The 71,760-nt window shown below is 41.0% G+C and overlaps 3 protein-coding genes across 5 annotated transcripts; 2 read left to right on the top strand and 1 right to left on the bottom strand.

Moving 5' to 3' along the window:
* Positions 1 to 11,667: 11,667 nt before the first annotated feature.
* Positions 11,668 to 36,393, top strand: atp1a3b (ATPase Na+/K+ transporting subunit alpha 3b). Its single transcript, XM_085366432.1, has 23 exons — positions 11,668 to 11,724; positions 11,868 to 11,960; positions 26,537 to 26,614; positions 27,394 to 27,453; positions 27,578 to 27,781; positions 27,995 to 28,108; positions 29,002 to 29,136; positions 29,281 to 29,398; positions 30,025 to 30,293; positions 30,523 to 30,721; positions 30,848 to 31,092; positions 31,191 to 31,383; positions 33,046 to 33,221; positions 33,311 to 33,447; positions 33,543 to 33,693; positions 34,235 to 34,403; positions 34,679 to 34,833; positions 34,925 to 35,048; positions 35,318 to 35,463; positions 35,547 to 35,677; positions 35,829 to 35,930; positions 36,016 to 36,107; positions 36,365 to 36,393. Exons 2-23 carry the CDS (start codon positions 11,955 to 11,957, stop codon positions 36,391 to 36,393), a joined length of 3,033 nt encoding a protein of 1,010 aa, XP_085222558.1. The 5' UTR covers positions 11,668 to 11,724; positions 11,868 to 11,954.
* A 3,531-nt stretch (positions 36,394 to 39,924) lies between these two features.
* Positions 39,925 to 43,573, bottom strand: rabac1 (Rab acceptor 1 (prenylated)). The gene is made up of 6 exons (XM_085365444.1): positions 43,510 to 43,573; positions 41,985 to 42,129; positions 41,582 to 41,794; positions 41,323 to 41,420; positions 40,809 to 40,910; positions 39,925 to 40,568 (listed from the first exon to the last, which is right to left on the bottom strand). Exons 2-6 carry the CDS (start codon positions 42,104 to 42,106, stop codon positions 40,480 to 40,482), a joined length of 624 nt encoding a protein of 207 aa, XP_085221570.1. The 5' UTR covers positions 42,107 to 42,129; positions 43,510 to 43,573; the 3' UTR covers positions 39,925 to 40,479.
* A 441-nt stretch (positions 43,574 to 44,014) lies between these two features.
* dedd2 (death effector domain containing 2) lies at positions 44,015 to 58,233 on the top strand. Of its 3 annotated transcripts, none has more exons than XM_085366431.1 (6): positions 44,015 to 44,063; positions 44,431 to 44,531; positions 45,612 to 46,132; positions 46,218 to 46,337; positions 46,848 to 46,988; positions 56,312 to 58,233. In XM_085366431.1, the coding sequence occupies exons 3-6, from the start codon at positions 45,661 to 45,663 to the stop codon at positions 56,716 to 56,718; spliced, it is 1,140 nt and encodes a 379-aa protein (XP_085222557.1). In that variant the 5' UTR covers positions 44,015 to 44,063; positions 44,431 to 44,531; positions 45,612 to 45,660; the 3' UTR covers positions 56,719 to 58,233. The 3 variants fall into 3 exon arrangements, with proteins under 3 accessions (XP_085222557.1, XP_085222555.1, XP_085222556.1); XM_085366429.1 differs by having other exon boundaries at positions 46,209 to 46,337; XM_085366430.1 differs by having other exon boundaries at positions 44,431 to 44,537; positions 46,209 to 46,337.
* Positions 58,234 to 71,760: the final 13,527 nt, after the last annotated feature.

The raw sequence follows: 71,760 nt of genomic DNA, 5'->3' as shown, positions 1-71,760 counted from the left end.
GCATCAGTGAATCCAAAGGCACAGCTAACACAAGATGCTGACAGTATATTATGCTCGCATTCATACGCTAGCCGGATTCTTAAATCAGGTGGGGGCTGCTTGCTACTCCACACGACAGGCCACTTATCAGAGTGACAAAGGATGCATGCCTGCAAATACACCGATGCACACAGGCAATGAAAGAAAAGTACTTGACCCATGCTGACAGATAGCCAGCACTGTCTGAACTAAGCAAACCTTTTCCTTTACTATAACCTAGTGTGACACAATACAAGCTCAGCAGACCTGAAAAATACAAAGCGAACAGCTTTAAAGCAGCTTGAGCGGTGAGACAGTCAGCAATTTGGCCTCCATGGACGACAAATTCGGTCTAATGTGCTTTCTGGAATAGAAAGAGGATAAAAAATCTAAATTATTACAGTTGAGCTGTGAAGGATTCCTAAAAAATGACTGCACCACTCATCTGCTAATCTGCTGAATAATCATAGTTTTTAAAAGCCATTTTTAAAAGCGGTGACCTCATTTATGAGCCAAATTGACACTTTGTGGCATTAAATACAGAAGTCCTGTGCTTTGTTATATCTCATTCAAAAAACAAAAATTGATATCAGAACCTGGCCGACCATAGAAAGCTTGGCAAGTCAAAGCAGTCTCCTGGAGAGTAGAGGATAAACAGCACTGATGGTAAATTTCAATGCCAAACTATTGGCAGTCTCCAGAGTTCCCACATTTGTTTGGGGCAGGATCATTATTATGTGTGACAGATGCTGGGAATATAGGGAATGACTCCATAAATCCAATTTAGATTTTTAGCCTGTTTGGACTTCTTCTTTGAAATTACACCAGTTTTTTATTTCATTCTATTGTGTCACATAGTCAATGAAAACACTTCACAGTGTGCGCGTTTTGTCTCATCAGTCAAGAGAATATTTTCCCAAAAGTCTTGGAGATTATTGAGAAGTTTTCTGGCAAATGTCAAACAGTTTTTGTCTAGTTTCTTTCTTGTTGTTGAAACATGAACTCTCACCTTAACTAAGGCAAGTGAGGCCTGGAGGTCTTTAGATGTTGTTCTGGGTTCTTTGTGACTTCCTGGGTGAGTCATCAGTGCGCTCTTGGAGTGACTCCTGAGAAGGTTCACTACTGTCCCAAGTTTTCTCCATTTGTGGATTATAGTTCACGAGATTCCCTTTAGAAATGACTTTGTAACCTTCTCAAGACAGATAGATATCAGTGACACTACATCAAAGCAGTATGTATTGCTTTTTGAGATCTGTTAGCTTACTTCATTTTGTCAGACAGCTTCTATCTAAGGGATTTCTTGATTCAACATGTCTGGGAGTAAACATGCCTGGGTGTGGCTAGTGAGTTTAGTTTCATTAGCCAAACCCAGGCTTGATATGAACTCAGCTTTTCAAAAAAATGTGGTTAATAACAATTAATCCATGATTTAACAGGAGGGACAATTACTTTGGACCAGTTTCCTCTTTCGAGGTTTCATGTTTTAAGTTAATTCTGATTAAGATAAGGTGAGGGGCTCCCTTTTGTAACTTAATATTTACCTTAGAAAGCCAGCGTTGTATCAGCCTTTTCAATCAACTCAACAGTAAATAGTTTTTCTCAAAACTGCAAATCCACAAATGTGTTTTACACATCTATGAGGATGTTTTAACTCCATCAGGCCTTTCTCTTTACCACTCATACAGTTTAGGGCGTCTGGATCTTATCCAGGCTGAGATGTACATTGGTAAACCCTGTGAAGGTTGCCAGCCGGAGACAGACAACAGACAACAGTGATAACCACTGCACCAGCATGGTGGCTGTCACATAATTGATACCATCATCAGCACAAGTTTCACATTATGTTTCTTAACTACTGCTGCTTGGGATTGAATTAATTATGAATGTGCGCAGGCTGCACACTGTCAACATATTACTCAGTCTGCTATTAATTTTGTTGATCGCTTTATCACATTCTTAAGTTTCATTATGGTATGCAGAAGAGTTTAGTAAAATCATGGCAATCATAGTAAAATCACTTGCTTTTAAAAAATAAAATCAGGATTTTACTGTGAGACATGAGTTTTAAAAGGAAACAAAGTAACAATTCATTAAAAAAAAAAAAAACTTTACTGACTAACCTTGAGAATTTTTTGAATGTGTATTCTTTGGTTGAGGATATCCAGTGAAAACAAACACCATGGACTTTATTTATTTCTAAAATTATCTTCCAAAATGCCAGTAACGTCTATTTAACTTTTGGCTAAAACATGAAAGAACTCCAAGGCACTCTCTCTTCAGATAAAACTGAAAGGCCTATCCCTGAAAACACTGGATATTTTCTAGTTATCTGCCATAAATTGTTAGCTTCCCTTCTATGACGAGAGTGGAATATTCCACCAGTGAAGCTCCACCAATAGGAGGAGTCTTAAACCTGGACAGACGCGGGAGATCGACACCAAGTCAGAAACAGTCGCCACATTCAATCGAAATCAAACAAGATAACACAAAGAACCATCAGTCATACACATGAATGCGTCTTTTAAGTCAAATAAGGTTTATAGAAAAGGAGTAAAAATCTAAGTCCTCAGTTAAGCTGGAGTGTTTAGTGGCCTGTCATTATAAATCCAAAAAGCTTCCCTTTGGTATTTAACCTTTGTTTAACCAGGCAGGTCATTTAAAGAAACCTTGCACTCACTTCCAGCCGCATATTTTTTCTTTTGTCTGTATTGCAGGAGCTTAACCCACACTTCAAAATAATCCTTGTTTTTCCAATACATTGCTTTAGTGTGTTCCCTCAGTTCATCAAAGTCCGAAACAAGCTTTTTTAACTTGAGCCAAAATAAAGAAAAGAAAAAACACAAGGCAGCCCAGGCTTCAAGCCAACTTTCTTCTGATTTCTCGACCCTTGAGTTGTCTGCCTGACACATAAAGACACTATCACCTCTCTTTGAGACTGTACAGGCCCAAAGGCAGAAAATGTGGCATAACATGTTAAATTACAGCAACTATACAATCACTGCCTGTTTATTAGGTGCACTTTTTCAACTGCTTGTTGATGCAGATATCTAAGTAGCCAATCGCATGGCAGTAACTCAGTACAATAAGCCACATATACATGATCAAGATGATGTGCAGAAGTTCAAACTTAGCATCTATGTGCTGTTGAATGTGGAAGAAAGGTGATTTAAATGACTTTGAATGGGGAATGGTGGTTAGTGCCAGACAGGCTGGCCTGAGTATTTTAGAAACCGCTGATCTATTGAGATATTTCAATACAACCATCTCTGCAGTTTACAGAGAAAGGCCTGAAAAAGAGAAAATATGTGAGTGAGTGAGTGAGTGAAGATGACTTGTTGATGGCTAGCTGCAGGAGGAGCTAAAAGGGAGGCACCAGTAACTCAAATAACCACTCTGTACAACCGAAGTATGCAGAAGACATTTCTGAATGCACAACATGTATCGATCCTTATAGCAGATGGCCTGCAGCAGCAGAAGACTACACTGGGTGCTGCTCCTCTCAGCTAAGAACAGGAAACAGAAGCTACAATTCACACAAGTTCATGAAAATTGGATAACAGAAGACTGTAAAAACTGCTATTGACAGAACTAAAAACAAGACATTCATAATCTACCAACTGCACAACCATCATGTCAGAATAGGACCAAACAAAGAACTATATTGAGACACCATTGCAAAACAATCACATATAGTTTTGCAGTCAATTTTAAAGCGCGTTGTACCTCAGACTAGCTCTGCCCAGATCAGTGTCTATATGCAATATGTGCAATGCCTAATAATATACCATTGGAAGTAATGATGGGGGAGAACCTCTGTAATCAAGTGCATTGTAGGCGTTGCTTAAGAAAATACAACTTTAATTGATGTGAAAAGCCTATTTTGACGTCTTTTTTGAGTGAGAAAGAGCAGCGTTGCTGCAATGCTTTAACAGTGGGAAATGAGGTAATGGGCATTTATGGTCTTAATGGAACTTTAAGTGTGCTTTAAGTGCACACTGAGAATAAATACCTAATAGTAGGCCGTTACATAAAACGGAAAACAAGTGGATGGATGTTTAATGTCTAATGGCCTTGCACACTGAGACTTTGAAAGCACATTAAGTGCATTTTACTTTCATTCACAGTTCTTTTACTCATTTGTGTTTGTAAAAAAAATATAACAGAGAAACCCCTGAGCTGAGTACAAAGAAATGAGCAGCTGATAAACTTTGTGCGAAAATGCATTAACCAAAACCACAAAAATGGATTTCAACAATCTGTTCAATTTAATAAAAATAAATTTAAGTTGCAGATGAACTGAAACCACTAAGAGCATGACATTATTAATGGCTTTTTTGCAGATATTACTGTGACTGGTTTGTGAGAGGTATTTTAAGTTATGGCAAAAGTAGCAAAAAAAATGGTGGTGAATAGGATGCAGAAAGGCTTTGATGTAGTGGCTGTGGTGCTGAAAGGACAGCTACTGGACGAGGCGGAGGAGTCAGGAAGGAGGGAGGAGAGGAGGAGAGGAAATGCTTTAGAACCAGATGTACAGACAGAAGGAGAGAGGAGGTGACTGAAAAAGATTTACTTGATATAATTTGAACAGTAGGAAGATGAAGTCGTGTTTAAATTTGGCTGATTATCAAATAAATTGGTGAATAACTTCAATATACTGTAAAAGTATATGGGTCTACTGAAAGCACCAGTTTTTTTCCTTTCTTGAAAAATCCTTCCTCTGTCTTTGTTTTCTAAATTGTATTCTGATACTGGCAGACAGTCTAATAGCACATAGCAGGATAGGCACAGACATAATTAAAAATCTGATAAATAGCTGGGCGTCTGAGGTCTGGCCACTGAACATGCTGCTTTGCTGGCATAGATGCCTGGAGCAGTTACTGTCATCACTGACACCTTTGCTTTTCCTGCTATTCAAAGTCGCAGGTTTGCAGGTTCAGTCTATTACAAAAGGTTTGCATCTTTTAATATTGGACACTGTGCTTTGATGCAACGCCATTTTTAGCTTCTGTCTCTTTAAGTTCCTCCTACGCATTTGTGCTCAGTTGTGCAGCCAATAGCAGGATCGGATTTTGGCATTTTAGCCTTTATTGTATAAAGAATAATATAGCGAGTAAATAGGATAGTGGGCTGGATTGGCACACAAGAAACACCCTGAGGGCGACTGGATCCTGCCCCTGTAGTAACTTCTTGGCATATGGGTCACCTGCTCAGCCAGGTGAGTTGTAGCATAACAGGACAATTGACGTGTAATGTTCGAAGCTGAAACAGATTCAGAGTACGGAGTAAGCAGTCGGGAAATAATGACAGAGTTTGAGCCAGCTAGCTGTATGTGGATTTAGTTGAATCAAACTTTACTATTTAACACACTACCATAAATGGTATAAGAGGGCATTATGGTGGTGCATTGCATAGTGATGGAGATAGGTATCGAAAGAAAAGGCTGGCTTCCAAACAGGGCGTTTATTACTTCCCTTAATTAGACGTCCTGTAGCACTTTGTGGACATGCACAGACTGTGCTTAATTATGACTCTGTCTTTTATCATTCAGTGAAATATGTAAAATCACTTATAGTAAATAACAGGGACAGTTAGCATAGCTCAATTAAATAGCTCCCTGAGGCACCACCAGCTGCAGAAAGAGGTAAGACATGATCCTCCTCACTGACTCTTAACGAGTTCCCAATATTTCTAATTTCCAACTCTACAACTATTGGACTATCATATAGTTCACAGTTCAAAATATTTGTTATTTCTTTTATACAGGGCTTTGACACAGACCCTCCACCAAGTTCCTTTTCCTTTAATACCCCCCTTCTCCCCATTCAAGTAAAATGTCTTCTGATTGGCTGCTTCTGGAAGATTTGCAGCTAGGAGGGGCCTCTGTGCTCACAGCCAGAGCTCTTTACCTAAGATTAGGCATATAACCTGCTCGCTGACATCATACAAATCTAATTGTAGAAAAAACTGAGCATTTAAACAGTCTGAAGCTTGAGCTTTTCTCTGATAGTTATTACCTGTATATATGCTGAGCTCATAATTTCAAACTTTGACCTTGTTTAATATGAACATCCACCTTTCTAACAATATATATGACAGAATCTAAGTAAAAGCATTATAGATAATATATGTCTGCTGCTGATATCCAGTGTGCCTTCTGCATTGTTACAAAAACTGCTTACACTGTACTAAACCGCTGATACTGAGAGGACAGGAGAACATGCAGACTGAGAGGACTGTAGGAGGACACACTGCAGGGGGCTGACTCTCACATAACCTGACTTTTTTAAGCTTTTTCCAACCCCGTGATTCATTTGCTCATGCTGCTGAGTAGGAATCACGTATGAGTAACCAGGTTACTGACGTTCCCTGCAAACATTATGATATGATCCACATAACTTAAAATCTAGCTGTATGTGTGCAGTTGTGTCCTCTGCTTGGGTCATCTGGGTGTCATTGAGCCAGAAGGTTTAACAAAAGAAAGCCTCTAATAAGGAACAATGACCTACACCCTGTGATGTCACTGACGTGGCAATCTAACAAACAAGACATTTTGATATTACTGGCCTGCCAGTTTTAAATCCCAGTGTTTGCTAAACAATGGCAGAGTTAAGGTGCTTGGGTTTCCTCGAGTTGCACAAACAGATGTGTCTGTAAGAGGTTATGATGTTCACAATAATGGAATCCAAGTTTTACAAAATGCTTGTATTTGTTCCTTTCAGCTTTTTGTGGGAGTCTTACTTTTGAACATCCCCAAAACAAGTGGGCTGAGCTCCCACTACCACAAAAGTGAAAACTTATTCATAAGTATTAATTATTCCTAACACAGACTGATTCAGGACTCTAAAGTTTCGAGATCTGCCCCTGATAAATATAATACAGCTGTGAGCAGGTAGAGGGCCTTTAACATGAGTGAGGGTGACATGTAAAACTAGACCATTCAGTTTCAGGAAAAACCACTTTGGACTGCTGTGATTGCGAAACCTGGTCTGTGGCATGCTGCTAAAAAGTCAGTTAAGAAGCAGTTAAAGTTTTCATGGTAATAAAACCTGTCAAAATTTCTCTGAAATGGGCTCAGCACTCCTCTCGCAAAATGGCTTTTAAAGGTCAAACCGTAATTCGTGTTTACATGAAAGACGACATCTGACGACCTCCCCTGGACCCTTAATGGATGTTTTTTGTAAACCATTCATAAAATAATTAAAAATGGTACAACATATGTCAAAACACTACAGAACACCACCGAGCCGATCATTTTGGTTTTTGAGCAGTGCAGGACTAGTTAGGTGCAAAGGTTTCTTTTCTTTGGTTTTATTTCAATAGAGAAAAACATATAGTAGGATTGCTTGCTTTGCAACAACCCCACCAATAATCACCAGGGGTTTCCTTATCATTGTAAAATGTTTATTCTCTTAGGTTTATAAAACCCTGAAAACCTTTGTGCTTGCCAAAGCAAGTTGTTAGATTTATACTCTGAAATAAATGCTTTTATGTAAAGGCAGCAGTCGTACATAGATTGAGAGGGTGAATAAAGATAAATCACTCTCTTTCTGTTTATTGTCTGTCAAACAAAACTACTCTCCATCATTTTCACAGATTTCTGTTTTCTAATCTGCTTTTCTTGTGTTCTGTATCCAATTTATGATACGTCTTCTGTCCTTCCCCTCAGTGCAGCTGTATGATAACCACAGCTTCACTGCCAGTCCTGTATCAATCCATCCACGCTAAATCCCAGAGGAATTTTCCACCACCCACCTGGCTCTGTTCTCCTTCATCCATGTCTTATTTCCCTGCATTCTTTCTCACGCTTTCTTTCTGTCATACTCCTTAAGCCCATCAGCCTTTCTATCATTTATCCTCCTGCCATCTCCTTCCTGCTCCTCTCCGTCTTTCTCTCTCTCCCCCCTCTCACTTCTCTCTGCGTCTCCTCTTTTCCTCCCTTCTCCCTGTTCTGGACACTGTGAGTGGAACACAGATTATGTCAGACATTTATAAAACCGGATTAGCTAGGATCACCTTCACACATGCACACACGCACGCAAAAACAGATGACTTCGTACACCCCCACTCAAACCCTAATTTTAGCTATCCATAGATACACTGCAATGCCAAAAGTATGCAGGCACAGCTGTTTACATAATTACTAGCAACGTATGCTGCACTTCTGGTCCTTTTCTGCAGTTATCTGAACTAAATCTCCCTCCAGGTCCAATGAGGATGCCTACCAATACAAAGGAAGGGTCAATAACGTGCTTGCACAGAGCAATGACACTAACCCTGTCCGACACCTCTGGGATGACCTGGAATACTGACAGCTAGCCAAGTCTTATTGCCCAGATACACTACTTGTCCTCACAAGCCCCTCTGTTGCTGAACAGGAGCAAATTCCTGCAGCCACGTTTCAAAATCTTGTGAAAAAGATGAGTAAAAAATGCAGTAGAAGCAATAATGCCTTTTAATTATTTTCTATTCTGTGTGGACATAGTGTTTTAATGCAAGCATTTTGCCATTAGGTATGTTGAAACTAACAAATACTGCATCCATACATACATATGCTATTTCCGTCTGATCCATGCAGTTTTTCCCCACATGGCCTCCACACGCACGACCTATGACTGCAAAACCCCATGATATACACCATTCACCTACAAAGCCTCTGACGTCATATTGTCCAAAATAACTGACTATGCACTCGTGACACAAGCACATGGCACTTGAAGCCATGCAACTCTACTTCATTACTTCATGTGAATAAGTCAGACGCAGCAACGCGAGCAGAATCCACAGAATCGGTAAGAATAAAAATATGAGCCAGCTTTCTCTCTGTGCCATCTCTCGCTTTCCTTCTCTCTCTTATTCTTTTCTCCCTGCATCCCCCACCCTCCCTCACTCAACCCTCAATTTCTGACTCAGCAGAACAAGACAGATACAAGGTCATCTGACTGCTGTTGCTGTGGAGCACTCGATTTGGGGGGATTCTTCCCTCCCCCCTCTTTCTTGTACTGCAAGGCGGGTAAACGTTGGGAGGTAGAGAGGCTGAAAGGAGGGAGAAACATCAAGGCATGACAGAGGTTATGGAAGGGTACAGCTGGCAGCCATTTTAATTCAAATGAAAAGAACTTTATTAGCAGCAACCACACTGACAATGTCACCCTCACTGGCAGCACTGAGTGCTTCAGGATCAAATTATTAAGCCTAGCTGTGCATTGCATATATGGGCTACATATCTATTTATTTGATGCAAGGATTTTGTAAAGCTGAAAGCAACAGAAGCTGTTGAGATAAGGGTAAAAATAATAAAGATGTTCTGCATAAAATATCTACATGTACAATGTGGTTGCAGAGTGAAAACTGACAGTCAGATTTAATCAAGACTGCTCCCCATCCATGAAACCCCTGAGGTTTATAAGCATATGTTATTACTGGCTGGATACTAAACTGCATTAGTGTTGTGCATTTCTTATATATCTCGTATAGATTATCAAATCACATTGCTAAACTGCTCAAGCTTTACGGACATATCTTTAGATGGATACTATTAAAACCCGATTCTTCATGAAACCACAATAGAAATGTTTGGGGGGAAAAATACAAACAGAACATTCCTAACAAAAGACAGCTTGTACAGTTGAGTATATCTTGTAATAAAGGATTAGATAAAGAGAAAACATGATGCTCTGGAGCCTTCTCTTCCACCAAACCAGCTGAACACAGAGAAGGTCAAAATCTTAGAATTTTCCACCACAGTGACAGAAAAAGCAGGTTAGGTTAGGTGTGCATATTCATGTTACTTTTCATAGTGCCGGCACTGACTTTAGGGTGAGCATCCCACAGGCAGAAGAGTGGGTGGTAAAAGGTCAACAGCCAACATTTATCTGGATTTACACAGAAGCCTGTTATTAATACAGACGGGGCAAAATGTTCTTTGAAATCAGATCTTAGACAAGCAGTGATGGAAAAACAAAGTGTCAACGTTTAACATCTTGTTAGTGTTGTATGAGTGGGATTTACCAGAATGTGCATTTGAAGCTTTACCCCGTCCATCTGGTTGTTCGGGAAGGTTATGAAAACACCAAGCATCCACAAACAAAATGATTACTCACTGCTAATTGCATCTCATTGCGTCTTTACTGATTCATACTTCCCATATCAGATTAAATAATAAAAAATAAAAATGCAATGTGCACCATAACATCTTGTTTTAATAAAGCATCACGGCTGACTGACCTCCAACTCTGAGCTAACCTCATTCTGATGCTCTGGGGCTTCACGGGGCTGAGTGGTCATCGTCTGGACCCACAGCAAGAAACCCAGTGAGGCATGACAGCAATCTGCTGCAGGGACAGCACGCGTGACTCCCAGCTTTCCCTTGCAAATCAGGCATCGCTGTGCATGCATGCATAGTATATATGTGTGTGTGTAACTTAGCAACTCTGCATGTGTGCTTCCACTGCAGCATCACGCCTTCATTCCAAAGCACGAAGAGGAAAAGAAAAATGTACGACCAAAACCATCAATGATAACTCACTGCTACACACGTGCCAGCTGCCTGTCATTTTTGCATGTCCTCTGTTTGTCTCTCTTTCATGCTCTCTGTCTTTGAACTCTCTGGCACCGTTACAGAAAGCAAAACTCATCCCAGCCTGTCCATCTTTCTGCCTGACCAGTGTTTAATGAATGCAGTCTAATTTGTTAGACTATCTCATTAATCTGAGTGTGTATCCTTGCAGAACCGGTCAATCCTGTGTGTGGGATTGACAGCTAATCTCATAAATGTCAAGTAAAGTGAGCCTTCCGAAAATTATTGTAGTGCTTAAACAATCCAAGTTGTATTTCTTTTTTACTTCCATTAAGATTCATCTAGTTTCATCCTTTTTTACTTTCCTTTTTTTAAATTTTGTTTTGTTTTTTGCTTAGAATAAGTCTCCCCGTTGGGTGAGATGCTGACTCTGCATTGTCAGAACTGTACACCTGCTGATGGAGCCAGTCAGGTTGCAGGCTGCTTTCTGCAGCCGACCATGCATCCCGATATGCAGTGACAGACTAATGACTGAACTGTGGCTCGTGACTTCACCCTCATTCTTTCTATCTGAATTTCACACACTTTGGATGTCCTGCTCTCTTTTCTCTGGCTGCTGTGCCCGAGCCCACTACTGAGGAATGGATGTGCACAACATGCTCATGATAGGACCAACACAACATCCAGGTGCTTGCTTTATACATGCAATAACCTACTGCACAAAAAAACCCACTATTTTATGGGACAGCAATACATTACACGATGAACAAACACAATCACGACAACTAGAATCTAACCTTGTGCGTCCATTTATACAAAATTTCAGGATAGAGACTCGCGATGCTGCTGGCTGCAAGCCTCGGAATTCTGCATTAAAGCAGGAGGGGCAGAATTATATAGTTCTATTGGCTGGCTTGTGGAGTAGGATAAATACCACTGGTCGGAGGCGCTCAGAATTATCATTGGCCAGCTCTGTCAGTTCTCGATTCACCGATTCGCTTCTTTCACCGGCGGAGTGATGTCGGCAGAAATGGGGAGGGAGGTGGCTGGTTAGTTTAGCCGGTCTTTCGCCACAAGTATCAGAGAGCAAAGGGAGGAAGCGGTTCCCCGCGTGATGCTCCGCTTGAGACTGCAGAATTTCATTTGAAAGACGTCCCACAAGGGGAAACTGCAGCCTAACCTCGCCGAAGGTTTGAGAGACAGTTTATTTAAACCAAAGACAATTCTTCTGTCAGACTTAGGCTATAGATAACTTGTCTGACGTCGTTTACCTGTGTTTTTTTCCACCTATGCAACACAAAACAACTGAGCATATCTTCTTTTGCTTTTCAAGGCAAGGCATTTTGATATAGTTCAACGTGAGGGGCTGACACCTCTCAAGCCGTGCATCACCTGAGAGGAAAAGAGTGACTGCGTCAACATGGGGGTAAGAACCGGCGATTCCAACTTTTTTACTGCGTTGTAGCCCACCTGAAGTGGCCTGAAAAGTGAGAGGTAGCCTAAAGCCTAAAGAAAAGCTGTCAAACTGAGGCGTGATGTCATTTTTGTTCTTAATGGAAATCCCGTTTGTCTGAGTGACATTGACTCTAATGCGGAACTGTGTTTTACGCCGGTCTAGACTGCGACAAATTGATGTAGCCACGAGCTCTTATCTAGTGCAGTAGTGGAAACGAGCTTCTTTTGGACTGTTCACTTTCATTCGACTTGGATCAGTTATTATTTCTGGCTCGTGTGGGCTAATTTGTACTGGGATTCTCATTAATTGCTGCCCCCGTGATGAAATGTTTAGAAACGAATGCCAAAGTCTTATATCTAAGTACTGTAGGTCTGTGATGTTTCCAGCTTGTCGGTGTGTCAGATGTGTAGGCTCTTTTAAGTCGTATAGGCCTTACTTTGACCATAACCTTGCCAGCCATGATAGGCCTAATCGGTTTATTCTTCCTGTATGCTCCTGTGTGTTAGAGGAGGAGCACGTGTTAAGGTTATTCCCCTCCCCATCATTAAGCTGCAGTTTAAAAATAATACTGAGTTTTGCCACATTTTCGGCAGACTTGCATGCACTTTCTTTATGATTAAAGACCGCAGTGCATTATGACCTCCTTCATGCCCTCGCTGCCCACCCCCACCCACCTCCACCTTCCTCCTGCCCTCTGCTGCGTTAAACCCCGCTGGCATCCCCCCCTTCTGCGGTCATCTGTTTGCGCGCAAGCGAAGCAACTGTCCGGTGAGGATGATGAGCACGCCGCGTACTTACACTGGACGCTATCAGCTGAGGAGTCCATCCTCGGCACCCTCGCTGACCCGTGCGTCATAATGCGGTTACCACGAATAAGCGCTTCACCAGCTTAGGCTATTTCCCCTTTAATTTGTGACATAACAGGGACTCGATAATCGCCAGCAGTGACTACATTTACACACATCACAGATTAAAGAAACGACGACTCCAGCCGGCTACACGAGGAGAATGACAATAAGGTTCGTCAGTGTGACTTTAGAGGGCTCTCTTCTACTGCGCGCATCCATTAAGCTATTAAACGCATTTGAGCTGTTTCCGGGTATATGGATAAACTTATCACTCGTGTAAATTGACCAGTATGGAGTCTGGTGGAAAAATACAAGGTAAAGTCAAGATGCGGCTGGTGGTGTGAGTTATTGCGCAATTCGGCTCCATCGCCTCGCCATGAAAGAGTAGTAATATTTAACCCCTGTGCACCGACTGAGCGATGCGGTGGCATGACGCTGCAGTAGGAAGACCATGCGGAGCTGAGACATTTCCAGCTCTGCGGAGGCAGTGCAAGCCGGTTTCATTACAGTGAGACCAGCTAATGTTGCCCTGCAAAGCCTGACATTTCTGCGCCAACAGAGAGGTTCAGTGTGTTGGATTCCGGGGAGGTAGAAGAGAGCCTCCGGTCCATGTCAGTGTCTTCTTATAGATGTGGAAGCTATAGTGGGCACTGCGTCAAAAGGGATGGGAGTGCAAAAAAAAAAAAAAAGTGCTTACGCATGTGCTGCTGATGCTGCTGCTGCTGCTGCTGTGTGGAAGTTCACTGAAGCAGTGAGAGAGGGACGTTGAGTGGAAATGGACTGTCATTTCAGAGGATGTCCTGTCTCCTCGGAGACTGCTGTTATAGAACAGATCAATAAGGAATATGAGCTTCCCTTCTGATGTCTTAAATCATAAAGAAAGTATATGCAAGCCTGCCGAATGTGTTTGCGCTTAAGGCGCTGAGGTTACCCTAAATGGAAAAGATGGATGGATAATGGAATAGAGCTGTGTATGGAAAAGTGTCATCACTTGTGCTGATGTACAGCACTGACTTGTCCCTCTTTCCGTCTGAGGATTTCGCACTAGCGCACTGTCCTATAGCATTGCCAGCTGTCCTTTCCCAAGGCCGCAGGGGGCACCGCTTGCGACGTTCCTTCTGCTTCAAACCGGGGGCGGGGCCTCTGGTGTGGAAATTCCCTGTAAAAGGCTGTGATAGGCTGGCACGAGCAGCCACGCAGAAAGGACCCGGTTAACAAGAGAGAATAGAGCAACCAACCGGCACGTTTTGTCAGACACAGAGATATACGTTCTAAATTTGGAGGACAATCTCTAAGGAAAGAGCATGATGTAACGCACACATAGGTCACCTTCTCATCTTTCTCACTGTCCTTTCTGCATTGATGCAGTTACTGAGGATGAGTCCATGGGAGGAATGTAAAGTGAGATGTCGAGGAAGGGCTGCACACATGCAACATCTGCAGCTGTTTATCTTCAAACTCATGACACAAAGGAAGGGAATGTGCCACTGCTGAGAGAACAACGGGTACAGAGAGAAAGGAAAGACAGATTAGTGGTGGTTGGTTTGCAGGAGTAGTGAGAGAAAGAGAGAGGGATTTAGAACGAAGGAGGTGGCATATGTTGAGGGGAGGGGTGGTTGGATGTATATTCTGTTACAGGATAATCACCTGAGGCTCACAATACCGCAGCTCATGTTTCCTCTTTCTGTGCCTGGTCATATTGGTTAACCGGGAGAGCAGAGAGAAATGGGATGAGGAGAGGAAGGATGTACTTGGGTCGAAGCATAATAGGTCTTAATAATTTTTGTTTTCATGATTGAACAGTTAGTGTTGAGGTGAAGAGGTAGGGATGTAGGGATTGTCTTTAAACCCCAGTAAGGAAAAAAGAAATTAAGGTGATTTAGCAGCAGAAAGGATTTTTAAGAAAGGCCATAATGGCTGATGGTGATGGGTGTGTCTGTGCTGCTGTTAGTGCAGTGTGGCTGAGGAGAAGCTCCTGATAAAGATAAGTCCCCTCAAAGACTGGATTCATTCATTACCTTATGATATAAAGGCTTTCAAACTGGTACCAGAGAAGTGTGCGCTGCTATAGAAAAGAAGTTGGAAGGTGTAACAGAAAGTAATTCAGGAGTTGGATATGTGTGTCCGCTGCAGAAGCCCAGCCCTCAGTTTGGTGCAGAGTGCTGCACATCCCTCCCCATTGCACCTGCTGCCTGATGCAGATAGGCTGCACTGAACCACAGCTGATGTGTCCTGCACGTTGCAAGAGCCAATAAAAAAGCATAAAAGATCTAATGAAACACAAGTTTATCATAGACCTGTGGCCCAGAGGTCAGTTAAGGTCAGTATGGTGATTCTTTGAAATGGACCTCCACTGCTCGCGTCAAGCCACTTGGATCAATAGACGTCCTTTGTAATCAAAGCAATTTTTTTAGTGAGAGTGCTGCTTGAGGATAGATTTCTGTAGTGCCTCAGCAACACCCCTAGAGTTAGCCTCCCTGCTAGCTTAAAACTAATAAGACTAGACTTGAGCTGCGAGCTCGTGTAATTCTAATAAAATGTAAAGGTCAGTGCTGTCTCCTTTCTACATTACTTGTAGAACAAAATTACAGTAGACGGACAGAGTGATTGATGTGGCCAACAGTTCTGCAACATTAACGTGCTGATGGTCTCCCATAAAGAGACCGAGTCAGGAGGGTTAGGTTGCCTGACTACGGCAACATGACTAATTCAGGGTGTTGTCGTGGAGATGTGTGTGTCCCTTTGTGAATACACTAAAGGAGAACATGTAACACTGGGCAGCCACAGTGGACAAAGGCTTATCACAGACCCAAATGAGGTCATTAGCTCTCTGTTTGTTACGATTTAAGCTGCAGCACTCTGCAAGGAAATTAATTTTTTTCTTTTCTGTAAATTTATCTTGACTGTTAAATTGTGCATTTTCCATTCGTTCCTGCATCTGATAGACTTTACATGAGGGACCCTGCATGTTTTAATGGGATATGTTAATAGGTATTTGGTAGTTTTGCAGTCAGCAGCTGGTGCGTGTAGATGTGAGATCATTAACATCTGCATATCTCAGTGTGACCTCTTGCCTGATAGTTGAGGTGCCCTCTCTCACACTGTGGCACGATGCCATGTTTTCTACCAGCGCCAAGAAATTAAGATTTACAATACTAGTGTCATGTAATTAATGTATTCTTAGTGCTTATTTTCTGATTATATTGTTTGATGTACTTTAGTAATGAAGGTGCTCAGCTAAGTGCTCAGCCAGACTGAAAAACAGGAAGTTAGTGTAGAGCTATACAAGCATATTAATAAATACAGGAAGCCAGAAAGGAGGAACTTGTAACATATAAGGAGTTGTTGAAACTATGTGTGACGTGTAAAGTACCAAAATAACACCTATATGTGAGACATTCTTATGTCATTCTAATGTTAGAGATCCTGCAACTGGCATTGGGCTGTGCAGGGCTCTCTCTCTCTTCCGGAAGATGATTGAATAAAGAATTAAATATAAAATGTTTTGACCGCTCTGAGTCGGGTGTTCTCTGTTCTGTTATGGGGATCAAAGAATCTGGTTTTAATACTAGTCTAAATCAGGCAACATTCACTCTCAGACCAAGACACACAGACAGTAGTATTAAAGTCCTTAACAGTGCCCAGCATTATGCAGTCCATCGTACAGAACTATAGTTACACAGTTACACACAAACGGTCTCTATGGGTTGAACGGATGCAGATAATGAGGGACAGGCAGATGGACACAAGGCAGCAGAGTGGAGGGGAGGGGAGGGGGGGGGGGGGGGTTATAACGCTGAGATAAAGCTGAGATTGTCAGTTCGACTTATCAGTGATTATGTTTCTTGCTTTTGTTTATTTTTAGTTTTCGGAGCCACCCCAAAGTGGATGATTTAAGAGCTGTACAGAGTTAATCTCTCTTTGTGTGTTTGTGTTTCCTGAGATTAAGATTTTGTTTCAGTACTCAGCCACAGTCTTTTTATTATTATTATTATTATTATTATTATTATTATTATTATTATTATCATACATACATTTCATTTCCTCCAGTATTAAAGGAATGTCAGTAGGGACCGGTCCGCCTCTGTCTGTTTCCTTCAGAAGGGTTTTCCCTTTCTTCTTTTTCAAGTCTGGTATCTGCAGTCTCTCCCTATTGATGTCTCTTCACTTTGTTAAACAGAAAGATAAGAAAACTCCATATCACTCTCAGGGCTGATACAGAGAGGCAAGAGCTCTTTGGTGGTCTCCTTTTCAAATACTAATCGTCAGTTAACAGTGACAATTTAATTATTTCCTTACCCAGTGCTGTTATAAAGACGTTCACCAAACGATTGCTACAGCGATACAATGACAAAAATTCATTTATGCCCGAGAATGGTGTAGAAAGGAGAGTGAGAGAGACAAAGAGAAGGAGAAACACGGTGGGTTAATCCAGTGTAGTAATCAGACTAAATAATCCCAACAGCCATGGGTCGCTACCCTGAGCCCCCTACTGTGGGCCCGAGCCCTTCCATCCTACTGCAAGAAACAGCAGATGGCCCAATGACCTTGCAAGGTGTCACACACGAGCACACACGTATGCATTCAGTACCATAGGGTGTATACACGAGTCACAGGGACACACACACACACACACTTACTGAAACAGTGTTAAGATTTTATGTGGTGAACACTTTTATTAGTTTTTACATTTTATCTAGTAAAATTCAATGTTTTTAACTTTAAAATGCTTTCATTGGATCATTTTAGGTTAGAAGAGCAGCTTATGGACATTCACAGTAAATACATGCTTTAAAAATGTAAGCATGATAAATTTTAAGCTCTCACAACTTTTAATTCTACTCGTTGGTCTATGTGTGTGAAACAGTCGGCTGAGAGGCTTTGCTGACTCCACTCAATGCAACCTTTAAACAAAACGTATGCATCCAGTCATACACGAGTGACTTTACTTTAAACTTTTCTTCTGTTTACCACTCAGTAGTCATGTTAGAAGCACTCAGTAACACCATCATGTGGTGCAGAGGACATGACGTTATCACTGAATGAGTCAGGTCTGCGGAAAAAGAAGAAGGCTAGCCTCATATGACATGTATGACAGATTTTGTGGTCATTGGAAAAAAAGAAAACTTTAAGAAGAAAATGTTGGGCGTAGATGTATTTCTTCCATCTACAAACCACTTCCTCATGTGAAAAGAAACAACACTCTTGTGTTTGTGCATTCATAAGCACCGGTTTCTGTTCTGCCTTATGGCAGGGAAAGAGGAAGGAAAATTACTTCCCAGCTCCAGTGAAACCCGCTATCAGTTCTCATGCCTCAACTTGTCGTGCTAAACAAACTTTGCATAATAATAAATCGTCTCTCAGGTGCCACTCCTAAACACAACACGACACTTCCTGCATTTCTGTCATTCGAGGTAGAAAGTGTGCCGTTATCTGACACAACACTCTCTTTCATTCTCAGGCCTCGCTGACTTTTAGTTTCTTATCTTTTGTGTATTATCACATTACCGTACAGTGACTGGGTCTCTCTTTTATTCACTCTACATCTCCCTCACTCTCTCTGCCGCAATGCGTGTAGATGCTGCACATACGGAGTGTAGCCAATACAATGACTCACCTCTGCTCACACAGACACAGACACATATTTATTCCTTAAATCGATCGCCTGTGAGCGTTATACAGCAGTGACTACAGTGTCCAGTTACAGGTGCATCAATTATTGCTCATCCTGGATTACATCGGGGGATCCGAGGAGTACCAGGCCACCGCTGAGATTCACCATGTCAATGGCCATGCCGGTCTCCATGGTTACTTGCCCTCCAAACACGCTTGCTCATCAGTGTTGTCCACATGAGGGCAAATCGTGTAGTTTGGTCAGCCGGTGCAAGACTCAAACGCGCATGCAGATGCAGGGGGAAAAGATAGTTACTGATATTTGAAACACACTTTGATCAATCAGGATATCACCAGATCTGAGTGATTGCATTCCGTTATCCACAGAGGAGCATGGAATTTCTCCATTTCCTGATGATGCCAAAGATATGTCTGTCCATCACTCTGTTTGCTTGTGATATTGTGAAAGAGCGAGTGTCTGTAATTCCAGCCACGGGTCTCCGTTTCCTTCCTCAGGACAGTGGAGGCTCATTGAATTACCCAGAGCTGTGCGATACAGCTGGACAGAAAAACACAGGCAGCACGTGTTCTTCCTGCATGGCATATTTTCTTCTTCTTCGAGCACCTGATTTAACAGCTAATGTCAAGAGAGATATAAAGATCTAAAAATATATATCAGCTGACAGTGATGTCCCTTTTAAATCAATTTTTGTTTTGTTTTTGCAAAATAACTCAAGAAGAACTATTGCAAATCAGGTGCAGTGAAGCCATCTTGCAACGTGTTTAAAGGCTGAACCCTTTGTCATAATTGAGTGCCAAGCGCACACAAAGCTAAAACACTTAACATTCTGTAAATAAGGCGAAACAAAGGATAAGCTTCCAAGATATCACTTCCTATGTGACTCATGCTGCTAACAACTCATTCATATCCTGCAAATGAACGTTCACATAAGGGCACACTCAGACACCCAAAGTGAGAATATAATCTATTAGCATTTGAGGACACATTCAAAAAGATACACATAGCATAAGTGCAGTTGCGCAATCTATTAGAGTGGGGTCACTGAGGGTCAAACACTGATATGGAGCCAGCAGACAGACTGCTGGTCAATATCTAATTAGAAGCATGAGAGAAGGGTGACAGCAGCTCCTCTCGTGCTTTCACTCACTCGCTGATCCTTTCTCCACCTCGCTGTATCACCTCCCACTGCTGTCTCCTTTTCCGTGTGCCCAATCCTGTCTGTCATCCATGTCTCTGTCTTTACTTTTCACCACATTTCTCTCTTTGTTTGAGGCTCGTCTCTCCCTCCCCTGCCAGCCACTGTTATTGTCTGTCTGCTGTGTGTGCGACATAAAGAGAAAGAACTTTGTCTCCATATTTATATCATCAGTTTAATCATGCAAATTCACAGGGGAGCAGGTGCACTGCTGAGCTAACAATGCTCCCTAAATGTGTATTTGCTGTGTTCAGTCACTCTCTGTGGAAAAAATTATCTACAACAGCAATAAAAAGTCTGACAGATGATTCACAAGCACCCATCAGTCTGTTGTCTTTGGAACAATGGTGCTAAATTACACTTGAATAGAAGGCAAATCTGTAACTTTCCATGTTATTCAACACCTCTGATCTCTGATCAGAGATATTTAACTGTTATTCAGTCTGAACAGGCACGTTCACATGTGTGTGTACACATGTATGAGCAAGCACTTCCTCTTTGTCATTTTCAGAGACGTGACACACGAGCACACACATGCCCAGGGTCTGTCTCAGAGGGGATGAGCAGCAGTACTTTTCCACTGCATCAGTCTCTGCTCCCTTACCCTCTGTCTCACCAGGCCTGCCCAGTCTTGCTGCAACAAGAGATTTGCTCACCTGTTCTTTTGTTGCAGAAGTGTGTGTGTGTGTGTGTGTGTGTGTGTGTGTGTGTGTGTGTGCTTGTAGTCCAGTCAAACAGCTACCTCGCTCTGACAGCCTACTCTCTGCTTGACATGCTTGAACGAGTGGTTTTATTGTTTGCTTTGAATTCAGCAGTGGTCGTTGAGAGCAGCACTCCCTCAATTGGTCGGCAATTTTCCCAAGATGTCTTGCATGTGTTGCTTCATGAATACTTTTTTTTTTCAGTTATGAGCACAACCAGAAAGGCAGGTCTTAAGTAACAATTGCATACAGACTAAATACGCAGAGACATGATTTCACAAGACTTTTGCACAAGAGCAGTACAATTACAGCTCAAGTGGAAAATTCACTGGCAGGCTGATCTTTATTACGCACACTGGTGTAACTGCAGGGGTGTATGTTTTGGTGCGGTCTGGGTGTGGGAGTTTCCATGTCAACATGTGCGGAGGACTCGGGATCTCGTTTCATACCCCCTCCCAGGTGCTTTTGTAAATGTGTCCGTTTGATTTGGATAAAGGGCCAACTTGTTTTAGACTAATTATGTTCGAGGTCAGATAAGCAGTTCATATCTAATTTACAATATCAGATTTAAATAAAGTGACCAAGCAGGAGTGATCAACCCGGCTATACCACTAGAGGGTGTATTTTTCCCTGTGAACAACAGCACACATTCAGCACTTCATCATATTTAAGTTACAGGTTAACCTTTAACCTCGTTTTTTTTTTTTTATCGTTTGACACAAAATGACTGCTGTTATTGATTTATTAGTCGATAGGTATTGACTTTTCTGTTTGACTTGTGGGGATTTAATTTTGCAATCCCCTGCGTGGAATCAATACTGTATATTTCACTAAAATGATGTTTCACCAAGCTCAACTCCCCCGATGACCAGGTTGGATCAGTGAGCGAACCCACTTGCATCTCCTGGGAGGAGTTCTTGTCACTCCATGTCACCTCTGACCTTTGATGAAGCAGATTTGTATGGATGAGGCTCATCAAAGGTCAGACTACTCTCCTTCCAGACAACAGGCTAGAATTACAGCTATAGACTAAGGATCAGAAAATGCAATGATGGAGGAAATGAGGTTATAAATAGCTCACTTATGTGTAGTTAAACAAAGTGAGCCATCTTCTAAGGGGAGATTTACAGTAACTGGCAGAGGTGTGGACTCGAGTCACATGACTTGGACTCGAGTCAGACTCGAGTCATTAATTTTATGACTTTAGACTTGACTTGAAAAAATGTTCTAAGACTTGTGACTTGACTTGGACTTTTACACCAATGACTTGGGACTTGAATTGGACTTGAACCGGTTTACTTGAAAAGACTTGATATTTTACCCCAAATATAAAATTTAACATGCATATTATATGGAGATTGAAAATGTGACGTCATTCACGGGTAGAACCGCAAAGGATTCTGGGAACTCGTGGCAAGCGGTACTAGCGCACGCAGGCTTTCAATTGAACTCAGTCACACAGCGATAAAAAGAAACACAAAAATGTCAAGAAGCTGTTGTATTATTAACTGCAATAGCCGGTCGCATGACAGCCACGGGAAGCCGACGGGTAAAGAGATCGGTTGTTATCGGATTACGTCGTGGAAGAGAAATTGTTCGAGCCATGTTTCCGAAGTAACAAAGAGGCGACTGGATTGCAGCCATTCAAAGATCAAATATAACGTCCTAGAACACTCCAGCTCACAGGTTAGTCTGCTCCAAGCATTTACACAAAGGTCAGTCTGCTGTTGTAGTTAATGCGTCATTTTTCTTAACATAATTGGTGATATAGGTTACAAGCAAGTCTGGCGCTGAACAGAAATTGTCGCGCTATGCTCCTTTATTTATTGTGCATAAATAGTAAATTGTCCTGACACAATATTGCGTTTCGCTTCTGTTATTATGGTACACTGACAAAAACACATACTTTTATTCACAGGATAAAACAGGTTTTTTGTATCACTAATTGCCCAGTACGATTACAGCATACAATATTATTGTCACTGCTACATTTCTGTGATGCTACCAGAAATTATTTCCACTACTAATTAATTACCGTTGAGCTCAAAGGTCCTATTAATAAACGGTTAACGAATGTGTATTTATGAAGACTATTTGTGAGACTGGTAAACTTATGATACGTACGATGGTCTTTCGTTCTACACGGTGCATTTCAAGGTCCTGCACCCATCCGTCGGTAAACTGTACCTGGGCTTGTTGCAGTGACCGGAAGTTACTAAACTTCATGAGTGTATGCACTCACTCCAAGAACCGTATAATTATAAATATGCATATAAATATGCTAAGATGAGATAGCTGACTTCATCTAACTAGCAAATGTTTTCCAGGCTACGTTGGTGATACAGTTTTTTTTAATGTGTATGATATTTTTGTCATGCGATTTTAAAGCTGGTCCTACAACCGCATCCAAGAATAACATGCAGCGTATCTCAGAACTGTCGGTGAAAATTATTCTTGGAGCTAGGTTTAATTGAGCTGCATTTTAAAGAGGTGCAATTTCACAATTTGTGTATATTTTCTAAGTTCACTATTTTGTATGTGTTGAGAAAAACACAGATTTTAAAATTACATGGTCTAATATTTACATTTAGCATATAACTGCAACATTATTTTTTCGTTTGTTTTTTTTAAAGACTCGAAAGGACTTGAAATTCAAAGTTTCAGACTTGTGACTTGACTCGGACTTTTACACCAGTGACTTGAGACTCGACTCTGACTTGCCTGACATTACTTGAGACTTGACTTGAGACTTGAGGATAAAGACTTGAGACTTACTTGAGACTTGCAAAACAATGACTTGGTCCCACCTCTGGTAACTGGAATAATAGATTTGATGTAAAGCAGGCAGAGGAGAGTAAAGACAGCTGATGTGTCTGTGTCTGCATGTTTGCGTATACACGCAGTTTAATTTTTCTTGACATCAAAGTGGCTCTGATGGTTTTGTATTGTAGTGCATGCAAGAGTCTGGTAAGAAACGCTTTGATGAGTCTGCAAACTCAATTTTCCTGTTCGCTGTCTCTTTCTTATGTCGTTAATGCTCACTGCTGGAGAAGTAAATGAAAAGGAGCAAAAGTGATTTGTTAAGACCTCAAGGTTAAACCATTTGCACTAGATTATGTTTTGATGTGTCCATCAGGATCTTGTGGTCATTGAAGGGAGCATTATTTGATCAATGGAGATCAAATGGGTAGATCGGGCTGCAGGCACTTGCTTTGATGTGTTGATAATTCACTCCTAACCCAGTTTTATATTTGGTTGAGCAAAACCGAGCCACCCGGGTAATATGTTTTCAATTCTTTAACAATGCTTATAATAATAGGTTTTTATAGTCATGGGTAGGGCTGGGCCATATTATACCGTTCACGGTAATACCGGTATAATGTTAGGCAACGATAGGAAAATGAAATATCGCGATAGAATGGGAGTAAAACGCGCATGCGCAGTGCCTTTGTTTTCATACGCACATGGCCGATTGTTGAGTGAAACAGATGAACCAGAATTGGTTTGTAAAAATGGTGCAACTTCAGTGATGTGGAACTGGTTTGGTGTTTGTCCGTCAGATACACAACAAAGCACATTTTTTGCAGAACATGCAAGCGGCCGTTGTTATTGTCGTATTTGTCGGACTAAGATGCTCTTAAATCTGGGAGTAATCTGGGTCCTAAACTCCGTATGCTTCAGGTCAAACAACACTGCAGCATCACGTCTTTCATCTTTAATAAAACGATCAGCATTGCTGCTTTACCAGGTGTAACTATAAAGTTTAACTTCCAGGCATCCATGAAAACAAAAGTTATTACATTTAACGGAGTTAGAAGTTAGCAGGAAGCTAGCGGAAGTTAGCTCGCTAGTTTCGCTAGTTACCTAAGCATGATATTGCATGTTCTGACTGAGAGATTTCTGAAAAAAATCAAACGTACAGCTCTGCTATCACTTCCAACATAAATGAAGACAGGAAACTAAACAGCAGTGACGTTTGTAGGGTTACTGAAGTTGGGCTAGCTGGTATATAATGATGTGCTACGTGATCGCTAGCGACACAGCTATGTTAGCATAACATAAACAGTGAAGCTGGAGGACGAACACTAACACTTTTCCACTTATAAAAGTTAACGTGAAGGTTCTTCATGGTTAGAGACAAATGCAATCGCATGGCAGGATGCTGTAAACGGACCAAACTTCAGTCAGGAGAACAACTGAGATAATCCATCCACAATACGAGGTTAGTCATTAATATACTGCAACAACATGGGAATAGAGCAGCTGCCAGAGAATTCAACATTAATGAAACAATGGTACAGAAGGCAAGGCAAGGCAAGTTTATTTGTATAGCACAATTCAACAACAAGGTGATTCAAAGTGCTTTACAGAGACATTAGAAACAAGAACAAATAAAAAGCATGATTTAAAATTGATTAAAACAAGCAAATAAACTAACTAACTAATTAACAAACAAACAAACAACAGTATATAAAATCAAAACAGATAAAATCAGAACAGTAGATAAAATCAGTAGTTAAATGTAAGTTTTGAAATTTAAGCTTAAAGTGTGGATTTGGTGCTTTATTCAAATGCAGCTGAGAACAGGTGAGTCTTCAACCTGGATTTAAATAAACTGAGTGTTTCAGCTGATCTGAGGCTTTCTGGGAGTTTGTTCCAGATATAAGGAGCATAAAAGCTGAATGCAGCTTCTCCGTGTCTGGTTCTGACTCTGGGAACTGATAAAAGACCGGATCCAGATGACCTGAGGGATCTGGATGGTTCATACTGGGTCAGGAGGTCATTGATGTATTTTGGTCCTAAACCATTCAGAGCTTTATAGGCCAGCATCAGAACTTTAAAGTCTATCCTCTGACGGACAGGCAGCCAGTGTAAAGACCTCAGAGCTGGACTGATGTGGTCCACTTTTTTGGTCTTAGTGAGGACTCGAGCAGCAGAGTTCTGAATGAGCTGTAGTTGTCTGACTGATTTTTTAGGTAGACCTGTAAAGATGCTGTTACAGTAATCAAGCCTACTAAAGATGAATGCATGGACTAGTTTTTCCAGGTCCTGTTGAGACATCAGATCTTTTATCCTTGATATATTCTTGAGGTGATAGTAAGCTGACTTTGTTATTGTCTTAATGTGTTTTTCTAAGTTTAGGTCTGCATCCATCACTACACCCAAATTTCTCGCCTGGTTTGTGGTTTTTAGATGTATAGATTGAAGTTCTCTGGTGACCTGTAATCGTTTTTCTTTGGCGCCAAAGACTATTACCTCAGTTTTGTTTTTGTTTAGCTGGAGAAAATTGTGGCACAACCAGTCATTGATTTCCTCAAAAGTGGAGGAAGCAAGAAGAATGAGTTTAATAAAGTTTGATTTATCTGACTGCTTTGTTTCGCTTAATGTGCCTTATAATCCTGTGCACCTTATGGTCCGAAAAATACGTACTGCACACTGCAGTTTAATGTTGCAAAGCACCTCTTTTTAACTTCAGTGGATATTATATATGGTTATGCTCAGGATATGTCAGCCCATTTCTACTGGAAATGCCTTTTGGTTAAACTTTCAGCAAGGAATTTGCATTTGCACTGTTACATTTTTATAAAGCTTTAATGTACATAAAAACCAGCTTCTTAAGTGAAAATAAATGGAAGGTTGTCTTTTTGCGCTAGTAATGTTGTGGAGTTGTATTTTGTCTCGCATCAATTATATCGTCGGTTATATCGTTATTGCAAATTTTCAAATATATATCGTGATAAATATTTTTGGCCATATCGCCCTGCTCTAGTCATGGTTTTTTTGTTTAGCTAACATCATCCTCAGAAACTAAAAATACATTCCATTATTATACTACTACTACCTCTCAAGGCCACTTCACAAGGATACAACGTTATTAGCTGTGTAATGAAACAAATCTCATCAAGGCCAGTTCAGCAGTGCCCACTGCCTTTAATTCAGCTGCAGTCAGTGGCTGATTAATACTCTTAAGAAGGCTGCTCTCGCATCAGTTTACAAATGTTTTAATATTTTACAGAGCAGTGTAGTTTTTAATGGCTGCAATGAACATAACAAACCAAGAGGACAAGGGCTGCTCTCTCCATTATCTAGTCCACAGGCATGTATAAAACATGTGTGTATGTCTGTAGTATGGGAAGTCAGACAGTTACCGCGTTGCCACCACACAGGACAAAGATGACCGATCCCCCAAGAAGAAGAAGGGGGCAACCAAGGACATGGATGACCTGAAGAAGGAAGTACCCATTGTAAGTAAACGCTTCCTTTTTTTTCTAAGAATAGTTGTGTAGTAGTAACTGAGTTTTGCTATGATGTGTGTTAGAGGTTACAAAGTTTTACTGCACTCTGTTTCCATCTTGCTGGATTTAATTGTCACTGTTGAGTGGATCCATACAAAGGTCTGGTCATGGGCAAAGTTTTGGGTCAGTTCATTTTTGTTCCTGTCAGTCAAAGGATGATTGATCGCTCGTGTGCAGTTTTCTTAGTATTTCAATATTTTTTTTTAAATGATATTGTGAAAAAAAATTTTTAACATCCTTGAAATGATGCAAGGATGTATTTTTGAAGAAAATCTTCTTTCAGAATGGAATTAATGGAAGGAAACTGGCAGCATTTTTTCGGACAGAGAAGAAATTATTTTCCCATACACGCAAACGTTTTTGTATTTTTTGCTGGTAAGATGGGGGGACTTATTATGAGGAAGTCGGCATTTTCGTCCCACTTTTCAGCCCAAGAAACAGACACCATGGTCGCCATACCTGGCTGCCGTTACCACATACTCTTACCCCTCAGGTGAACTGCATGCATGGCGTTGATTTCTGAATTTCCTTCTGTAAAATAAAACGATAGATTTTTTTTTTTTATCAAAATTTCCTCCATGAATAAATTTAAGCTGGAGAGTTTTCCCCACAAAATATCTCTGCATGCAACTAAAAATACAAATAAAATTGTGAACTACAAGAAATTCTAATCTACATTGTTTTTATTTTTCTGTTTGTTGGGGGGGGGGGGGGGGGTTTAATAACAGACGGAACACAAAATGTCTGTAGAGGAAGTATGCAGGAAATTCCAGACTGACGTTGTCCAGGTAAGCTGACAACGCATTTTCCCAGTTTGCCACCAGGTGGCAGTGATGTACTTTTCATGGTTAGAGTTTGTGACAAAGAAATGCTTTTGAACTTCACATTCCGCTTCCTCTCGGTTCACTGCAGGGACTGACCAATGCCAAGGCCGCAGAGTTTCTGCTCAGGGATGGTCCCAATGCTCTCACCCCTCCTCCCACCACCCCAGAATGGGTCAAGTTCTGTCGCCAGCTGTTCGGTGGATTCTCCATCCTGCTGTGGACCGGCGCCATCCTCTGCTTTCTGGCCTACGCTATCCAGGCAGCTACCGAGGACGAGCCTGCAGGGGACAACGTGAGCAACCCACACACACATTCACAATTAGTCACACAGGTTTAGCCCAAACATATTCATCTGTGGCCTATTTGCACCTCATTAACATACCCGTCACACCTAAGACTCTTGGGTATTAACATAAATAACATCTCAGTAAATATTTTACACATACTGCACTCGGTGGCTTCAAACCACCCCCACTAACATATTTCTAATTTTCTCTCCTTTCAGTTGTACCTTGGTATTGTGCTCACAGCTGTCGTAGTCATCACCGGTTGCTTCTCATACTTTCAAGAGGCTAAGAGCTCTAAAATCATGGAGTCTTTCAAAAACATGGTACCTCAGGTAAATAGGTGCTTGATCCCGTACACACAGTATGAAGTAATCTATGCTGTAAGGACAGCAGAAGGCGTACAAGACATCCTTGTCGCCACTACTCATATAGCTTTTACTTGAAGAAACCTCCTGCCTCCATTCTACAGTAACATTTAACATGTCAGTCAAGGCCTGTGTGAAATTATCCCCCCACTGCTTCTCCCGTACCTCTCTACTTGCCACTCTGATTTAGAATAAAAGCTGTATACACAAAAAGAAGTTTCAGAATCAGAATCAGAATCAGAATACTTTATTGATCCCTGGGGGAAATTATTTTTTGTTACAGTGCTCCATTTTAAACCAACATTAAGACAAGACAGACAATACGCTAACTAAGAATAGTACAATATATACATATATATACATACATACATACATACATACATACATACATACATACATACATAAGTCACTCATAAGTAAATAGCTGGAAAAGAAACATGTGTAGTTGTAGCAGCAAACAGTGTGTTAAGTGGATGCGTTGTACAGGGAGATGGCCACAGGCAGGAATGATTTCCTGTGTCGTTCAGTGGTGCTTTTCGGTAATCTCAGTCTCTCACTGAACGAGCTCCTGTGACTGACCAACATGTCATGGAGTGGGTGGGAGGTGTTATCCAACATTGTCTTTATCTTGGACAGCATCCGCCTCTCCGACACCACCTTGAGGGAGTCCAGTTCCATCCCCACAACATTGCTGGCCTTACGGATCAGTTTATTAAGTCTGTTGGCTTAATAAACTGATGGTGCTTGCCAGTGTTTTGATTATAAATTAGTTACTTACAGTATGTAAGTCAAACATATCTACATGGAGCTCTCTAAATGTAATTCTGGCATCATGAATGACATTATTTCCTCTCCTGCAGCAAGCACTGGTGATCCGTGAGGGTGAGAAGGTGCAGATCAATGCTGAGGAAGTGGTGGCCGGAGATCTGATTGAAGTGAAGGGTGGAGACAGGATCCCTGCTGACATCAGGGTGACTTCAGCTCACGGCTGCAAGGTAAAGACACACACACACACACACACACACACACACACACACACACACACACACACACACACAGTCACATGCATAGATTTATATTTTTGTTTCTTTTTATATGTAATAAAAAAAAAAACTTTAACATTTTCTTTTGCCCAACAGGTAGATAACTCTTCCCTTACAGGAGAATCAGAGCCTCAGAGCAGGTCACCTGACTGTACCCATGACAACCCCCTGGAGACCCGAAACGTTGCTTTCTTCTCCACAAACTGTGTTGAAGGTATTGTCACCATGGCAATAACACTGCATGCTATTGTTACCTTGCAGGACTGTGGTTGAATTTAAAGCCCTCAGTTTGAACAAAGCGATAAAGTTCACAGTTAAAGGGACAGTTCACCCCAGAAACTTTATGGGCTTTGAGGCCGTTTGGCAAGTTGATCAACTTTGGAGACTAAGTCTGTATAAACTAGAACATACTAATGTACTAGAACTAGATGAAGCAACAAACAAATAGAACACAGCCATAGTGATTTTTTTCTAGAAATCATGACACACTAACTAAAAAAAACCTCTCCAGAAACCCATAAACATTGTGAACAATTTTCTTCTGCTTGAAATATCCGACATGCAGCAAAGGGCCACGGGTCTGACTCCAACCCAGCGCTCTGTCCATGTGGCATGCCTGTATGGTTGCCTGCTTAACTACTGAGCTAAACTGGCGCCCCCTTACACACAATATTGTCACTGCGCTCTTTTTGTTGTTTTTTTTATCTCTAAACCCAGTTGTCAGGTCGTGATTTTAGAAATGTGTTTTTAAATAAAATTTAAAAAAATCACCTTCTAATGCAACAAAGTTGTTGCACCTGTAAGATTGTATTTCTGATTTTGTTTTTTGATCCACACCAGGCACAGCGCGTGGCATTGTTATTTGCACTGGAGACCGCACAGTCATGGGCCGCATTGCTACTCTGACGTCCGGCCTGGAAACCGGCAAAACACCCATTGCCCGCGAGATCGAGCACTTTATCCACATTATCACAGGAGTGGCTGTCTTCTTGGGCGTCACCTTTTTCATCTTGGCCATCATTTTGGGTTACACCTGGCTGGAGGCCGTCATCTTCCTCATTGGCATCATTGTGGCTAACGTGCCTGAAGGGCTGCTGGCTACTGTAACTGTAAGCAGGCAAACATTTGCTTTATTTTTGTATTTTTTTTGGTTACATATTTCAGTGCTTTCCTTTGCCTGATTCTTTTTCATGCCTTTTCACTGGTCTTTTTGGAGATTCTATAGAAATAAACACAAACCTTCTCATTTAGTGTGTTTAATATTGTGCTAGTGTATAATTAGATTACTTCTTTTAGAATCGAGGAAACGGATCAGTTGACAATTTGAACTCTGTGCAGGTATGTCTGACTCTGACTGCCAAGCGTATGGCTAAGAAGAACTGCCTGGTGAAAAACTTGGAAGCTGTTGAAACTCTGGGCTCCACCTCCACCATCTGCTCTGACAAGACCGGCACCCTGACCCAGAACAGGATGACTGTGGCCCACATGTGGTTTGACAACCAGATCCATGAGGCTGACACCACAGAGGACCAGTCGGGTAAGTGAAGGGACGGCATACGGGCAACACTGATGGCTCAAATATTTTTATAGTGTAAAAGAATTAAAAATGATTACTAAAAAAGTACAACATTTATTAATTCTCACTCTTACATTCCTTCTGCAGGTGCTGCATTTGACAAGAGCTCTGTGACATGGCTGTCTCTTTCTCGTGTTGCTGCTCTGTGTAACCGCGCACAGTTCAAAGCTGGACAAGACTCAGTGTCCATCCTGAAGCGTGACGTGGCTGGTGATGCCTCAGAGTCAGCTCTGCTGAAGTGTATCGAGCTGTCATGCGGCTCAGTCAGGATGATGAGGGATAAGAACAAGAAGGTGGCTGAGATTCCCTTTAACTCCACCAACAAATACCAAGTGAGTAAAGGGTCAATATGGGTGAACACATATGTTATACACTGAGTAATGCATCAGATGGTCTCATTTTAATGCTTATCTCTGTTCTCCTCCCCTAGCTTTCTGTTCATGAAACAGAAGATCCAAATGACAACCGCTACTTGCTGGTGATGAAGGGAGCCCCTGAGAGGATCCTGGATCGTTGTTCCACCATCATGCTGCAGGGCAAGGAGCAGCCTATGGATGAGGAGATGAAGGAAGCTTTCCAGAATGCTTACATGGAGCTGGGAGGACTGGGAGAGAGAGTACTGGGTAAGGTCGAAAGAGGTGAAGGTGGATACTGAGGGAAAGATTTGACAGTGTGGCCATCAGGTTCAAAATCCCAAAATACACATTTTATTTAATAACAATTTATTTGAAAATGTAGCTCAGCTAAAAGTATTATTTTAGTCATCGCTTAATAGCCTATCGGATGCAGTGTATGTTCTTCTGGGCAAAGGATTGAGTGTTTACTTTATTATAAATGTGGTTTCCATTCATGATCATAGATAAAACGATAAGTCCGAACTTTCTTCATGCCAGGCTGCAGATGTTCCATCCATCCACTGTTATTCATTTATTTTTTACATCCATTTAACTGGTTTCAAAGAAGAAAATGTTAATGTTAGTACTCAGCTTAATTGTGATTATGGTTTTCACTATAATCGAGCAAGTCCTGTATCTGTGGACGCATCCATCCTGTGCTGTCTTCTGAAGGTCATGTTAACGTCCACTTTCCAGGTTTTGAATTCATTGTCAAACTGGTTTTTAAAAGACTGATCAAATCCAAATTGGACATTAATATATTTTTACTACACATCTGTACTGTGTTTATTTGTTTAATCAGCATCAGCCGCAGAGAGTTTCTTCCTGAGGGTCCTTAACACACTCAATCCAACACGTAAACACAAAACAAGGCTCTCCTCTTGCAGACAGCATTGAGTTTCATGTAGACACTTCCTTACAAGATACTTTTACTTTAGTTCCAAGAATAGGGTTATAAGAAACGACACTTTAGAACTAAACAGCACACATCCGCTGTATTCATTATCCAAACTATTTTAATTACAATTCTTACTAATTTTGATACACACCGTTTTATATTTGACTCGTTCTTTAGGAGCTTAATTTAACATAAACTGGTAGGAACTTCCACCCAATCTTTGCCTGTGAATTACTGTTTTCTGTATATTACTTGTTTTAGCTTTTGGCATTGTAAAGTTATTTTCTGTTGCAAATCATTTTTCACAAGTATGTTCATTAAATGTGAAAACAGTCTTCAATATAATTAGCAATTACCCATCCTAGATTACTATTCATATCACTGACATGATTTCTGTAAGAGCATTATGATGCACGTCGTGAAGATTTATTTTTAATTTGTTGAAATGTTTTTTTTATTTCTTTTACAATAATTGCAATAATCCAGCTGTGATAGAACCACTGCATTTAGAACCTCTGGTTTTATTCATTTTAAACCTCTTCTAACCACCCCCACCCATTCTACTTACAATGTTATTAATGTTGTAAGTTAATTTCTAACATACTGTTAAACCTAATAGTTTTGTCTCTTACACATTTTCAATAGGAAAATGTAAATCACGCGTGATGTAATGAAGGTTTTATACTTTTAGAAGCTCAAAAAGCCCTATTTGAAATAAGGAAATTAACTGTGACAAACCTTGAAATAGCTAATTCAGCATCGCATACAAGAATTGTTTTTTAGAATTATAATACCGCTCTCTTGGTTTTCACTAATTTATAAGACTTTAACATAATTTTTTTAAATTATGATCTGTTGAATTGTTGAAACAAAACACTTTAAGGTTATAACTGTAGGAAGGAGTGTAGTGGAATTTATTTAAAAAGTAGAGAAAGCCACAAAAAATATGCTTAAATAAACAGCATTAAATCACACATTTCCCCTCGCTCCAGGTTTCTGCCACGTGCTGCTGCCAGAGGATCAGTATCCCAAGGGCTTTGCCTTTGACACAGATGATGTTAACTTCCAGACAGATAATCTCTGCTTCGTCGGCCTCATATCCATGATCGACCCTCCCCGTGCCGCCGTGCCTGATGCTGTTGGCAAATGTCGATCCGCTGGTATCAAGGTAAGCTGTTTAGATTCGACACAAACTTCTTTGATCTTTAAGTTTAGTCTATTGTTGCCAATAAGAAGTCATTTTTGTTGTTCTCGTAGGTCATTATGGTTACTGGTGATCACCCGATCACAGCCAAGGCCATTGCCAAGGGAGTGGGCATCATCTCAGAGGGCAACGAGACAGTGGAGGACATCGCAGCTCGTCTCAACATACCTGTCAGCCAGGTCAATCCCAGGTAAGGAACGTTTACAGAAAAACACACACCAAACAAGCAGCAAGTCTCACAAAGTGAAAGCAAATTTGTTCTAACATTTTAATGTCTGTGTTTAGAGACGCCAAGGCCTGTGTGATTCATGGCTCAGACCTCAAGGATCTGTCTCAGGATCAAATGGATGACATCCTGAGGAATCACACGGAGATTGTGTTTGCCAGGACCTCACCACAGCAGAAGCTGATCATTGTAGAAGGATGCCAGCGACTGGTTGGAACATTTTTAATATACTAGCTTGAAAAGAAGCTACAGGTTTTCTTTTTGGAAATGTACTGGCTTAATTCCAGGGACTGCACTTTGAGGTGTCAATATACTTTTGGAACAGCAGATGGCACTATTTGACCACTGGATGAAGAGCTTGCTTTTACACAGGGAGATAGATTGTATTAAAAATGGCCATGTTTTTTCATTTTTAATGCAAAAAATGCACCAGCCTGTTAATTGTTTTTTTTACAGTTCCCAAACTTAACATTTTTCTGTACAAAAGCTAGAAAAATAATGTTAAAAAGAAGCTTTAAAATGAAATGTAAAATAAAGTGGTAACAATCGAAATATAAGCACATACAATATTATATTTTTATGTATTAATGTATATTTAATTTATTACATTTATTTAATAATCTTGGAAATTAATAATTTCAATAAACTATCTTAAATTCAATAAAACCTTGCTAAATAATAATGAAAACATGTGACAAAAACAGCTTTTTTATTCGCTTTAATTAATGTCGTTCTCTTTCATTTGTCCTAGGGTGCTATTGTAGCTGTGACAGGTGATGGTGTGAATGACTCACCTGCACTGAAAAAGGCTGACATTGGTGTTGCCATGGGAATCTCAGGCTCCGATGTGTCCAAGCAGGCTGCAGACATGATCTTGTTGGATGACAACTTTGCTTCTATTGTCACTGGAGTGGAAGAAGGTGAGACGACCCAAAGGAGAGCACTGAAAGACTAAGAACGCTTAAATCAATAAAAAGTTTTGTAATGAGAATCTGAGAAAGGACGTAGGAGGAAGATAGAAATGACGCTTTAGAAAGAAAAGAGATGCTAATGGTTGTTGTTTTTTTCCAATAAAAAATGTCTTGCATGAAAGCAGAGTTCCCGATCATCCACTTGCATTTGAGATGTCAGAGTTGGACAGAATGTGACGTGAACTGTCTACTGTTTCTTTTTTTTTCTTTTCTTTACCCTCTAGGTCGTTTGATCTTTGATAATCTTAAGAAGTCCATTGCCTACACCTTGACCAGCAACATCCCAGAGATCACCCCCTTCCTATTTTTTATCATAGTCAACATCCCATTGCCACTGGGAACCATCACAATCCTGTGTATTGACCTGGGAACTGACATGGTAAAGAGCTTAAAAAGACTCTTTGTTTAGTATGATGAATGCAGCATTATGCTCACATACAGCTCATACTGTCTTCTTCTTCTACTCTCAGGTTCCAGCCATCTCTCTGGCTTATGAAGCAGCTGAGAGCGACATCATGAAGCGCCAGCCTAGGAACCCAGCCAGGGACAAGCTGGTGAATGAGAGGCTTATCAGCATTGCCTATGGACAAATTGGTGGGTGAACTGAAGATTGTGACTGTTGATCCAGGCTGTGAATTGTCTTTGATGTGGATTGAAGTTAGATCTGAGTTGCCTAGAAGTCATTTTGTTGTAAAAATCACTTTATCCCCCTCTTTTTTTTCTTTTTTTTTTTTGTTCACAAAAAACAATAGTTGGATTATCTTTGGAGCTGTCCTCGGTGTTTAGGGGGGAAACTCGATTTTGGAAATCAGAAAACTTAAAAATTGGTAACTCAATCTCGATGTGTGTACATGTTTCTTAAGGTATGATCCAGGCTCTGGGAGGATTCTTCGCCTACTTTGTCATCTTGGCTGAAAATGGTTTCCTGCCCTCTCAGCTAGTAGGCATCCGACTCAACTGGGACGACCGCAGTTTAAATGACCTGGAAGACAGCTATGGCCAGCAATGGGTAAGTGTGTAGTAGGTGCAAATTTTGTGTTTTCACATTTTGCTACTACATCTTACTATTATGGTTCTTTCCTGCCTTCACAGACATATGAACAGAGGAAGATCGTGGAGTTTACATGTCACACAGCCTTCTTTGTCAGTATTGTGGTAGTGCAGTGGGCTGATCTCATCATCTGCAAGACCAGGCGCAACTCTGTCTTCCAGCAAGGCATGAAGTAAGTCAAAGAGCTATTCACTGCATTATAGTTGTCTTTTCTGCCAATCTTATCAGCATAGAAAAAAAATCTAGATTATACTAATCGAGATGTATGTATGTATCTATGTAGATATGTTTTTGGCTTTAATATGTGGCTTTTCTAAACGCAGGAACAAGATCTTGATCTTTGGCCTGTTTGAAGAAACAGCCCTGGCTGCCTTCCTGTCCTACTGCCCAGGCATGGATGTGGCACTCAGGATGTATCCTCTAAAGTGAGTTTCAGCAACACACAGATAAATACATTGAAAGATCAAGTTGTCTGGTTACTTGATTGCAGTTCTCTCGTTCTCTCCACAGGCCTACCTGGTGGTTTTGTGCATTTCCTTATAGTTTTCTCATCTTTGTTTACGATGAAGCTCGAAAACTCATCCTTCGCCGGAACCCTGGAGGTGAGCGAAGTTTTTGTTTTTTTTTTCATTTAAGTGGGCGTTTCTTTAAAGGTCTTTGGTTCATCAGGCCTAAGATGAGAGTAGTTTAACTTTTTCTGTAGATTATAAACAAAAACAGAAATGTATTAATTATTGAGCAGCAGTTAAGTAACGCTAAGCTAACTGGTGACAGTAGGGTCTAAATATCAAAATAATTTCCCAAGTTACTAAAAGCACTGTTTATTTACTGTGTTTTTTCTCTACTATTTGTGCTTCAGGTTGGGTGGAAAAGGAGACGTACTATTGATCGTTGGAGCACTTTCGCTCAAGCCCCTCACATCTTCCACTTGTTTCTTCCCCCGGTCATTCCATCCTCGGCAAAACACATCTCCAGATGTCCCGCCCCCTTAAAGACAAAAAGCGCTTTGAAGCAATTTTCATCACAACTGCCCCAAAGATTAAAAACAGCAAAAGCACCTTTACAACTTTCTACATCGACCTGCCCTCTTTCTCCCCACCTCCTATGATACTCTTTGCATGTGTTCTCTCACAGCTGTGTACATAAACCAATATATCTACCAAACGGCAGCTGCATATTGTGTATGTAGATCTGAATGAGCTAATGATACAAAGGGAGTGTCTATGCTCTGCAAAAAAAAGGGCCATCCAGCTCCTTCTCCTCCCTGTTCTTCTCCTCTTCACCAACATCGTCTTTCTGTACACCTTTGTCCCCTCTTTCACCTCCTCGCCAACCCTTTGCTTGTCCTCCAATCACACACAGATATACACGTCACACAGTGAGATCCCATCACCGGCACTACTTCGACTGCCACCTTTCGCCTCCTGTCTGTGGAGGACCATTGGAGTGGTCATTTTCCTGGCATTCTCACCGCGTCCATTTTCCTCCTCTTCTGTTCCTTAATGTCCAATGTTGTTTGTTTGTTTTTTAATATGTGGGGTAGGGGGGCAATTTTGATGATTTTAGTTGTTTTGTTTTTTTTATTTCAAAGTTGGGAGGGGAGGTGTGTGAAAATGACTTATCCTCATTTAGGCGCACTGAAGCACACCGCACGGCGTCCCGTCCACCGCCCCTCCCTCTCTGTATCTCACACCCCTCCCCTCCCTTCCCTCCTGCCCCGTTTGTCTCCGTTCGTGTGCACTGTGTGAACCATTGTCCTCGTTAATAGCTATTACAGTACACCTCCCTCCCCCCCAAGTTGGTAAATACAACTCAATCTTTCTGTGTGTTCTAGGAAATCTATATAATTCTATACTGAATTTAAATGAAACAATAAAGGAAAAAAAATGTTGAACATCAGCTCCAGAAAGACATTCATGAGGACGATCAACAAAATTGGTGAGGTAGGGAAAAAAAAAGTGAGAGACACTGTATCTGTCTCTCTTTTTGTATTTGATTTGGTTTCAGTTACTTTTGCTGGTTTCTCAGGAGGCTATTCGAACATGTAACAGCAAAGCAGGGCTTTATGGTAATTAAGTTGTGTTTTTACCAAAAGATAGAAGTCGCCAACCAAGACTTTGTGGTTCCTGTCACTGCAGGCGTGCCAGTATGATGTGGTGAAGTGTGCTGTGGAGTGGTGAGTGGAGATGATAAGCCCATGTGCCCGGGTCTGTGTGCATGTATGTGTTGGAGACCAGTGAAGGGCCAGCGGCCTCGGGCTGGGTCCGTCTTAGGTGGCTGAATGGGTTGAAAGTTGAGAATTTAAAAAAAAAAAAATACACAACTAGTAGAACATGTGTGTAAAATAAATGAAACCAACACCAATAAAACATCTAGACATTTAATACAACCTAGATCTGTCTGCGTGTCTTTGTCTGATTTACTTTTTGTACCACAGAAAACTTTACTTTTGTTTAGTTGCTCATATTTTCTCTTATTTTATATTTTTGGCTCAAATGAGTGCTGCTCATCAGCGTTGGGTGCACACACAATAACAAATCCTGCAAGAAAAATTACTTTGTGTTCAATAGATTCCACCGGAAGCACCGAACTGCATCTTTGAACTGGCAGTTTGTCGCCTGCATTCATGAATACTGACCAGTTGACATCATATTACTTCTACCTCCTGTCTATATTTGGCATTCATTAACAATTTTAGTAGACTACAACCCCTGAATATTGCACCTATATTTGATTTCAGCAAATATATATTCAAATTTGTAATAAAGCAATTTCCTCATGATGAAATATATGCAAAACACCATAACCCTTGCCCATGCAGTACAGCTTTATGCATATGAGAGTATAGCTCAGCAGAATATGACAGAATAAGAATTTTAGGATGAGATGCCATCTAGTGTTGCAAATATATGCACTTCAACCTACAAGACTGCATAATGTTCAAGTGCCATAGGGGGACGAGTTGGCGGCAGCCCAAGGTAATGCACCAAAACCACTCTATACGTGTCAGCATTGTCTGACTCCAACATAAATGAGTTCAGAGATGAGGCTCGCTCTCAGCAGGACCAACATACAAAAGGATTATTGCTCCATTTCCCAAAAGCCATCTCTTTTAAGTTGATAGAAAAATAATAGTGCAGGCAGTGTGTTTATATGAAGGAACAGCTACTTTTTTGATTAATATGCTACATTTCTGCAAATAAAGCAGGTCACCTTCAGGGAATGGGCTGCAAATGTGCTGCCTCGCTGAGCCACAGGGGTCATATATTTTAAATGAACTGCTTATTGCCTACCAAGTACACAAATCAAATAAATTATACATAATGTAATGCTCTATAATGTGAGAATTAGGTTTTGTGTGAGGTCACTTTGCCACAAAAAACTAAAAAAAAAAAGAAAAAAATTAGGACACGTCCCTTTGAGGGAGAAAGACAAAAACTTTGTGGAATCGTTTCACTACCCAATGACAAATGCACGCATGCATACGCACACAAACACACACGCGCACCCACTTTCTGTCACTCTCCCTGACAAACACGCTCACGCTCTCACCCTCGTTCTAATTTCCCCCGTGTCTCTGCAGTGAGCTCACTGCAGTGCGACTCCCCCCCCCCAACCCGCTCCTCGCCACCCTACGTATAATAGAATATCGATCGCTTGCCTTTGCCGCAGTGTGTAAGCGAGTGCTCCTGTGGACGAGTGTGTGTCTGACTGGGGCCCTCCAAGGTCATCGCTATGGCAACCTGAGCATGGGGTCCTTTCGCTGTGCTGTCACAGAGCACAGGGTCACAGGGGTCACGTGAAAAGGGGGACAAGAGGGGGTTGGTGAGCGCTGCGGTGCTTGGTATACTGGAGGCAGAGGAGAGGAGCCACAAGGGCTGGAAGTGCCCTATTCCACTGTGTATTCAGACTGGAGCAGAATAATGAGAACATGTACAGACCTAAGTGTTGCCGAGGGACACCGAGTTCACTACAACTCCTGCTATGCATGCACAAACAAAAGTCAACTGTAATAGCAACTTTAGAGGAAATAAATATGACTTAATTTGATACTGAATAAAAAAGAAAGAAAGCGAGAATTGGATAAGCTGGCCTTAAGAGTTTATTGCACTGAGAAAATATAGATACAAAACACCCAACTTTTATCAGAATGTAAACGAACGATGAATTTCAATAAAGTATTTTACATTTATGTGACGTTACACCTCCAAGTTCCAAGCTAAACATGTATACATGCTAACAAGGAAATTATAAACCCGATGTAAAATACCATGATTAAGTACTGACCTTTAAAGATGTGTCATCATCAAGCCATCTATATAAGAAGCCTATCTGAATGACCAAACCTGCATTTGTCTAATAATAATAATAATAATAATAATAATAATAATAATAATAATAATAATAATAACAATAATGATAATAACAATAATGATAATGTGTGTTTGTGCATTAGCATTAGATACAGTTTTAAAGCTTTAAATTGCACTTTCCTTTGGAAACAATCACAAATTCTCTTTAGAAGTGTAAAGATTACATTGATACATATTATTCAAATCAGAGAGAATGTATTAGCCCAAATATCTACAGCAGAGAGCACAGCACAGATAGCCCATTAAGATATAAGCTGAGAAATATTGCAAGGAATGAAAGACTATTTTACACAAATCAGAGGCATCCAAGGTTTAAAATGAACATAGAAGGCATATAATCTGCATTAATGTGTGGTTAGACTTACGTTCAGAAATCCATTTTTGTGTTCTATGGCAATTTATGTGCTTAAATGAGCTTCAAGAAGCTGTCAGTAACATGACAAGGTACATTCTTGATACCATGGTAAGGGGTTAAAACACAGGGAATTTAACAAGCTAAGAAACATATATATGAACAGCTCTTCCTGTGTGCAAACATATTTGCAGGGTCAACATGATGACTGATAGCCAACCGGCGCCTGCTGATAGTTTAGCCTGGTCTTTATACGGGCTCCATGAGGAGCTCTTCCATGTCCGATCCCTCCAGCTCACGAAACGCAGCATGAGAGCCAATCACAAACAGCGTTGCTCCTGGGAAGATGAATTATAGCAGTATAAAATGGATGTGAAGAGAAAGTAACAAAGAAGAAGGTTTTTCTTACAAATGCGTGAACAAGATTTAGGTTCCACTATTAGAGAAATGTTAGCATTGCAGACAGCAGTGGAATATGTTCAATTATATTTCCAAAATCAGAAAAACACAATAACATTTTTTTTAAAACAAAGATTCAAAAGAGTAACACAGAACAAGTATAATGTGGTTTGGTTTACCAAGAACCCAAAACACGGCAGCGCCAGCTCCGGCTAACCAGAACGCAGGCAGAGAAATGGCTCCAGCCAGGCTCATCTGGTGAGGCGTAGTCAACTCTTTGCCTGGTTTGAGAACACAAATTATGACAGCAATTAAAGATTCCATAAAAATGAAGATGTTTTATTTTCTCAAACTAAAATCTTACATAAATTTAGCTTATTCTTCACTAAACTGACATCTTTTGTGGTTTACTGAGAACTGTAATAGTAGAGAACAATAATTTGCGGGCAGAAACAGGTTGCTTCATTAACCCATTGATTTAATTTCTATACACAACAATTTAGAGGTAATAAATAAATAAATAAATAAATAAATAGATGAATAAAGATATACAACTTAAAGTTTGATGTTTAATTATTCGAGCTAGCTTTATCTTAAAGTAGCTGCTCAAAAAAACATTTATATTACTTGCCGGTGATTCAACAAGCAGGTATTTATGTGATTGTCCGAGTTATTTGAGACACTTTTACTCACCGAGCACAACCAGTTTAGACTCCAAAGATTTGATGTGAATGATGTAAAAGGCACCGGCAAACACAGCCAAGGCGATCAGTAGCATGGGCGAGCTGATGCTGAAGAGAGGAAACATCAACAGTCCAATCGTTTATTACAGTGTATCAGCTGAAAATTTCATTCCTTTCTTTCTTTTTTTACTACCGCTTCCCTTTTTCCCCGTTTCTCATTGGCCTAACCAGATTTATGAGCTCCGAACAAAGTCGTGTTTTGGGCTTACATGCAGTAGAGGATAAGCCCCAAGAAGATGAAGGTGTAGTTGCTGTTGTAAATTTCCACATTTTTCACCACCCTCTTGCACAAGTCTCCAAAGTTGCGGGGTTTTGAAAACTTGCGCTGGTCTACAAAACTGGCCCAAGGTCGAATGGATAATCGGCGCTTGTCGAACCACTCTTTAGCCATGCTAGCTGAGATGCCTTTGGGAAGCCAGAGCCTATGAAATAAGATGAAGACATTAAGAACCAGAAACATTAAGAGGAGTTATGACATGTGCAAAATTTATATTATCACTTGGTGGCTCATTAAGCTTACAAACATTAGTAGCAGGTATAACAGATGCAGAAGCACATGTCAGCTCTATTGTGTGATAAATCTGAGATAGACAAACACATTTAAACTCATACTTTGCCAGGATTCCTGTGCCTCCTGTGCCTGTAGGATGAGCATCCTCAGCTGTGAACAGATCTCCTGCCTTGCTGTCCATGTCCACTTGACAGTTCTCCCCCTTTGGCACTCCAGATGGCATGTACACAGTCTGCTGTCAGACAACTGCAAGGAAGAAAACACAGAATGTAAATACCAGTTGTAAAACATTTCCATCACTAATTCTCAAGTCCCTCTAGAAGCAAATCTCACCAATGGATAGAAATGTTGAAATGCCACAGTTATTTTGATTCTAGGAAGTTAGGCAGTTATTTTGATTCATTATCAAATTTTAATTTTCATCAAAATGTAAAAACTTCCAAGATTCAAAAAGACAAAAGATAAAAAACAAACAAACACTACAATCAAACTGACTTGGTCTCAAGAGAAGGTTGAAAGAAAAAAAAAAAAAAAGCTTTCTTCCCCTACACAACAACACTGGTGGATGAAGTAAGACTCATATAGGTTTAAAGTTATGATTCTCTGACTCATATTTTTGCTGCCAATGCCTTTTATTTTTTGTTATTCCTGAGCAGCTCATTAAAAAAAGTATTTTAAGCTTGACTATAATAAACCTCAATTAGCAAACCAGATTAAATTTATTTCAGGGGTGCCAATTTGTTTTTATATACACACACACAAAAAAAAATCCTGCTATGCAATTTTGCACATACTTATGATGTTGACTCCCAATAGACGTTTATATTTAGCAACATAAGTTGTTTTAAACCATCATATTATAACACCAAAATCTGGGCATGAAACTCAGTAGAAGTAAGATAGAATACATGTGACTGAAAGTGAGGCAGACGTAACAGTGAAGCTGGAAGGAGTGGAGGCTCAGGGTCATGGATGTGGAGGATATAATCAGCGAGATAGAGGAAATCTGATCTGCTGTGGTTACCCCTAAAGAGAACAGTCAAAAGGAGAAGAAGGGCACCATTCTGGCACCACTTAATTGATTCCCTCTCTTTGTTTATATCCATATAAATGGTTAACTAAAGTATTTATAAACAGGTCAGCCAGTGTAGAATGAAGTTCGTGACCAACACCAGTTTTTATATTCCTGCATTTCTCAGTCCTGTCGTTCCCAGAGGTTGAAGAAACAACACTCAACACAAAAGACCGAGCTTAGCAACAGTAGGCAGAGGAAAATGTTCGTCAGCAAAAGGGCTTGGTCAATGCCACATCATTAAACATACGCCCGGATATTCGACAACATTTCCAAGGAATACTCACTTATTTTATTTTTAAATTTGTCAAGAATCCTAACTGAATGACATTTTTAAACCCCGGTATGTAGTCCATCATAACTCCTAGTTGTTCTTAATAACTCTTGTTGTTCAAATTCTGTCGCAGCTAGCTTCTCTGCTAATAACCACTCCAGTCGAAGCGGATTTATGATTTTATCGTAGCCCAACTTTACACACCTAAATAAAATGAACCGAAATAAAAATGAACAATATCAACTGCCAAATTTACAATGGTTTAATTACATATACTCACAGCAGGAGATGAGTTTAATGGGACTGCCTCAGACCTTTTGTTGCTGTTTTAGTTTACGGATATGATGTGGCTCTTATTTGCCTTCCTTGTTGTTGTTCCTAGCTGCCTTGGTTCCAAACACCGCCACCTACTGACAGCATCCAGCAGTTTTCCCTCTGCTACGTTTGGGTGTAGCCTGCTGCAGTACATATTCTTGTGCTTATATGCTTATGGACACTACGCTGCAAAGCTCGCTTAAAGTACTGATTTGTTTTTGTTTTGGTTTGTTTTTTTTTTCATGTGGAAGCTAAGACAAAAAAAGTAAAACGAAAAAAAAAACAGGGGGGAGGGGGGCGCCCTTGAATCAGCTGTCTTTACTGACTTGATCAATACGATAAAGTGACTGTTTATGAAAAACTGTCTTCAGATCAGTTCAAAAGATCAGCGAGAGCAAAAACGTGACTGGGTGTCGCCGTGGAAGTCAGGGGGCTGTGATTGGTCAATTCCTCAGCGTTGACGTAGTGCAGAACTGCACGTTGCTGTGGAAGTTACTAGATCATTCAACCCACCCGGAGGTGAGTCGCCCCCAGTTACTTTGGGTTTCTTGATTAATATCCCGTTAAAATGCTTTGAATATTAATCTACTGGTGCTTTTTTCACGCTTTCATGTATGTGACCCAATGCTTGTCGATACTACAGCCAATTTAAAGCTGAAGTAAGCTAACGTTAGTAGCTAGCAAGCGATATCCATTTCTGTTCTTTGTATTTATCGGTAATGCATATAGAGGAAAAATATATACATATATTTTAACCCTATAGTTACTGTTATATGTTTCAGTGCGTATATAGAAATGTAGCACACCTGTTAATTTCAGGTTTGTTATTTGGCTAAACCGCTGTTTGCATTGCAGTTCTTGATGTTTGTTATGCTTTTTTCCACAGATAAACGTGACTGGTTACATAACTTGTCAAAGGGGAAAATTTTGCTCCACCGGTTGTTACTGGGCGTCTGAAGAACGGCTAATATCTTTGGCTTCCAATTGGTTAGTGTACGTTTCTGAGCGTAAATGGAAATAAAGTGGTTATAAGGGGGTTCTCCGTTACGCGTTTAAAAACTGTTTCGAGCTGAGGGTGAAAATGGTGAAAATGGCAAGGACTGCTGAGCTAGCTGATGCAGCCATATAATGGTAGAGACTAGAGAACGGGCGTAACGCTGCAGTATTACGCCAACATGATCATTGACTGTGTTACATGGCACAAACGGCTTGCTATGTTTTATAGATGAATACAGTTTAGTGGTTAATGCAGTTTATATGTAGCTACACGGGATTCGTTGGAGCGGCGTTTTATAGCTTAAACAGCGACACAGATGACATTGTTTAGTGTATGTAATGCAATTAAAAGTAGGAGTATAGAACATGGAAGGAACTCGAGGTCAAGCCTGTTAAATGAGAATTGCAGCCTTTACAGGAACGCTGAGTACAATGCATTATGTGTACTGAAAAGTAAAAATGTCAACAAATGCAGTGAAAACAGCCCCGTTTCTCTGACATATTGTCCAGCTACCTAGTTTTTACCTGAAGAAGATGTCAATGTCTCACTAAAAGCTTCATCATCCATTGGTTCGATTAGTTGTACTTTGGCTACAGTTACGCTAGAGTTAAAGCTGCAGGTCCTCTAGTGAATTTGGCTTTCAGGCTAGAAAATATGGCACACTCTTCAGCTTTAGCTCTATTTTTGTTTGACCAGGTGTAAATGCAGATTAGATGTGTTGCTTTGGACTTTGCACTACAAGTGTTAGAGAGAGTTTTTAAAAAACATGTAACCACACCTGAAAATGCTTTCAGCATTCTACCGCTACCTTTGCCCTGTCATTTGTTCCTCTTCAGTATGTAGCATTATTGACATCTTGTTTTCTTTCTTTCTCTAACCCAGATTTTTTTTTTTTCTGGCACCAGAATTTGGTGCTGATTAACAGTAGCACTGACATATTTTGGTTGGTTCCCTCAACAGCACCAGCTCAGTACCCAACCCTACTTATCTGGTTTATATGGTTACTCAGATGTATCTTGTTAGACATCAAAAAACTTTAATAGTAATTGTTCTTCTATTTGTTTTTGTAGTCTTATCACTGGCTGAAACGTGGGAAAGGTCCATAGCCAAATCCTGACCATGGCTGCAGTGCATCATCAAGGGTACCCACTCAGGGATTCACTGTACTGGGATGAAACAGAGTGCCTCAACTACTATGGGATGTTGTCTCTCCATGAAGTCTTTGAAGTAGTTGGTTCTCAGCTGACCGAGACTGACATTGAAGTCCTGTCATTCCTTCTGAATGAAACTTGCTCCGCGACACATCCTCTCGATCCCGCAGGCTGGACAGTTGAACCCCATGAGGACAATCCAGATGATCCAGGTGTGGCCCCAAGTCCACAGCTACTAAAAGCATGGCAGCAATTAAAGCCTACGGGGTCACAGCAGCCCTTTTTGGACCCAAAACCCAAGAGTGGCCTTGAGCTGTTGCTACAGCTCGAGAGGAGAGGATACTTTAGTGATGGAAACCTGGCACCACTACTGCAACTTCTAAGAGTCCTTACCCGTCATGACCTGCTACCCTCAGTGTCCCACAAGAAAAGGAGGACAGGTGAGGATCTTGAGATTATGTCCTGCTGTAGTTGATCTCAAATAGTTTGCCATTATGTGTTTTTTATGCTTTTCAGTTTCTCCAGAGAGAATTGGACAGAGGTATGAGATAGAAAGCACAGAGTCGGTGTGTACTTCTGGAATAAGTAGCAGCTGCAGGGAGACCGAAACTCCTCTTACATCTTTCGCACATCAATTAGAAACTGGTAAGTTTACTGCTCTTTAGTATTTGGCCAAACTGAAGTACGTTCTTAAGTGTCTTCAAGCTGATTAATGATGATTTGAAAACGTGTGTGTGTGTGTGTGTGTGTACCAGATTCTTTTGTGGTTCAGAATTGGCCTTCTTTAGCCTGATTGACTCTGCTTATATGCAAAATATAAATTAAGGCATGGAAGCTGCTACTTTTTTTCCCACATAAATAGGTGCCTTTTGTGTATTTCTGACTATTATATATGTCAGTGATTATTATCCTAATTAAAATAATATTTAAAAAATAATTTTTGGTGGTTAAAACCTTTTTTTTTTTTCTTTTTTTTTGATCTGTGTCTTGTGTGGGGAAGAACGCTGTGTACGCACCATGATCTTAACAGGCATTTTTCTTGTTGAAAGTTGTGATCAAATATCAGCAGTAAAATTTCGATGAAAAGCTAAAAATAGTCCTTTGCTGTTATTTTTGTCTTGCATCCCTGAACTCAGTCAATATGTTTTCTGTCAGGTATTTACACTCCTGTGGCTGGGCCATGTGCAAGTAGGCGGAGGAAGAAGAGGGGAAATGGCTGGAGCCGTAAGTCCAAGAAAACAAGCAGGCAAAGTCATCCTCTGCCTCCACCACCAGCGCCACAAAAAGTGTCCTGTGGTAAGTGCAACTCATGCATTTTCAAAGTGTCTTTCTTTTTATTTATTTTTTTGTTTTTTCTCTTGTCTTCTGTGGTACCTTCATCCTGCTATTTACCCCTGCTGCTCATTTTTCCTTCTTTAAACAGACGAGAATATAATTTTCAGCCTATTAACACCTCCCTGGCATCATCATATTTCCTGTTTAGTTTCTTCAATTCTGATGTTGTTTATCTATGCTAAATCTTGAATGCCAAAATGTTTAAAAATGCATAAAAGCGCCAAGTTCATGCTTAAGAAGATTCGTGTTTAAAAGTTAGCATACAATTTAACATGTTATTTGTAGACTTGGGAGAAATGGACAAATTAAATAGCAGTAGGGATGGTAATTGATAAGAATTTAGTAATTCCGATTTCTTTATCGATTTTGCTTATTGATTCGGTTCCTTATCGATTTCTCATTGCCTCCACTTTGAGAGTCGCCAGCACTTCTAAGCAGCATATCAAATTCATGCAAATTAATTGCGTACGTAATTAACTAGGTGGTGAAATGTTTGTGCATGTTGGAGGCATTTCCCCTCTTTGTTGTGATCAGTGTTGGGGTCACTACTCAAAAAAATAAATTTAAAAAGTTGTTGCACATATTTCACAGAACACTTTTCTTAAAAGTAATGCAGTACGTTATTTAATTACTTCCAGGAGAAAGACATTTGTTATACTACTTGTTACATTACTTTAGTGTTACTCTGTAAAATGATCTGAAACTGACCGTCTCATAATCACAAATCCTAATAAGGACAAACGTGATCTTTCTCTTAGTATTTAGGTATGAACACAAAGCCGACAATGCAAGTCGAAGATAAAAAACCATCACCAAGAGACTTTAAAGCAATCGTCTTGGTGATTCCACTGTAGAAACGGAGACTGCAGTATGACTGCTCATCAGTTTGTTACCTGTTGAAGTTCAGCAGTGGCTGCTTCACTATAACTAATGGCTCACTTTATCATGGTGCTGGGCTTAAGTCAGCATTCACTCAGCTTTAGCATCACTCTGAGTTCCTCTTAGTAGGGCTGCATGATTTTGCATAAAATGAGAATCACGATTTTTTGGCTTAGAATTGAGATCACGATTCTCTTTTCCAGTATAAATATTTATTGCACTTATTAACTGCACATCAACTTCGTAACAGTTGAGACTGAACATAAAAACAATAAGTAAACATAAAAACAACAAATGTCTCACGTTTTGTTGTTGCCGCAAAATGTCGTACTGCTTGAAATTCCGTCTCCACCGTTGCTCGACACTGCGTGTATAGGTAGTGCAACAATAGAAAAATAGTTGCGGGACGGCACTGTGTAGCGTTTGTCTAGGGTGTTGATCATTTTCCTAAATCCCTCGTTTTGCACAGTGTTGATGGGAGCCATATCTTTGGTCAGGTGATAAGTGATAGCCTCCGTAATTTCTTTGTGCCTGCGGGAGTTCGACGGGTATAGGGAAGCGCTGTATAAGGTTCCCGTTATTGATGTTTGGGTGGTTGACCGGGACGGATTTTCTCCTGTCACTTTCTCGTCATCCCTGACGTGCTCTCTGTTGTTTTTTCCCTGCTAATTTTAGCATCACACGGCACAGCTTCTGTATCACGTGGTATAAGGCTCCGCCCTTGTCATTTGTTGAGCAGGAAGAGTGAGCGCTTGTTTTCATGCAGAGTACGTCCCGGATCAAAATGCGGTACAGTCGTCGTCGTCTTTTTTTTTTTTCTTTCTTTTTTTTTTTTCTTTTTAAATCGTTGTCATTTGGAAATGAGATCGCACATAAGTATGAATCGAGATCGCGATTTTCTAACGATTAATCGTGCAGCCCTACCGCTTAGCTTAGCGTTAGCATGCTGTGCTTGCGGAATGTTGAAGTTGCGTTAACAGTATAAGGCAGTTGTTTCTGTCCCAGTCTCCACTTTACCATTGCGCTCTCATCCTTTTATACAATAAAAAATAAAAGAAATGTCCATATTCACGTCATAAACTGCACTACTGTTTTCCTCCTATTACACATAAACTAAATCAGCTGAATGTAGCAAGAGTGCAAGAACGGATAAGCAGGGTCGATAGGCAGGCAGACTAACGATTTGAAGGAAGTAGACTACTGGGAACCAGTTCTTGACAAGAACCAGTTCTCGATTCCCATCCCTAAATAGCACAGAGCGGTACACTAGATTCACACCTACTTATAAAAATGTGGAAGATGGTGTGCTTGCAAAGGCCACTGTACTTTACCTCTTCCTGGAGCTGCACAGAGTCCAAACATGTTCCAGGTTTGAGGAAACTTTTATTTTCCTTCTGTTTTGTTTTTCAACCCAGTGTCACATTTGGTGAAAAATCCGGACTGCAATATTGCCTAAAGCTCTCTGTGCTGTACAGACCACAGCGCTCATACTTTTTATGTTAGTACCAAATGTGCTTAAAAATCCTAGAGCTACTTTTAAGTCTGAGAACTCAATGTGATGCGCTTCCCTTTGATTTTTTTTTTTTTTAAAGCATTTCCACATTATGTTTTTGTTGGTACACTATGATCTTGTTGAGACTTAATGATAACCCTTTAACTGTCGTTTTTAAACATACAACATCAGAGTTTTGTTGCCTTATCAGTTTCTCCCTGTGGGAGTCCTTTATATTCTTTTCCCTTCATTCCACCTCTCTTTTCTCTAACCTTTTGGACTATGTTCAGCTGCTGCTGTTGATAAGAATGCTCACTGGTAGGCTGTGTCTTGTCCTTTTTTGTTTTTTGTTTTATTCCCTTTTCTTTCAATATAAGTGTCCAGTCCAATCACTACCAGATAGAGCCATTGTTCTGCTTTATTGCTAAGCTTGAACCAGAGTGGTTCTGACAACTGTCAAACCTTACATATCCCCCAAAAATCACTTTTTAGCAGTTGTTTGAAACTGTCTTAACGCCACTGAAAAGCTGCACTATGTAATCCATTGTCAACGTCCTTGCCCATATTTCCACTACTACCTGCCTTTAAGAAATCAATGGTAGTTTGTCTTGGTACAAAAAGACAGATAACACTAACATCAGTTTCCCTTTGTGTGAAGTTTGCTTAGTCATTCATGTAGACTTTCCCAAACTTCTTTTGAATGTCCATCTTTGCCTGTTGGTCAGAAATATTCATTACAACAAAAGCCCGATGATTCTCACTTCATTCAAAAAATAAAAGAAGAAGAAATCATTAAGGACAGCCTTTCTTAGCTACTCAGGATGAGTGATGTGCCTGTGACTATGAACTGTTGCTGTCTTGACTCCACATTTGATTCCACCAGGTTGACTCAAGAATGTGACTCAGATCGAGTAACCTAAGACACAATGGATCATGGAGACTGAGGAACAAAACAAAAAAGTCTGTCACTCCACTCTGTCTGCACATACTGCAGTGTGCGCGATCAACTCAGTCATGCGCTCTCTCACAAGTCTGGGCCGATGCCTAAGGTAAAAGAGGCTCTCCCCCTTGTTACAGCAGGGGTTGGTGCTGCCACTTTGCTCTGTATACGATGCTTGTGTATCATAATGTAGCTGCTCCTTACCCTGTCTCCTTCAGAAAACATAATCTGCTTTAACAGAAAAAATCATCCTGTAATGTTCTCTAGTCTTGTGCACTGTGGAAGAAAAAAAGCTTCTATTTGAGATTTTTAGCTTCCTGCCTATTAATGACAAGAGTTATTGGTGTCAGTGTTTCACAGAACTACCAGAGTCCTCAGCAGTAAGTCTCAAACCCAAAGACTGTACAGTGATCTTGGGAAAACCTTGAGTCAGTTTGATTTTACTCAAAGCATACCGAAAGGGGAAGCGTGTAACGAAAGTATTTTAAATTCCCCAATATTTGAAATCACGGGAACTTAACATATTTTCACAAATATGTCCAGCAGAAATTCCAGTAAATGTGAGTAAGGCTTGGGAAAAGAATGAAACTAACTTCTTCCAACCAGATGACCAGATGCTTTATATGGGCAAGAATAGGACATTGAATTAGGCATAGCTGAAAACCTTTAGCTGTAAAGAAAACTAAACTGTTAGCCACACTGACAACATAGCCACTCATCACATTGTCTAACCTTAATTTACGTACACAACCTGGGAAACCAATGCAGCACAGTTCAATCTTACAGGAAAATTAAGTTGGCAGCGTAGTAACCGAGGAAAAATACAGCAAGTATGTGTACTGTCAGAGTCAGTCTGTCCTCCATTTTAGAGCTGCCATTTCAGATTTTCCTGCAGAACTTTTCACAGTTAATTAAACTTTTCATCGTATGAAGGGTGGTGAATGCCTTCGTTGTACAACAGCCAGTTCTCTCTCTGGAAAGACCTAATTGGTCAGTCTCTAGTCATGGGCTAAAGCCTAAAAAGAGAGCTGAGAGAAGTTGCACAAGTCTAGTTTTGTCTTGGACAACATGCAGAAAGATTATTGTGGAAGCTTACAGAAAAATGTCTGCTTAACTTTGCTACTTTAATAAAATTCAGTAGCCTGTCAAGGAAGCCACCAGACTTAAAGCAAATTGCTCCAGCCTACTATTGTTCAGTCTGAATGATTCATATTCTGAAATGGCCACTGTGCACCAGCCCTGACCTTTGCTCATGTTACACAGTCCAGTTTCTAAATGTTATTAAAGAGGATGACACCAGATGAAATCATGGAGGTTTTTAGCTGTGGTGAAAGTTTCAGTAGTAATGCAGAAGTGAAAGCTGTTCTGGTCATTTATTAAAAAAACGTAATGTCTGATGCCTAACCCAAACAGAGATTTAGGTTATATTTGACTGAGGTCATGGTGAGATAAATTAGGATTTACAAAATAAAATTAGAACAAGTACACTGAAGAGTTTAACTCAAAGTGGAAACAGAAATGTGTTGGACATGTTTGTGAAAATGCGAGTCAGCACTGCATATGAACCCATTGGAGACGTGCAAGGCTTATAAATGGCTGCCCTGTGAATTGAACTGACTCATATTATTTTGGCAAACTGAAACATCACGATGCCAGTTCTGGATGCTCAAGAGACAAAAAAAAAAATCCTAATTGGGCATAGAGTCCTGTTCTGTAAGGCCATGTATTCAATTGCACCAAATCTAAAATGGCTGCCAACAGACAGCTCTTTAAAAAAAAGAAAAAAATGTCCATGTAACCTTTACTCAAGCCGTTCTGGGGAAAATCACCGAACAGTGCTCTGCTGAAGGAAGCTCATGCTGTATCTTATCTCTGTGCCCTGTGAGAGCCCTGGTGTGCGTTTGTCAAGATGGAGCAGAGATAGATAGGGCAGTTCAGTCCAATGCTGGCCCATAGCATTTGAACAGACCTCAAATACTCTTTCTTGTCACCATTCATCATCTCTTAGGTCATTTTCAGTGAAGTATCTCAATTACATTCTGACAATGACAACTGCTGTTACAAATGTCTTAAAGGTGTTTGCACATTCAGCTCAGTAGTGTTTTTGTGTCTAAATGGGGTGCTTGTGAAGGCCCTTCCTTGGTTTAATGAGCACTGTTGATTAACGGTGCGGCACAAATAAAGGGCCGGAAGATAAGGTTAAGAGATTTGGTCAAGGTAAGGGTAATCCAAGTATCCCATTTAGATTTTACCTTGTTATAGTTCAGAGCAGTAAATGCATTTCTGAGCTGATTAATTTGCCAATGCAAACTATTGGCCTTACTGAAGCCTCATTAAAACTAAGAAGTGACTGCTGTGCCATGCCTGCTTGATGTTGGGGGAGGAACAGTCCATTTAACCACTATGCAACCCACTTGTGCTTGTCTGTTTCTCTCCCTTGTCTGTGTTCGCAGTTCTAAACAGAGCACCCTGTGTGTCAGGAAAACTATATCCTCACACACAAAGAGAAGGAGAGAATGAACAGTAAATATTCAAACTACACAAAACGGTACAGAGGATTTATGTTTGTTTGTTTTTTTTTAAACTATAGGGAAAAAGTTCTTCAGGCAGACACAGATATTTTGCCTGTCTCTCAATACCCCCCTAACTCTCCACTCTCTTGGTCAGTTGTTCAACAGAAAAACGGATCGATAAAGAGTTGAAGCTCTCCGTGCCAAGTGACTCCTCGTAAATGGGTACTTAAACTTTTTCTCTTTTCCCCCCTCCCTCCTTTTGGTGGGGTGAGATGAGGAGCCAAACGGACTTGGTGTTTAAAGTGAGAAAATGAAAGCTGTGGTTCCTAATGTCCTGTCTAAGTGGATGTCTCTATGTGTGATGAAGCGTGAAGTGCTCTGTAACCCTAACAAAATGACTATCACTGTGTTCCTGTGCTTTTAAATGGCCTCCTCACTGTCACTGTCACTATCTCTGCCTCCATCCTCCTCAGTATGAAATGGGAAGGCAAAATGGAGGACATCCATAAATAGAGTAATTGCATGAAGGGCAGGTGTTTATTGTACCCTCAGCCCTCACACACTCTATAATGATCCAAAAAGGTCAAATTGTTAATGGTGCTCGAACTTCATATTTTCCTCTGTCCATACTGAATATTGTATAAAGTTAGATTATGTGTAGTCTGTTTAATCTTCTATGATAGTTCACACCTCAAAACACAAAAATGCTCAAACTGCAAATTTATCCATGTGCTTGCCACAACGATGGATACGTAATCTTTTTTTATATAACTTCATTAAATCACAATGGACTCCTGCTAGTGATCAACAAGTGTGAGTTTCGAAGTCAACACAAATCTGTTGGGGTGAAAAACTGTAGCTTATTGTGTTGAAAACGTATGTGACTCGGACTGCAGCGGGTTTCCTTCAGGATTTCTCAGGAGTTTTGCTGCATTCAATTTACCCTCTACCTTCAGAAGCTGCTGCAGCGAAGCCTCCACACAGCATGACGCAGCCACCATCACACTTGTGGGGATAATGTGTTTGTAGTGGTGAGGAGTTACTGACTTGTGAAAGCAGTGGGCAGAATTCATAAAATAAGCCTAATTCCACGTGGATCCTCCACTTTTGTAATGCCAGCTTCCTCTATAGTAGCCCGCTGGTTTTATAGGTAGTGTTTCCATGTCAGCTTTAGGATTGTGTAGACCTCCTGTAGACATCTTGGTGCTCTTCTTCACTAAATGTTGCACAAGTACAGTGTGCTCTATAGAGATGAGCAAATTTTTTCATGATATTAAACTGATGAGTCATGTGACTTAGCTTTTCTCTAAGTAATACTTTAGAGTGACAAATCACTCAAGTGTTTGTAATGCATTTATAGTACTAGCCCAACTTTTTTTTTTTTAAATATTAAATGAACATATAAAGGGAATGAATAGTTTTTACAGATGTTTTACATTCTGTGATGATGATCTTTGGTGCAACAGTTTTTCTATGTGTCTGGCTTCTGTATTGCCAATGAATTTACCACAAAAGTTATTTTAGTCTAACACAATTTATTGAAACATTGTAACACAGACATGATTTAATAAACAAAACTTGAACTATAATCGAAGGTTTCTTTAAAAAAATCTTGACATTTTATATTTTTGTACCATAAATCCCTTTTGAAGAAAACATTCTTCCTTCATTCAAATGATTTTCATGTAAAAACTACACATTTTAAACATGGCTTAAAATGTGTTGATTTAGTGTCCCCTTCTAACAAGTCGTCTGTTTTTATAGTAATCTAATTACAGACTTGTGGGGCATGAATGCAAAGCCACTGTTTGCTTATTGCTCTTCTACAAATGTTAAGAGATGCAAAATCAATGGTTTAATTCAACATTTGCATTTCTAATGTTGGCATTTTCCAAACTTTATCCCTCTTGAGTCTCGCGCCATTCCCTATAGCCCCAAACAAAACATGGCTGCAAGAGGGGTGGATGTGACTCTCAAGTCAAAGCGTGTGTTAAAGTGTACACTAATCCTCTGGTACATACATGAAGAAGAGTTCAAGACAGTCTCGTAATCATGCTTACCTTATACTCTGGGTTTTTGTCAGAGGCAAGCGTGAGTTTATTAGAAGTACCTCTGGGTCCATTTCATTCAAACATTTGTGATGTGACCATGTGCTGCTTATTCCTTCAAAATTAAGTATTTCATGTTGTAGCATTTAAAGCTGATTTGATTTTTTTTTCCTTTGAGCCATTTTGTTTATTTTTAGTCACAGTGCTCCTTTGTAAGTTTTTTTTTTTTTTTTTTTCTTCCTTATTTGCTTCATAAAATGTCATCATGCATTCAGATGCAAATATGAAAAAGCAGCTTCTGCACATGAATTCAGTGAGACTCTTAATGCGAATGTTTCTGGAAGAAATGTTGCTGGTAAATACTGTTTACATCTGCTAAAGGGGTTTGAATGGGAGAAATGGATTTTTGTTGCAGCAAAAGTCGTCAGAAGCTGATTTCCCACTTGGAGCTCTGGATTAATGACATGGGAGATGATCTCAGCGTTGCTCTTGCTCAGTACAGTATGTATCCTCTAATCTTTCTCGCTGTGCTGTTGCATGACCACCAATCCTGTTACTACGGAACTCCAGACGCTATCTATTCTCAGCCTTACCCATTTTGATCTGAATGAATCTGCCCTTTATAAACACCTGTCAGGAACAAAAGCCACTCCCGGGCTTGTCACTGCTGAGTTGTTTTTGTTACCCCCGCTGCGATATTTGCTCAGGGTGCCAAGTTCATTTAATCATATTCAGTATACAAACGCTACAGCCGTGATTTATGAGGACCATGCTGGCTGTCGTACAGAAAATTCTCATGCACCAGCGTCTTCTGATTCAGTCATGTTGCTAAAAACCATAAGTACCTAAAAAGGAATTGTCCATCCAAAAAAAGAAAAGGGATCTACACAGCCGGATGAGCTAAAGACGATTTCTCTCAGTGCTCTGAATATCTTTCACTGAAACAGACGAGAGGGGCTTGTAGCTGTATTGAGCACAAAAGTTCACATGGGTTGGTCTAAGTCCATTGCCCTTCGTAAATAATTTGCCCTGTTCCACCACCGTATTCACTTACTTTGTCATGATTTGGTAAAATCAAATATTTAAGTCCAGTTAGTACTCCTACAATCTCTTTTTGCTTGATGTCTTGCACAAAGTTGAATGAGCCATCTTTTAACATTGTTTTCATGTTTGTTTCTTTCTCTCCCCCGTCTTTGTTTCAACTTCATCACCCCTCCTTTTCTGTCATGGGCCTATCCATTCTTTTCTCTCTTTTTTTTTTTTTTTTTTTTTTTTTTTTTCTTTTCTGGGTAACCTTCACTTTCCTCCTTCCTTTTTCACTTCCCCTCTGCTCTTTCTACCATTACTCTCTCTCCTCACTGCCACTCACCCTTTTGTCCATCATTACTTCCTCCTCCCTCTGCCATTATCAGATATCCGCCTGCGTGTCCGGGCGGAATACCTGGAGCACGAATCGGCATTACGCAACGGCGTCGCCTCGGACAAGCGGCAGCCACTGGAGCGGCAGTTTGAGTTGTTCAGTCAAGCGAGTTCGCTGCTGCGTGCCAGAGACCTGGGATCCATCGTCTGCGACATCAAGTTCACGGAGCTGGCCAACCTCGAGGCTTTCTGGAGTGACTACCTGAGCGGAGCTCTGCTGGAGGCCCTGAAGGGAGTATTCATCACGGACTCTCTGAGGAACGCAGCGGGCTCCGAAGGCGTGCGCCTGCTGATCAGTGTGGACCAAGACGACTACGAGGAGGGCCGAAGGCTGCTGAGAGCTAAGAAAATGATGTCATCCAGTAATGATGGGCACCCAGAGGCTCACTGGGATTCATAAACTGATCAGACTCTCTGGGGTGTATTATATTAAACTTAAAGAAGAGAAAAGGGAGGAATGTAATTAATAATGGGTACAGGCAAGCTTGGAAGCATTTGAGGCCTCCATTTGTTGCATTCCATTTAATGACCACTAGATGGCAGAACTCACCATTGGTTCTTTTGTGTTCATAAGGAGCCTTTCTTTTTGCCTTTTCTTTTTTTTTTTAAGAACTGTCAAATTTTAGTTGGAAGTGTATTATTTGTAAATGAAATATAAATAATAATGTATCACTGTATTTTTTTTTCTTTGGATTCATGCACAGGTGCTACATCAGGATGACACAGGATATATCGAGATTTTTTTCTTAGTCTCTGAGAACTGGAACAAGCAAGCCTGTGTCACCAGATCAAGTGGTAAGCCCCTCACAGCTTTATCTGTCTTACAAAATAGGGTTAAGGCAACTGGGCTACCACAAATGATGTAAAATACTAAGTTTTGGTTGACGCAAACACATAAAGCACATGGGTGTCCCTACCTCCTTATTTAACTAACTTTTTTTTTTTTTTTTAATGTGTAACCATGGACATTTCAGATTCCAGCATGAGTTTAAAATTCCCAAATCCAAAAAGATCAATTTAACCAGAACGTCAAGATTGACTGTTGGATACTTCTTTGGGGGTTTGGAAAATAATAATAGCTTTAACTGACAATTATTTTTATTGGATTCTGTTAAAAGTATAAAGTAACCTGCCAATAAAAGTTTCTGGTCTTCAAAGAAAAAATTAGATGTGGAAAAGTGGGCTGCTCTCACAACAGATTGACCCAACTTTGGATAGAGTCCACATCTATATCTAGATAACAAACACTGGAATTTCCAGCCCTGTGTACCATGATAACCCAACTTGTGATTGCTGTGGTCAGTGGATACAGCAGTTGCCAGTAGATGACAGCAGTGATTAGGGCTGGGTCTCAACAGACCATGGAAGATTCATCATCACAAGCTTGTCAACGGCAGCCCGGATAATGCAACAGTGGCTTGTGTCCGGGTTTCCAGCAAGGCCTCAGCAAGTGCTTCTCTCAGCAAGTAAGGCACAGGACAGTGCATCGGTCAATAGAAGTGATGTTGGGGAGATCAAAATCAAAAGTGCACATCCCAGCTCCACTCAGCCCTGCTATGTAGGCCCAGTAGAGTGGCTCATGGACAGCTGTCGACTCACCCTGCTGGAACTAATGCCTGGACTTCACTCATAGAAGACGATCAATAAGCCCCTTCACTCTAAGTCCCTTCATACAGGCACGACTTAAGCAGGCAGACACTGTCTGAAGTGCAGGTCTCTGCAGGACCGGGCACAGAAAAGGACAATGGACAGATTTCCATGTTTACTTTTGTGTGTATTTGTTAAAGGAATTAATTAATGTGTGTTTGTATTCTTTCATGAGAAGAAAGATTAATTCAATCAGGGGAACATTTTTGTTAAAGAAATTTACTTTATGAAGGTCAATTCTTTTTGTGGAAATCTTTATAAATAAGAAATAATTTCCTGTGAATAATAAAGAGTTTTGATGGCCTAAAGCTGTTTACATTTATTACCTGTTTGCGTCTCTGAAACTATCACCACTTGTAATCTGAAATTGTCTCCCAACTCTGAGGTTATTTTGAGCAGTTGTTTGAAAATTACGTGCCCTCCCCCTGCCCTGAAATGGTCTGAAGTGCTCCATTGAATGCAGGTCATCGTGGATCATGTCCTTAATTAGTTCTTGCTTTAAGATATCGGCATGATGAAACCCAAGAATAGCGTGTACCTCTAACATGTTAGTAATTCAACTGCTGTTTCTGGTTTGGCCACTTTAATTTCTTCTTCCATTTATGTGCTAAATTAATTGGACATGAAACCATTTTTTTCCCATCTCTAACATAATTTCCTATTGATGGCACCTAAAGTGTAACTGTAAATAATAACGGTATCATGTTTATTTAAGGTTATTTAAAGCTTTAACATTTAACCCTCACATATTGATCATGTTCTGTCCCTCCACAAAAAACAAACATTTGTTATCACAAGCTATTGCTTCACACTTTACTAAGACATGAAAGCCTAACAGCGATAATTCATGTCATGTCTATATTTTAATATTATTATATTCAAAGTGAAAATGGTGTGTAGAACTGTTAGGATCTATTATATAACCTCGTATAACCATTACATGGTTGTACAATAACATCAGAAGAGTTAAACACTGGTCTCACTTCTATGTCATAAAAATGTCATAAGTACAATTTATAAATACAAAACTTGACCCAACTAGTCTGTGGATTCAAAGCAGTGGTAAGAAACCTTGTGTGTGTGTTTTGAACACACATACACTTGCTGAAATGGCAGCTCAGGTCCCTCCATAGTCTTATGACCCTCACAGTCTTTCTTTTTATGTCTGTTTTAATATCGGCTCAGAATAAATAGATTATTATTTGATAAATGGCCTGTATTGTATAGCGCTTTACTAGTCCCTAAGGACCCCAAAGCGCTTTACATATCCAGTCACCCACCCGTTCACACACTGGTGATGGCAAGCCACCCTGGGGCGCACTGACAGAGGCGAGGCTGCTGGACACTGGCGCCACCGGGCCCTCTGACCACCACCAGTAGGCAACGGGTGAAGTGTCTTGCCCACCGACACAACGACCGAGACTGTCCAAGCCGGGGCTCGAACCGGCAACCTTCCGATTACAAGGCGACCGCCCAACTTTTGAGCCACAATCGCCCCACCTTTATTTGATTAATGTTTGGGTATTTTTACATTGTAAGGCACTAGCAGGCACACAGCATTCTTGCATTCATACGGTGCTATTCTAGTCTTAGTGACCAGTCGCCACAAAGTGCTTTTGACTACAAGCCACACTTTAACCTTATATTAACACAGCACTTCATTCTATACACTTCAGGCACCATCTACCTGAGAAGCATCTGTGGACTGTGTGAGGAAGTCAAAGTAGGACAAATGTGCACTCCACACAGAAAGGCCACAACCAGGATTCAGACGAACAGACCTGACTATGAGGTGATGTTGTTAACCACTGCAGCGCTGAGCCGCCCTATTTTGGAGCTTGTGTCCATGTCAAGACATTGGCTGAGCTCTGTATGACTTCTGTTCCTTATGTGAACCCTATATGATTGATTCTACAGTGTTTTGCTATTACACTGTCCACATGATCCTTCAAAGACCTGCAGGTGCCTGTCTCTGTGGGAACAGACTTCTCATGATGGTGTCAAGGTCCTCCTTGAACTCTGTCACCACAATCCCATAAAGAAATCCACAGAGACAAGCCATGTAGAGTTTTCAGTTTCAAACTTGTGTTTAACCACCATTTTATTTTATTTCACTCACACTGGTGGATCTAAATTCAATCACTATAGATACAAGTCAAGATCTTTGTGCAATTTAAAATATTTTCATTTAAGTGTATATTTTACAATTTAGAACAAGTCATCAAATTTCAGACTAAAAGAATGAATTAGGTTTTGTTGCTGCTGTCAAATGTCAAAACAGATCAAATTTGACCATATGTATGTAAGGGTTAACGTGTTTGTAATAAATATCTGATGCCGTCCTTACAGCCTAACTAGAGACATGGAATCTATTCGGTGACATGCAAGTAGATCTTTTTGCCTCCAGGGTGAACACACTGCCCCTTGTTCTTCTTCATAGGCGAACAAGATGCACCCCAGGACACTTAATGCACTAGCCCACCAATGGCCAAATGTGCTTCTGTATGCATTTCCCCCAGTGGAAACGATATCTCCAGTTCTAGAGAGAGTACACCTCACTCTGATTCTAGGAGCCTGTTGGTGGCCAACAAAGTCGTGGTATGTGGAGATAATCACCCTATTAGCAGCAAGGCCTTGGCAAGCTTCCTCTCTGCAGGGTGATGGAAGTGATTCATCCACACCCGGATCTCTGGCACCTTCATGCTTACCTGCTGAAAGGTCAAATTTGATAGTTAAGGGTCAGTTCTCTCTTGATGGCCTCGGGGATGTATCGCGCCCAAATGCCACATATTTACCCAAGTTCATTCCTGCAGTTTATAGCTCAATTGAATTTGAGCTTCTGAGCTTTTGGTCCCCTCCTTTTGGATCTGAGAAGCAGAGGAGGATCCATTCTCTGTGTCCGGTGTGTGTGCTACGTACCTACATTGAGAATGTTCTTTTTTGTGACGAGTTGTTTGTCTGCTTTGTTAATCCAGCCAGAGGTAGAGCTTTGTCTAAACAGAGGCTGTCCCACTGGATTATAGAAGCTATCTCACTGACGTACAGCACTAACGGTGAGCCCCAGGTGTGAGAGCTCATTCCGGGTACCTGTAGCTGCACCTAGTTGGCCATCACTGCACACTTTTGTCAGGTGCTATCGTTTGGACATTACAGCCCCTTCGGTAGCTCATACTATCCTTTCTGCTGGGTCACACACAAACACACTAATGTGCTGGTAGTACACCGTGCAGAGCGAGGCGTGTAAATTTGTCGCATACTTAGGTGTTGTACAGAGTGAATCGACTGAAAGGGAACGAACAGTTATATCTATAACTTCTGTTCCCTGAAGAAGAGGAACGAGGTACAACACAAGGTTCCACCTGCTGCACAGCTTGGTTCGGTAAGGGAACAGCTAGCAAACTGAGGGATGACTGTGATGACGGGGGTACATGTGCAGGCGTGGCCATGCGCATGTCATCACTTCAGCCAGGACACACTGGGCGTGATATCCCATACTTATGTGTTGTACCTCATTCCTCTCCTTCGGGGAACAGAAGTTACAAATATAACTGTTTGTTTTTGGACAGATGTGTGTTTTTATTTATGATCCTGAAGAAACACACTGAAACATCTGTAAAACAAAAAACAAAAGAAACCAAACTCAGTGTTTTTTTACAGATATTTTCCACACTTTTAGACAGTATATCATGTAAGGAAGTATGAGGGAACAATTTGATTTATAAAATCTTTAACTTTATAAAGAATCTACAGAATCGTTCGATGAGGGGGAAAAAAAGAAAATAAGGGGCATTACAACCAGAAAGCTGATTTTCTTGTAACATAACAGATGTTGATTTGTGGTGAATAGATGCGAGTTATTTCCTGATGGTCGGTGAGGTCTTTGAGTTTTCCCTGGGCCTACTTCGAGGTAATGAAGTCCTCTGATGTAGCCCAACACGCTCCTTGGTCACATGAATAAATGATGTAAATGTCGGCAAAAGGGCACTTTTTGAAGAGCCACCTCATTTCACTTAGTGACCCTTCACAGGCTTTGACTTTTTCTAATTAGTGCATGTCATTTTCAGCCAGTTAATTATCCTGAAGGTTAGACAACACCCAAACAACTCTTATAATTAATTTATAAAATGTTGTATCTTAGCAGTTATGTTTATTTAGGTTGCTCTAATAGTGCTATATAAGAAAGCTATAAAACCTATAAGACTCTTAAAGATTTAATACACTGTTGCATCCATGTCACAACGCTTAACGCTGTCTTTAAAGACGCCACCATTACTGGATCGGTTAAGAGCACTCTGGCAACACCCCACGTCTAAAAAGCTGCTGAGTGTACAAATGAAGTTTTATTATTGAGTTGCCATCATGGAGAACAGTAAGCGGCACCAGCCCTCTGGGAAAAACCTGATAGGGCCATTTCTACTCTGTTCAGAGTGTGCCTTGTTTGATGGCCAGCTAAACTGCCCCAGGCTTGCCTTGGGGAAAACTGAGATTTTTGAAAGCCCGGTTCTCACCACGCCCAGCTTCAAAGCAAAACCAGCGACGTGATGCCCACAGGGATCCCCAGACACTCTGCTTAAGAAGTCTGCAAAACTACTGAGGTCTAACTCAAAGGATGCTGCCATGTTCCTCCTCTGAACAATGACTCCCTCTTGGATGGCCCCTGCCACTATGAGAGATTTGTTTGTCAGAGAAATTGGGACGCATATCTGGAACGCTCAGGAACATAATGCTCACAAATATCCAAGGACGAGACAACACGTCCCGCCGTTATTTCTGTCCAGCAGCTATCTGCTGCAAAACTCTTCATGAGGCTCCTCCATCACCTTCTGATAGTTTTTTCTGTGAAGAGCAAGAGAATTAGGTTGAAGTTGGTACGAGCACTGATAAATCTCTCCCAACTTTCCAAGAAACCATCAAATCTTCTTGGAAAGTCTTCTGATCAGTCAGGATTAAAATGGTGCTTAATTGTCTGGTGGTTAAGAATCAAGAAAAACAAGCAGCTAGCTTTGCCTACTGCTCCTTCTAATGCACACTAATTATTAACACAATGCATTTTGTTTTACAAGCGCCTCTTTTTACAGGACATGCTTCAGAGAGGCTTTGGGGTAACTATCTACTCCCAGCTTCATGATCTCTTGCCAAGAGATCATTTGTGTCACTTGTATGTTTGTGTGCAAATTCACACAGCTAAAAACATTTTGCAGGATTGGAAGGTAGAGGTCATGATGGTGGTGGTGCACAAACAGTGGAAGAACTCTTTAAATGATGTGAATCTGGTGTGTGTGTGAGGTTGTGATCTCGCAGTGTCCTTCTAGTGTCTTTATGGCAGGCTATCAGCAGCTAACTGGCTGCTGGTTCCAGCTTTTTAATCTTACACACAGGCGCGAACATTATTCATCAAACTCTGCAGGAAAGCGAATAAGTGCATCACTCAAAAGTCAAACTATTTCTTTGAAGAACACTTTCACCTTCTGGTGATCGAGGTAGCACTACAGGTAAAGGGTCTCTTTGAATCTGATTGCCAGCCATACCAAACTCCCAAAGTCTGCCATGTTCCCAGCCTAGGCTACTGCTGACCCAGAGAGCCCACGCCCCATCACCGCCGCCACAATCACCCCTCCTTTGCGGCTTCAGCAGAGCTTTCGGTCAAAAAAACTCCCTTCATGTCTCTCAAATCTACATCCAAGAGAAGCTTTTGTAGATATTTTAAAGCACGTGGTAGGGTAGGGAAACTATCCGACCAGTAGAAGCTGAGGCAGAAGGGAACCAGTGATGGAGTCAATTTTTTATTTTATCAATCGACCACTTTCAACATCTGTTTTCATTTTCTGTTACCTACAACATAACTTGGAGAAAACTAAATAAATCTGGCATTTTTTGTACACCACAGCTCCGTGCACATTTGGTGAAGTGAATGTTCAGCTGATTGCCTAAACCACTTCATCGAGACATCAGAGGTGATTTTGTGTTCGATGGTGCAAATTGTATTGGGGTGCAAAAGCTAATGTAATACTGGATTGTGTGGCAGGGGACTGGTCATCATCCCGCTGAAGACTTAATTCCACTGTCCGCAGGTGTTCTTCTCACCTCCTTGATTGGATGGAGACTCAAGTCATCTCATGGTAGCTCAGGCCTAAATCAGTCTCCTATCGAAACGTGTCATCTAAAGCTGATAGACACTATAGCCTTCAGTCGGCCCGCTGGGGATGCTGTTATTGTACGTATACCCTGCAGCACATCGTACATTCCTCTGATGGGGGAAATGCTGTGGCTTTTATTGAGGGGGAAAAAATTAGATTAGGTGATTCTTCTCCGAAGCCATCTTCCTTGGTTTACCTCTCCGTGGTTGGTAGTCAGTCGCAGCAGAGTCCACGCAAGCCTTTTAAAATACAACATATGAGCACTTTTTTTTTTCTTTTTTAAGATGCCTGGATGTGAGGTTGAGGTTGGAAGTGTTGTTACAAAAAGTGATTTCCGGTACTTTCAAAAAAAATGTTTTGTATTTAAATTGCTGCAAATGAATTGTTGGCCTGTAATCTGCAAAACATATATCAAACATCTCTCTCATGAAAGATATTAAGTTATTTTGAGCCATAGACAACATTCATGTGACAGGGTAGAAGCTGCAATCAGTTATTGGAAAAGTGACTTTTATATTCCCTTTATTTACCCTGCTAAAAAGCCTCATTGCCATTAAAAATGTCTTTTAAAAAGAGGGATCTGGTCAAGACAGCAGCAAAAATTGCAATAAAAATAACTTAACAACTCTACAGAGATGTTTTAGGTGGGCAAAAAAGACTGGATTGGTTACAGTGTGTATACAGTAACACAAAACCCTATAGGTACTTGCAAAATAGGTCATTTCTTGTATTGAGGGATTATTTTATATATAATCCCTCAATACATCACGTTAACTGCAGTCTTTTACCAATATAAGCAAAGAGATTGCACATTAAAAAAACACAAAAAAACACCGGAAATATTTTTTGCCACAACACTGAATTGGTAAATGAAATACGACATAAAACCTCATTTCAGTCACCCTGTTTGAGACCTCATGCTGAGCAGAAGGCAGTGATCTCCGTCTGTCTGTGTGTGTCGCTTTCTTCTGCTACCTGCAGGTGGCAGCATAAAGATGCATGACCAATTTGCGAAGGCCTCATATTCAAAACAGCAGAGCTGGTGAAAATCAGCTCAGCGGCATCATGTCAGAACCGCACGCGTCAAGAAGTTACAGAAGTTGGAGTGGAATCTCCTTCAGCGTTGATTCAATCTGATGTTTAACTGCGGGAACTTTGCTGCTTCTTTTATGCGCGTTTTAACCGGATTATTATGCAGGGCGTCTCAGATCTAGGGTCACGCCGGGCCTTTTAAACGTCTCTCAGCCGCAAAACAAACCTGCTGCCGTAAAATTAAAGTGGCAAAACAGCAGTCACAGCGTGACGTTTGTTTGTTTGTAATTACGCCTCCGAAATGCTGCTGATTGCTCATTTACCTCTGATGGGGGGCGTGACCCCCCTGCCTGCACTATTAGACGACCGTCTCGTCTCGCCTCGCCTCGCTCACCGCTTCCTCGCCCTCTCTCACGCACGCGCTTCTTTCTCCTCAGCAGCACCACAGCCACCGGGTCGCCATGGAAACCGCTGAGAGACATACGTCGAGGGTGAGGGATGGAGAGAGAAAAAGGGACAACGAGGGACAGAGAGAAAGAGAGAGAGAGAGGGGGGAGACATGAAAAGGTTAGTGTGTTACCATATGACAACACCCCACCCTCTCCTCACCTCTAACCCCCCCAAACCCACACCCACAGCCCCTCACTTTAATGCTGAGCCCCTAACCCAGAACAACTGCCCCTCCACACAAACACACAGTGGCCCCCCTTACACGTACCTCTGCCTCCCCCGTATCCTCCTCTCCCCCATCATTTTGCTCTCCATCCCTCTCTTGTCCAGACAGGCTGCTCGCATGGCGGGGATGGAGACGTTCACCGATGGAAGCACTGGTAAATTTTCACACCCACAAAAACAAAAAGAAAAAAGAAAATTATTCTAAGGGGCGGAAGTGCAGGGACTTAACTATTTTCCTCCATGTGTCTTTTCACCCTTTACTGTCTTCAGCTGTGCTGTACACTTCCTCCTTCTCACCTTCTCACATCACAATCTTTCTTTTCTGTGTGAATTCAAGAGGGTTTTTTCTGTCCACTTGCGGGGGAGCCCGACTTTTCCTCATGGCAGGGTCCTGGGGAAAGGCAGTGCAGGGAAGAGAGAGGGGTAGAGAAATATCGGTCCTAATGATTTTTTGTGCGGGGCTGGGCTTTTTCTTTCTTTTTTTTATTGATTAGAACGAAATTAATTCACAGGAGCAGCCCTCGTGTTCCGACTCTCTCTCTCTCCCTCGCTCCCTCTCTCTCTCCCTCCCTTGCTCCTTTGCTCCGTGGACGAATAGCGTTGTGTCTTCTTGCCTGCTCTGCATGTTGTATGATCGCGGGAATATTTGATTCAGAATGTGCTCGGTGTTATGCATAGCCCATACGGAAACCACGCTGCAGCTGCATACCTGCAGTGCTTTCACGGTGTGCGAATATTACGCACGTTGTTAATCTCATAAACACAGAAAGATGGGGGTGTGTGTGGTTTGTTTCCATTGTTGCTGATCGCATTTTTATTTTTTTTTATTTTTTTACATGTAGCCCTCACATTTGAATTCATGCACGTCACGCCGCCGTCTGGGTCTGGGCTTGAAGGAGAATTAGTGCTGAAATCGAGACATCTCCAGTAATTTTCTCTACTCAGTCTCCATTGTTCCGCTGATTCGTCTTCGCTGTGTATTCTCTTTGTTGTTTGGCTCATAATTGTGACAAAAAAAGAAAGGCCACGGCTCGTTTGTGCGCTCTTTCCGCACACGCGGGTGTGAGCGCGACTGCAGGCCAGCTGCGGTTAATGGGCAACCTGTGTCTTAATTCGTGCATAATGTAAGGCAGCAGTTTACAGGCAGATTCTCTCCCGCTGTGGGTTTTTTAATCAGTGTGGTCGATATTTGCTCGTCGGTATCCCAATGTCCGCACATAGCAAAGAAACACCTCTGGGTGGCGAGGGTCTGATTCGCCGCCGAAGGGAAATCGATGGACAGACTGAGTTAATTATGAGAAAATCAATTAAAAGGAGGGGATCTGTGGGCTTTATAAGGCCGAGCAGGAGGCTCGAGTCGGCAGAGGAGAGGAGGGGAGCAGCCGGTGCTTACCTCTGTGCATGGTCGCTGCGCGATGCCCCCGCCGATCATTTGGCAAACCGCTGTGCTGCAGCCTTGACTTACACCGTGTGGAAACGCCTCTGCGTGGTATCACATAGAGCACACCACCGGCATGACTCTTGGCGATCCCCCCAAAATCATCAGATACCCCCGATTCTTTGGCCAGCTGTTGATTTTGTTTACGCACAGTCCTGCTCTGATCCACACCCCAGCGTCTGCTGCGGGTTCGTTCAGCTGTGTTTTCCACACACACACCTCTTTCCTTTTTGACCTTTGCTCTTCTTAAAATATGAACGTGATCAGATCCTGTTTAGGGCCTGCATGTCGCATCTTGACTAAAGGTTTCTTCTGAAAACTTTGTCCCAAGCCTCGATCAATTCCATTGATGCCTCTTTATTTATTTTAGGGGATAGAAATGAGCTGCGTAATTACTGCTGCAGACTCAGCACCAGCGCTTTAGGACAGGGCCGAGTTCAAGTTCTTTGGAGTCATTTGCTGTGTGTGTGTGTATGTGTGTGTGTGTGTGTGTGTGTGTGTGTGTGTGTGTGTGTGTGTGTGTGTGTGTGTGTGTGTGTAGTGTTTGAAGTGTTTGTGTCTGAAGTCGTAATATTAAAAAAGGCCCAGCATGTATGAAGAAGTGTTAACCACAGCGCACAGATGACTTTAAACCCCGTGAGACTAAGACACACGTTATGGTCAACCGACAGTTCTCCTCACAGACCGCTGCACTGAAAGAGAAAACAAAGAAACGGGGCGACTTTCTTTTCGTATTTACCAATCACGTGTTTCACTCTATTATTTCACCCAGTTTGCATTTTCTGATTCTCATATTTAGAAACTTGTGTCTCATTAAAACTCTCCGACTTATTGCATATTCACAGCCGTGGCATCGAGGAACAAGTTGGGCTGTTTTTTTTTTCAAGACAAGAGAACTTAATTCACACCTGAACTTAATATAGGTTTATTATTATTATTGTTATTATTTATTTGCATTGCCTTCTCTGTTTTTTGGTTATCATATAAAATTTATGCAGACGCCTTATTTTCATAATTATTCGTCCAGATTTATTTAAATATTTTATTTGATATTCTCTTATGCGCCTCATAATAATAAATTATTTAATATTCAGTGAATTATACTTTGAATTGGAGCCTCCTCATTATCGTTTCTCATAATAGAATAGAATAGAATAGAATAGCCCTTAAAAATCAAACACGTAGTGTTCATCTATCAGAATGTGTGATTTTCCTTATTACAATTATCTGCATTTTTCATTCAAAGTGAATATCTTAAATTTATTATTTGGGGAAGCTATGGTTGAATTAAAAACCCAAACTTTTAAAAAGTATCAATTTTAATTTGATGAAAACTTTGCATAAAGTTTTAGGCTAAATAGATAAACTGCCTCCGAACCGTTTCAGCAGCACTGACAATATTTGTTCAGTTGAATATTTCAGATTTCATCTCGCTTTTTCCTCCTGGATGAGTTAATTTTCACATTTTATTTTGATATTTCTTTCTGGGAATATTTAGATATTATTGTGCTTTTTTGCATAAACTGTGAATATTTAAATATTCGAGTTTATTTCACCGTCATTTTCACAGTTGTTGCTTCAGCTTGTTAAAGTCGTATGCACGATATTCAAATTAGAATCCACAGCTGATTTTAAACCAGTAGAGAGGGAGTCACTGAGAGGCTGATGTGACGCCTGCAGTTTAGAGGCAGCCATTTATTTATTTCGACTTAAATTTCAAAGTTAACTTTAAAAAAAATTGCTGCAAAGTTCAGTAAAATTTAGAAACCGTAGCTGTCTTATTCAAACACGAGGCCTCGTATTTAATATACATTTGAATGTGTTATCAATTCATGTGCTGATTTCGATGTGTCGCACTTCAAAAACTGTTAATTACGGAAGTGTTATCAGTAAGATCAGCCCAGCGCAGGGCACACAGTCGACACTCGAATTATGGGAATATAGTTCTGACGAGATTTGTAATTTAGGATGAGACCTGAGCAGCCAAATGGTTTTATTTCTTTTTTATTACATAGGTAAGAGGCAAAAAAGAAATGTTTAAATGTAGGTGCTTCTTTAAAAAAAAAAAAGGAAACGCTTTTGTTTTAGCATTTTTCTGAAGTTTTTATAAAAACCAGGAATCACATATAAGGAATCTTACACACACATGGAAATTTAAAAATAAAACCTGCGCTCTCTTTTAAATATATAGATTTTTGTTCATTTAGCATTTGTAAAGGAGCGTGTTCCTGGGAGATTTTATTTATACTTTATATATTATTTAATGGGACTGAGCTGGCACCCTGACACCCTGTCCTGCACCTTATCAACTTCAAACAGACCACAAAACCGATACGTTCAATTTTATGGTTTATGTTAACGTGCATGCAGCCTGCTTCAAAGCTCATTTCATAAACGGTTTATTGGCTCAGGTTTGATGGTAAACAGCGCGATCGTGCCGGTGGGCTTTGATGTACATTTTTCTGTACGTTTTTTTTTTTTTTTTTTGGTCACTGGGCCACTTCAGTCGCTATCAGGCACCAGAGGCGATACAAAATAATCCGTTTTCTGCGCACGACTCTCCTCCCAAATGGTGCGGCGGCTCTCCGTGGCCCTGCTCACAATGCGCTAATGACCTCTGGGTCAAAGGTCGTTTGGCCAGTTCCTCAATTAAGGCGTTAAGATTGCAGTTGCACGATGCATCGCTGTTGTGAAGCGAAGGGACCAGAGGCCGGTATACAGAATATTAGGATTTCTAGTAGGTAAATTTCGCACCTCTGAATGTTCACCAAAGTGCAAAACACGTGTTTTAATAGTTTCTGTTAGAATTCAGTTTGTTTTTTCCTCACATCGTTTTGGGAACAAAACTGCATTTTAAATATTTAATATTTCTTTGTTTTTAGGATGTGGTTGATACTTGGTGTGCCTACAGCACAGCTTAGTTTTACTTGAATGTAATTGAATGGATACTTTTACACTTTGGTACAGAAAACATGAAGACCTGTGAGAAGCTATAGAACACATTGTCACTGTGGTGCATTATAGTTCCTATAGAGGAAAATCAAAAACTGTACGGCTGATTTTTGCTCTATGTGTGTGTGTGTGTGTGTGTGGGGGGGGGGATTCAGAGTGTTTACTCCCACTCCCTCCTCAACATAGTCATGTATCAGTTGTGGTTGTTGAATGTAATCAGTGGGCACTTCCCGATCATCGCTGCATCGATTAGCTGATAAATGTTGGTGGGATTAATCATCCGAGATAGATCACTTTGTCGATGTCATTGTCTTTCTTACCCTGCCGTGCCACGCAGACCTAGGCTTCTTCGCCAGCACAGACAGGACTTCAATAAGTGACAACAGAAAAGTGATAAATTGATCAAAAATGGCCGCAATGAAACAAGCCTCTTGTGAGGCCGCACATGTCCATTACATAAGTGTGTCTGCGGGGTTTGTGGTTGGAATACATCAAGGGCTCAGGGTTAAAGTTCAGCTTCATCCCAGACTGATGACCCTGCAGACTGACTGACCTTTTTTGGGGGAGGAGGCTGCACATACTGGACCAGCTAGAGAGAGAGGGGATGGGGGGGAAAGGGGTAGAGATGGGGAAAAAATGAGGTGAAATTTAGGACAGAAGGGAGGAAAAGCGAGAGCGAAGGTGAATCTAAAGAGGATGTCGGCGGGAGGGAGAAGCAGAGGTGCATGGTTACCGCAGTGGACCTTGAATATATCCTTGTGGTTTTGGTCGATCTGTTCAGTTGCGGTCTCCCCTGGTTTTTGTGTTTGGCTCTGCTTTTGAAGCAGTGAATTAACACCTGACCCCGGCTTCTGACCCTACCCCCTTCCTCCAGCTACCCCCTCCAGATTAGCAAATATGTGCTATCTGGTTTGGACACACACACTCACACGCACGTATTTATACAGCAACACAAAAACACAATCACACATGTACACACGTACGTACTTAATGTATAGAGAGTTTAAAAAAAAGGACAATGCAGCAAGTGTACAATGTCACACAACCTTTGCACATCCCATCGTCTGTCCACAGCTAATTCCCCCGAGAGGAGCCTCAGTGTGTCACTGCTTGTCACCATAACGGTCAGTCCGTAATGGCTGTCTCTCCCCACACAATGACCAGGGAGGCAGACTCCCCCACTGAGACACACACACACACTGACCCTCGTTCATTTTTACCTGCACAGCAGAGCCTCCCCACACACACACACACACACTACAGGACGTGCTCCCACCCTGGCATCCTACCACACCCGTCAATGATCAGCGGCTTTTGTTCATACAGTTTGACAAAGGATTTGAGTTCGTCTATCAGAAAAAAAATATCTTTCGAGTTTAATCTGAAAAATATTCACTGACAAAACAAAAACCGAATCTTTGTGATTTTCAGTGGATCCACACATTCATGTATAGTGTAAGCAGCCTGTGCTGAATGTGTTTTTTTGTATGAAACCTTCTAAAGAGGTCTGTGACAGGACAAAAGGAAAAGCAAGAGAGCAACACGGGTGTGCAAAGTCACT

This window comes from Diplotaxodon limnothrissa, linkage group LG11 (assembly GCF_057381915.1).
Source record: "Diplotaxodon limnothrissa isolate DT_005_m linkage group LG11, D_limnothrissa_male_GT1.1, whole genome shotgun sequence".
In the NCBI taxonomy this organism is placed as follows: Eukaryota; Metazoa; Chordata; class Actinopteri; order Cichliformes; family Cichlidae; genus Diplotaxodon; species Diplotaxodon limnothrissa.
Note: the sequence above shows the minus strand (reverse complement) of the source record. Positions and strands in the feature narration are given on the sequence as shown.

Coding starts and splice junctions, on each gene's coding strand:
- dedd2 (XM_085366429.1), top strand. CDS start 45,661: ATGGCTGCAGTGCATCATCAAGGGTACCCACTCAGGGATTCACTGTAC. Junction 46,133..46,208: donor CCACAAGAAAAGGAGGACAG/GTGAGGATCTTG, acceptor TATGCTTTTCAG/TTTCTCCAGAGAGAATTGGA. Junction 46,338..46,847: donor CGCACATCAATTAGAAACTG/GTAAGTTTACTG, acceptor GTTTTCTGTCAG/GTATTTACACTCCTGTGGCT.
- atp1a3b (XM_085366432.1), top strand. Junction 28,109..29,001: donor TCAAAAACATGGTACCTCAG/GTAAATAGGTGC, acceptor CCTCTCCTGCAG/CAAGCACTGGTGATCCGTGA. Junction 31,093..31,190: donor ACTCCACCAACAAATACCAA/GTGAGTAAAGGG, acceptor CTCCTCCCCTAG/CTTTCTGTTCATGAAACAGA.
- rabac1 (XM_085365444.1), bottom strand. CDS start 42,106: ATGCCATCTGGAGTGCCAAAGGGGGAGAACTGTCAAGTGGACATGGAC. Junction 41,421..41,581: donor GGGCTTATCCTCTACTGCAT/GTAAGCCCAAAA, acceptor TCCTCTCTTCAG/CATCAGCTCGCCCATGCTAC. Junction 40,569..40,808: donor TGCCGTGTTTTGGGTTCTTG/GTAAACCAAACC, acceptor TCATCTTCCCAG/GAGCAACGCTGTTTGTGATT.